The sequence below is a fragment of the Pinus tabuliformis genome, chromosome 1_1 (assembly GCF_031772625.1).
Source record: "Pinus tabuliformis cultivar Carrire ecotype Pingquan chromosome 1_1, CPIR1, whole genome shotgun sequence".
Classification (NCBI taxonomy): domain Eukaryota; kingdom Viridiplantae; phylum Streptophyta; class Pinopsida; order Pinales; family Pinaceae; genus Pinus; species Pinus tabuliformis.
Window position 1 is genome coordinate 733,581,184 of NC_142297.1, and position 72,089 is coordinate 733,653,272.

Below are 72,089 nucleotides of genomic sequence, written 5' to 3' on the forward strand. Positions count from 1 at the left end.
CAAATTCCAACACTTCTCCTCTGTATGGCCACCAATGTTGTAGTTGTTACAGTGGTTGTTGAAAATAGCAACAAGAAATGCTAAAAATAGAAATGCAAAAAATAGAATATTCCAATTTTAATTTGTCCTTGAATCAAAATTGAGAATTAAAATTCGAATTTAGTCTCACCAGCTGCTTGGAAAATAATTAATTAACTCATCATGGATTAACTAGTAGGAGAAATTCAAGTTAGAAGTCTTTCTGAAGTCATGCAAATAGTTATCCCTTAAATTGAGGAGATTATCCCTTAATTAAGGAGATAAGGTTGAATTATATTTGAGTTGTAATTAGTTAACTCAGTTTACTGAGTTAAGTCCAGTGAAATTAGTTCCAAATTGTTTGTGTTATTAATAGAGAGTTATCAGTCAGTTGATGCATGCATGCATGCAACTAGTGCTACTCAATTAACCGAAGATTCTCTCATCAGAAACTCACGCATGTCTATTCTGAGAAAGACCCAGTTGAGATTAAAGACAAGGACAATGTTCTATCAGTTGCTTATGTTTGCCTAAAAAGGAAACCAAAGCATGCAGTCAAGGCAAGGTTCCTTGAGGATTGCATAGTTCTATAGGGTGTGAGATCAATGTTACACTTGGTAATAGGAGGATCACCTAGAGAAACTGCGCAAGGAAATAGGAGGCTTGGAAGGCAGACGAGAAGGTTTGTGAGAAGCCTTGTTTGCCAGTTAGCATCCAGGAGGATTGTACTAAGAGCTGGCTAGCTGTGAGAGCTAAGGCTTTGTGTAATTCTAATGTATTTCCACCTTGTATGATAATACAGATAGTGGGGTTTTTAGCTGAGGCTTTCCCCCAAGTATTTTTTGTGTTTCATGTGCATTGATTATTCTTCTTATGGTTATATTTGTTCAACTCTGATTCAGCTAGATCTTTAAGCTTCCGCAAAGCAAATTGATAGTAGAAGTAGATTATAGTATTTTTCTTTGGTATATTGCATTATCAGGTTAATCTACAATCAAATTTTCTACATGATCTTAGAGGTAGATTTGTGGAGAATTTGCAGAATTTCTACATGGTATCGGAGTTGAGTTTATCGAAGCTGTGAACAGTATATTGAGAAGATAATTCGAAGTTTGAAGTTCGGGGTTGCAGGTGCAAATCAAATTCATAACATACTTCAGGTTGGTCAATGGTGTTCTATGGCTTGAGACTCGAGTATGCCTTGGATGACAGCTCGAATTACATAGCATGGAAAGATCGCATGGAGGCTGTATTAGAAGACAACGGCTTGAAGGATTTCATTGATCAAGAAATCCCAAAGCCAGGTTCAACTAATGCACAAGAGTTAGCTAAGTGGAAGAAGTGTGTGGTGAGGGCGAGACAGATCATCCTTGAGGGAGTTTGAGACCATATTGTCTCGAGTCTCCATGGGAAGGATACTCCATATTCAATGTGGAAGACATTGAAGGACCTCTACCAGAATAGTAGCGATAAGAGGAAATTAGTGCTCAACGACAAGCTTCGAAGAATCAAGATGGAGAACAACGATACTATTTCCACATATCTGAACAAGCTCACCACTTGTAGAGATGAGCTTGGTAGTGTGGGAATAACTACTGTCGATGATGATATGGAGAGCCTTGCTCTCCTTGGCCTTCCAAAGAGTTGGAATAGGTACCAGGACTCTGTGAACGAAAGGCAGAAACTGTCGGATTGGGAACGACTGTGGTCGGATCTCATGCAGGAGGAGATCAGGAGGAGCACACGAGATGGTTCTTCATTCAAGGATGATGATGAAGAAAATCTGGCGTTAGCACGTAAGGCAAGGAAAGGGAAGGGGAAGGTGTCCCATTCCGAATTAAATTATTCTCATGGAGGGAAGAAGGTTGACAAGTCTAAAGTAAGATGCTTTAATTGTCACGAGATGGGTCATTATGCGACTAATTTCCCATCAAAGAAGTCCAAGAAGGGATCCTCGGAAGGATCTGAAGGTGAAGCATTAGCCTCTCAGTTCAAAATGGACTTTACCCTCATCGCATACATGGTGTCATCTATGATGGGTTGTGGTTGGTTTCTTAACAATGGAGCCTCATTCCACATGACCGGTGATAAAAGTTTATTCAGTACCTTAGAGGAGAAAGACCTTAAGATGCGCATAGAGATGGGTGACGATGAAAAGTATAATGTTTTAGGAGTGGGCACAGTTGCTTTTCAAAGGGAGCATGGACCTCCTATCACCTTGACAGATGTGAAGTATGTGCCTGGACTGAAGAAGAACTTGGTATCAGTCATGGTATTGGAAGACCATGGCTATGATGTGTTTTTTATTAAGGGAAAGGTTTTCCTTAGAGACATCACCACGAGATAAGTGAAACAGATCGGTTCACGAGTTAAGAACCTGTATGCTCTTGAGGTTCAAGATGCATGCAAAGCCTTGAGGAGAAAGGCAAATATTAGAGACTTGGTGGTTGAGAGGGAGAGTAAATTACCTCTCAACATGCAGTCCCAGAAGAAGTCTCAGACAATTGTGGAGGAACCACAATTGGAGAAGCAGCTTCTAGAAGTTGTGGGGCAGACACAACTAAAGAAGCGAGAGGAGACCGAGTGGAGGCATCCATTCATCCAGAGACCTTCAATAGGGAGAATTTCGAGCCAGGTGGGAAGAGGGATCACATGCAGCCATACCTCTAGGTGTGAGTGGGGCGATGTGGAGTGATATTCCCAAGAAGGTCGAAATTAGGCAGGGTCCATTGAGAGGTTTTATCTCATGGATTGTACCTTGCTATGGGAGCACAAAGTACATAGTAGTGGGAGGAATCAGTGAGATTGATGCAGCCAGAGATCAAAGTGACAGAGGCTAGAGCAGTTAGATACTGAAGCGCATAGATGTGCAGAGTTTTCAGTCGACAGAGGCAATAGCAGTCAGAGACTTTGATGACAGAGGCATCATTCTGATTCAGGTTGAATGTTTTTTTTTTGTTTATGGAGTTGCTGGAGCAACAACACTAGAGAGAAGTGTTGCATGCATAATATTCTAAAGGTTCAGGATCGGGATTGAGTTCAATTCCTTTATTGTTGAGAGGGAGTATTGGAAATAGCAACAAGAAACGCCAAAAATAGAATATTTCAATTTTAATTTGTCCTTGAATTAAAATTCGAATTTAGTCTCACTAGCTGCTTGGAAAATAATTAATTAATTCATTATGGATTAATTAGTTGGAGAAATTCAAGCTAGAAGTCTTTTTGAAGTCATGCAAACAATTATCCCTTAAATTAAGGAGATTATCCCTTAATTAAGGAGACAAGGTTGAGTTATATTTGAGTTGTAATTAGTTAACTCAGATTATTGAGTTAAGTCCAGTTAAATTAGTTCCAAACTGTTTGTGGAATTAATAGAGAGTTATCAGTCAGTTGATGCATGCATGCATGCAACTAGTGCTACTCAATTAACTGAAGATTCTCTCATCAGAAACTCACACATGTTTATTTTGAGAAAGACGGAGTTGAGATTAAAGAAAAGGACAATGTACTATCAGTTGCTTATGTTTGCCTATAAAGGTGATCCAGATTTAAACAGGAACGCAACAAATTACAGAGATAACCCTATACACAAAATGCAGCGGAAATAATACTTCATTTCATTATTGTAAAATACTGAAATATGCCTACAAACAGAGATGGAAATAAACCTGCTAGGGCGATGGTAGCTTATCTCTGAGAAGAGATGTGGCGGCTACATGCCTCTGAACTGTGTTACAATGAGGCTCGAAGGCCTATTTATTACTGAGAAACAATGGAAAACCCTTCACATCCCAAAACTTAACCCTAGAAGATGAAACGCCAAATTGTGGGCCCCGTTTTGGGGTGAGTTGGACAGCCAACTTCCCAAGGTCGCGAATTGGTCGTATTATCTCCGTTTGACGCGCATGATAGCCCGTTGGAAAGATCTATTTGAGGATTATGACCGAAAAGATGATTTTTTTACAAACAAACAAAAAATCATTAGCAATAAATTTCCCAAAAAACGTCGTTTAGGGTCTCAAAACTGCTCCGGAAGTTTAGGACCCGAAAAAACTACTAAAAATAGTAAACTGCGCTATAATTAAGGAAACTGAAAAAATGAAAGAGACAGTTGTGGGGGTCCAAATGGGATAGGTGGGTGGCCACCAACGTCCACCTGGATCAAAAGGAAACCAAAGCATGCAGTCAAGGTAAGGTTCCTTGAGGATTGCATAGTTTTACAAGGTGTGAGATCAGTGTGAGTGATCAGTGTTACACTTGGTAACAGGAGGATCACCCAGAGAAACTGCGTAAGGAAATGGGAGGCTTGGAGGGTAGAGGAGAAGTTTTGTGAGAAGCCTTGTTTGTCAGTGAGCATCCAGGAGGATCGTATTGAGAGCTGGCTAGCTATGAGAGCTAAGGCTTTGTGTAGTTTTGATGTATTTCCACCTTGTATGATAATACAAATAGTGGGGTTTTTAGCTGAGGCTTTCCCCTAAGTATTTTTTGTGTTTCATGTGCATTGATTCTTCTTCTTATGGTTATATGTGTTCAACTCTGATTCAGCTAGATCTTTAAGCTTCCGCAAAGCAACTTGATAATAGAAGTATTTTATAGTATTTTGCTTTGGTATATTGCATTATCATGTTAATCTACAGTCAGATTTTCTACATGATCTTAGAGGTAGATTTGTAGAGAATTTGCAGAATTTCTATAGTGGTTGTTAGGATCTTCGCACTAGTGTGTTGTGGTTGTCGTATTTTTTTTCTTTTCTACCTTTTTGCTTCTCCTTCCCCTCCTTAGAAGCTTCGTGTTGCTCCTCCTACTTCGATCCACTTGATTGCGCTCTTTTCAGGCCTATGTTCTCCAGCTATTGTGCCTGTACACAAGTCTCGACCACTTGTTTGGGCTTGAACAACATCACTTGCTCACGTAGATGATGGTGCGAACCCCCCAAATACTTAAGGAGTACATTTCGGTTCTTTGGAGATATACCCAACATTATAGCCATCTTTATGAATTTTGTGGTGTACTCCTACACGCTTTGGCCTGCCTTTTGCCTGAAGTAATGCCACCGAATCTACTGTTCCTCCACGTACACAATGGGATAAAATTGTGACTTAATGAGGGTTTTGAAATCCTTCCATTTAGTCACTGGAGGTTCTTCCTCCAACCTCAAGGTTTTCGTGTGGCTCTCCCACCAAGTCAGCACGTGGCCCTCTAATTTCAACCACACGAATGAGATCTTTTGCCCTTCATCAATCTGATGGACACTGAAATAAACTTCAAGTTGTTGTAACTAGTGGTTCAGCTTCAGAGCGTCGATCTCGTAGTGGTAGGACTTGATATCGAATTTTGTTTCCATTTTTAAACGAGGACTGTGGTTGGTTCACGACACTCGAACTAGGTTGATCTTTTTCGAGTCCTTTCTTTGACTGGTTCTTTATTTCTCCCCGATCTTCTGATCCCCATTCTGATTTTGCCTCTGCATTTGAATCCCCATCTTCTCCAAATATCCCCATCTTATTGCTTATGGCCGCCATGAGGAGGTTTACATTGTGGTTTATATCTGCAACCTATTATTCAAGCCGCAAAAACCTCACCTCTGTAGGATCACGAGGTCATTTACAAATTCGTCGCCCATGATTAGGGTTTTACGTTTTTCAGCCCTGTCGATCTAGATCCCTGCAATCTTGACAAATTAACCAAAGAAACTAGTTTTGATACCAAATGATTTGTAAACTGTCATGGATATTTCACTGGAAAATTAATCACAATAGATCTAATAATATTATATTAAAACTCTGAAAAATCTACACTATCACAATTTATTAAACTTTAAAACATGTGGATTTAACTGTAATTAGTGCATGCATGCGACTAAATTATGCAAAAAAGTAGAGAACGAAAAAATAAGCTCACACACGCATAAAAAAACAACATATGCTCTCTAGGAAACCCTTTCGAGAGAAAAAAACCAGTTGGAAGGTGAGGTCACTTCGCTCTCTTTCTTTGTTTGGAAATATGGCTGTAGGTACAAAGAAGTAATGTTTGTAGCTCTTGGGCTGATACAATGCACAAATCCTCTCTGTGTGCTCTACCTCCTATCTGTCCTGGATATCTTTTCTCATCTATGGAACAAAATTCTCTTGAAAGAATGGAATGTCTCTTCCTCCTAATAGCCCGGTTATAACACAACCAGATAGCCTGCTAGTGGTTAAGTTTGGCTACATCAAATCTTAACTAGAGTTACAATAAGGCTCTTCCAGAGTCTTTTACATCACAAACATGTGGCTAGCCCCTTTTCCATGAATAATGGGGTTGACTCGACATCCTCCCAAACTATAGGTGTGAAAACAGGAAGGTCAGCTTCTGAGTGGCATAACTTTTGCATATGGACTCTGATTGACGTGCTTCTTGCGTCGTTGGAAAGGTCTCTGTGTGTAGAATAGGATAAAAAGGTGTTGCACAAAATTTGCAAAGTTTTACCCCCCAAAAAACGTTGTTTGATGCCTCAAAATGCTCTCGGAAGGTTTAAGACCCTATTTCGCCAAACTAGATCCCGCCAGTAAAAACGATCTCGTGAGTTGATCAAGATGGATGAAAAACAATATAATGATCCAATTCGGATCAATTACTTCATGGATATGACCACTGGTATATTCTAGAGAGTTCATTCCACCTTGGAGTCATAAAATTGGATCATTGGATAACCTTTTGGAGGATATGTGTCATCTCTTGAGCCATACCTGCCGCATATACCACTTTGATAAGCTTTACTACATAACAATTTCACACTTAGAGGGGTCATCCACAATTGAGGGAGGCCATTGGACCCCTTTTCATGCTGAAAGGCTAAATCTTGGAGCTTTAATTTGGCCTTCTTTCCTTTTTAATGAAGATGTATTGTCTTCATAGTGAATTATCATTAAGATATGATGACGTGGCATAACAACCTCATACTTTTATATAGATCTAACAATGTGGCACCTTTTGTATGTGGCATAACCACCTCATACTTTTATGTATTTTTTACCTTATCCACCTTGGTTAGCTACTAGATAATGGTGTTTATGTTCTCCTAGGGTAGATTTGGGATCTTTTTTTTTAAGAAACGGGTAGCTTTTATATATCAAAACTAGAAACAGGCCAGGTCCCTTACATTCAAAGTGTGCTCTGCTTCACAGATTTCCAAAGTGGTTTCATAATAGATCCTATTGCTACCCAATTTATTTTCTAATATTCTGCATACATAATTTAAACTATAACTTCGCCAAAAAGTCCCATAGAGTTTCACAAATCAACATATAATATCACTATATATAAAAGACAGAGCAATCTGCCTGGTGCCTTCCATTTTTTCTAGAGGGCAATCCTCCTAGATTGAATCTCCAGGGTGACCGATATCCATGATCCTTTCCATATTGAAGTGCAGTTGTCCTTCCTCCCCAACTGTCTGAATTCTGGGAGGTGACATTTCTCCAATCCTGAAAACTTCCTTAAGCACGCCTATTGTCATAGATTCTACCTTGACCTCAATGTTATCAACCATGAAGTGTAAGTTTATCAGCTTGGTATTCAAGTGCTCCATTATCTTCTGCAACAACTCCAGGTCTTTCTTAATGCTCAAAAGGTGATTCATCACTACCGTAAGATGATTGTTTACCTCTTGCACTACCTGTTTCCCTAGTTGTTCAACCATGGCAACAATATCTCATGTGGCCTGGTTCCTTTCTTCCTCCATACAATATAATAACATAATAATTAGAAACCTCTGTTTGTTTTTAATAGTTGTGTGTTTTAAAATTCATCTCTCGGTCCTATTGACATCTCTACTCAAAGAAGATCAAATCTCACAATCTTCGCACATGTTGATTGGTACAAATATCACTTAATTTATTTGTTGGATAGAAAATTGCCTAGACAAGTCATTCTAAATCCATTTCGATAAGTCAGAAAACAAGGGAACCAACTTTGTTGGCAATGGTCATTGGGCGACATCAATATGAAGGGTCGTAAAGACCACCAAATTGGAGAGACCACTCCGCAAAATGTGGGATGGGTAGAGGGAATACTCATCATTCATGTTCCAGTGATAATGAATTGTGACAATCAAGAAAAAAATAAAGCTCAACTTGAGAGGGTGAGTGAATTACATGCAATTATCTGAATGGTGTGTTATCATGGAAAATATAGCACGGGAATGCATGTTTACCATTATTTTGGTAGTTTAACTATTTTATGTTCGAAGTGTTTTCGATATATATTTCTTTTTAAATTTTATTTCCAATTAGATAAAAAAAATTGTTATAATTATGGGTTTGACTTTTATAAATTATATTATTAAGTATTTTAAATATCTTTAAAGGTGTTGAATTTATTTATATAATCAAAATCACATGTTAAACAATAAAATATTGCAATCTTATTTACAACTATATTTTCAAATTCTAAACAAAAAACCTAAACCCTAAAATAGTTGAAAAATGTTATCTTTATGCATAAAGCTATTATGATTGGCTCTATTATCATTGAGTTAATGGTATAGTGTCTTTGTGTTTTCTCATCTTTTGTAAGGATTATTGAGAAAGATTTTCCACAATCTATTTTTTTTTCTTTGGTGGGCCATAACGTGTAAAATTAGGCGTCTTTTAAAGTGAAATTTGATGAATAATGTCTTTACGGGCATTGAAAGTAGATGAATAGTCTAAAGGAAGATTCCATAAGGAATTTTGTGCAGTTATTTCATACTAATAAAATTAAGTGTTGAATTCGTTGTAAGGGATCTGGAATTTGAGTTTGTAAAGAGTTAGTGTAAGAGTTCAAGTGTATCCTTGAATTTTCCAAGAGTGAGTTGTGGAGAAAAGTATTGAGGTCTCGACTATTGTGTCATTTTATAAATGTTTTGTTCAATAATATAAACATGAAGCATTTATGTTCATATTTATACTATGATAAGATTCTTATACAGTGGATTGTCAAATCCCTTGGTTTGGAGAGACCACTCAGCAAAATGTAGGACAAGCAGAAGGAGTATGCATTGATGTATATTCCAGTGATGATGATTCATGACTTTAGAGAAGAAAATAGAGCTAAAATTGGCAATGAACTTCACCCAAATGATGTGAATGATGTGTTACCACATAAAATATAGCACAGGTAAGCATGTTGACACTTGCTTGAACATAATTATAACCTTTGTGCATAAAGCAATTGTTGTTGTCTTGTCACCATTGTGTAGAAATTTCCCTATAGATCAACTAGCTCTGATACCATGTAGAAATTTTACTCTCTACACATCTTGTAGAGAAACTGTAGGATAATCTGATTATGTAATGTACTAAAGCAAAATACTTAATCTACTTCTACAATCAAACTTGCAGAAGCTTATCAATTTTGACCAAGATCAAACAGAACACATATAACAACGAAGAAGAATCAATCACACATGAAACACAGAAGAATACTCTAGGGAAATCCTCAACTAAAAACCGTGCTATTTATATTATCATACAAGTGGAAATATCTCAAGATTACACAAAGCTTTAGCTCTCAAGCTATCCAGCTCTAAGTACAATCCCTCACTACTGTTCATAGACAGAATAGACAACACATATGCCTTCCTTCTGTCCTCCCAGCCTCATATTTCCTTGCGCAGTTTTTCCTGGGTCCTCCCGCTGCAACCTGTGTGATTCTCACCTCACACACAACACTGACCTCTGAAATAACTGCGCAATCCTAAAGGAGATAATTCCTTCTGCATGGATGAGTTTCCTATATAGGAAAATTCCTACAACTGATAGTACATTGTCCCTTCCTTTAATCTCAACTGGGTCTTTCTCTGAACTGACATGCATGAGTTATTTATGAGAGAATATTCAGTTATCTGGAGAACACTAGTTGCATGCATGCATGCATTAACTGACTGAACTCACAATTAGTTCCTCCAACTGTTTGGAATTAATTTAATTGGACTTAACTCAGTTAACTGAGCTAACTAATTACAACTCAAATACAACTCATCCGTATCTTCTTAATTAAGGGATAACTTCCTCAATCAAAGGAATCACTGTTGCATGTCTTCACAAAGACTTCATGTTTGATTTTCTCCAACTAATTAACTCAATATGAATTAATTAATTAATTTTCAAACAACTAGTGAGACTAAATTCGAATTTTAGTTCTCAATTTTAATTTAGGGACTAATTAAAATTGGAATCTATCCCGAAATGCTATTTATAACAATGTTATTTTTAGCATTTCTATTTTTTGCTATTTCCAACAGAGTTGGAGTATTTATAGCAATGCTATTTTTAGCATTTCTTGTTGTTATTTTCAACACATTGAGTGGGTGGTGTCGTGTCCTATTATTTTGTCTTTTCATATCTTTTGTAGATATTCACTACTTTGAAGGCATGTTTGAAAGATTATTGAGAAAGATTCTCCATTGTCTAATTTTTTTTTTCCTTTGGTTGGTCATAGTGCCTAAATTTAAGCATCTTATACAGTGAATGTGGATGAATAATGCATGATCATTGAAAGTGCATGAATACTTAGTGGTGCCATGTCCAACTACTTTGTGCCTTTTCATATCTTTTGTAGTTTTTCAATACTTGAAGGCATGTTTAAAGGATTATCTAAAAAGATTCTCCACTATCTAAAGTTTTTTCTTTGATTGGCCATAATATTTAAAGTTAGGCATCTTATACAATGAAAGTGGATGAATAGTGAACGAGCATTGAAAGTGGACGAATAGTTAGTGTTGTCGTGACCTAAAGTTAGGTGTCTTGTACAACGAGAGTGGATGAATAATGCACGAGCATTGAAAGAGGATGAATAGTGTATAAGTCTTTTGATTGAGTTTTGTATAATGCTTTCATATCCTAATATGGTTTTATAAAAGTGAGAGATATTATAAGAGTTCAAGTGCATCCTTGAATGTGCAAAGAGTGAGTTGTGGAGAATAGGAGTTGAGGTTTTGAGTTTTGGTTTCATTTTGTAAATATCCCATTTGATAATACATAAGTTATATTAAGTATTTATGTTTATATTTGTATCGCAATAAGATTTTAATAAGGTTTTTATATGGTGTTATTTTATTATTTTTTCAATTATATTTTATTGTAGAATTTTGTTTTGTTATAATTTTGTACTTACATTTCTATTGTAAGGATAAATTTGTGTGTTACTCTATATTTTATAGAAGTGATATTCCCAAAGTGATATCAAAGCCAAATGTTGTAATTTTCCTAGTGGACTTTTTTTTCCCCTTGGAAAAATCGTAATTTTCATTAAGTAAGAAAATTACATGTTGTAAATGCATAATGCATATGTTGTAAGAGAGGCGTTGTCTGTCCTAAAAATAAGGTTCATAAATATAACTGTTCAAAAATTTGATGCCTTATGTCCATGCAGGGATGCATTAATGTCATGTAATATATTGCATAATAATTTATCTGATAATAGTCCAACACTTGGAGAGTGATGATCATCTCTAGTTAAGAAACATGTTTATTTACAGATGGAGTAAGCTAACAACAAAAGAAACATGTAAATATGTCCGGGCTCCCAATGAGCTGATGCTATACAACGATGTCCATATATGGCCGATGGTAGTATTGATAATGAGCGCCATCCCTCTGTTCCTAAATTAACCAAGTGCTTGGAGGCCTGTCCGCAACCTCTTTGGATAGTCTGTCAGCAACTGTGTTCCATTCCCTATAAATATGATGGCATGTAAAAGAGTTAAAAAAGAGGTAAGTCGTAGAGCCTCATCTAGAATGTATCCGGAATGTGTCTCAATGAAAAAGCAGAGCATCTTGTAGTTTTGTTTAACCAATCACACACAACTTTAGAATCCCCAAATAATTGTAGATCTCTGTAGTGTTTTTTTTTTCTCAGTAAAGACTAAATCTATTAAGTAAACGTATGGTACAAAAATATCTTGCAACCAAGAGAGACAAGAACAAAGGCAGCCGGAAAGGATAGGCTATCCACCTCGGCCCCTAAGAGAAGAAGGGAAGAGAGCAGAACTGAGCATGAAGAAGCAAGAGGAACAGAGGAGCGAGGAACAGAGGAGCAGGAACATAACATAGGATTCTACCCAACATGTGTAGAATCGACTATTCAGCATTTTTTCCCTTTCTTTTTACCTACTTTGACCCAATCAAGAGAACTTTGTTGGGCTTGCATGATCTGCAAACTGAGATGTGCTGGCGGAGAGGCCTCCTTGTCTGATTCTGAGGCAGAGGATTCATGATTCCTTTTCTGTGAGACTGGTAGAACAGACGGATCCACAGGACCAGTCGCTGGCGGATCCTGTGCTGGCTCTACTGCCAGTCCTTCCATATTCTCTTCCTCTTCATCTGAGCTGGAGTCAAAATCGTCCATGGGGGGAGGATCATGTGGCTTCCAGCTTTTGGATTTCTGTTTATGAATGGATTTCTTCTTTTGGGCCGGCATCGTGGGACAAGAGCTTTGGAGGTGTCCTGTATGATGGCAATTTCGGCAGCGAAAAGCTGTGTTCTCGTAATCCAATGTTTGAGTCCAATGGAAGTCTCCAATTTTGAGATTAATCTGGTCCGGGAGACCTTTGCTCATATCTATTTCTGCACAAATTCTGGCAAAGGTGTATAAGCCTTTTTCCCCTCTAGTGATGTCTGTGTCTAGGAAGCGGCCTAGAGAATCGCCAATCCCTTGGAATACAGCAAAGTGCCATAGATGCGCCGGGAGATTTGGAAGTCTGACCCAGATGGGAAGTTTAGTGATGACTGCTGTAGAAGGATCGAAATCTGGGAACCAAGGGGTGAGGAATAGGCCAGCTGCACCCCAGAACCATGGGCCATCAGTTAAGGCTTTTTGATAGTCCTCACCGAAAGCAAACACTACGATGAAGAAGCCCTTTGAGCATAACAGAACCTTGCAGTTGTTGGTCCAGTTAGAGTGAAGCCATTGGTAGAGGTCTGCTGTGCGTGGCCATAACCCATTGAACCTGCAGATAATGGCATGTTCAGCAAACTTTTGAGTTTGCTCATCCAGCGATGGATGCTTTATTTCAATGGAGGGGGTTTCTTCCAGTTTGTCCACCAGAAAGGGCTTGGGAGCCTGAGCTGGTGGAGCTGTTCTCTTAGGCAGCTGAGCATGGACAACGTCCTTGTATGAAAATGCCCCAGCTGAGGAGGACTGTTCCCCAACTCCCCCTCTCAAACGAAAGGTAAAAACAATGGAAGCATTTCTCTTAATGCTGTAAAAAGACAGGGGGTTAAGATCCTCGAGCTGTTTACCTTCATAGATAAGTCGATGTGCTGCAGATGGAATCCCCAACTTGAGTTCTAGAGCAAGCTTGAGGTCTTGCACTTGATCCGACGCTCTCACCCATTGTAGCAGCGTTTTGCCCGAGTTTAGCCTGATCAGTATCTGGAACGAGGCAGAGAGATCAGAGGGCTGCTTGCTTCTGCAGATCTGAGACGTGAGAAGGCTGGAACTTTGAAGGGCTTTCTTTTCCTGAACTTGCCGCGGGGGTTTGTGAGGAGATGAGGAGAAAATCCTAAGGTCGTTGGTTCTGTCATTGCGATCCGCCCCAAAGAGTTTCCAGATGCTCCATCCGTGCCGATTCAGGAAGCTTGAAGAGTTTTGAGGGTCAGAAATAGAGAAATGGTGAATCTGGGGGGATAGAGAAGGTATAAATATGAATGAGCAGCCTTTCAGGGCAAAGGATTTCTTCCCACGAGCATATTCTGCATGTTCGTTCTTAGCCCAGGCATTTGCAATCTGATGGGGGCTGCTGTATCTAGTTGCAGTAGAAGAGTGCCAAGAACGGGCTGCCCCAACGACCAGATCGGAGTAGAATAGATGGGGGGGGGGGGGGGGGGGACTTTCAAGAGATATTTGAAATCATGCAAACCATAAATGAGAGCGTATACCTGCGTTCCTTGAGTAGAACGCGCGTCTCCATCAGCGGCAGGGCTGAGCAGGGGCTAGACGGCGGCAGAAACTCGGCTAGGGTTCATCTTCGGCTCCAACTTCTCGAAAAAAGATCTCTGTAGTGTTTATCCAAAGCTAATTGAACAATAAATTTTGCGGTGGTTAATTCAGCAAAGTTATTTGTTCCCCGTCCTAATCCCATTTGAATATTGTATAGGTGGGAAACCGAAATATATAAAATGGCACCTCTTCCACATCCTCCCTTCTAGGTGGAGTCGTCAAAATAGGCCCATGGAATTTGGTGATTAATGGTCTTAGTGTAATAATGTGTGGTCTGAAGGGTTCAATGTCATCCAGAATGAGGGAAAAATCAAACAAAACATGAGCAACTATGGAGGGCCAATGTGGAGAGATGTTTTGGAAAGTGAGTCTGTTCCTCACGATCCAGAGAGCCCAACTAATGAGGAGAGGTAGGTTCCTAAGCTTGGTCGGGTTAGAAATAGTCCACCAATCGAACCATGCCTATGTGATAGATGCTCCCGTCCACCTGCATTCTGGTGCCATTAATATTAGTATAGAATGCCATAGTCCTTGTGCAGTTGTACACTCTATAAAAAGATGAGAGATTGATTCATTGCAACATTTATAGAGACAACACCAATATGGACCATATTGAAAACGCTTTAGGAGATTATCTCTTGTGGGGATTTTATTTTTTAATATTGTCCACATAAGGAGTCTACATGACTCAATGGCTAGAGGTCTCCAAGATTTGACCAACACAAGGTAGCCTTCGTTAGGTGAGTATCTCCCGGTCTTCGGAAGTTCCTAGATTACCTCGTCTTTGCCCTCACTAATTTGAATGTGTGCTTCTATAAGGGCCTCGATATAATCATTCCAGGTCTGAGTCCATTGATGCGGGATGTTCAGTTTGTGGGCCGATTTCCATGCTTGCTGAAATAAGGTGCTATTCTCAGAGTCTGCAATGTGACTTATGTGAGTGATATTTGCTGCATTGAGGTGGTTAGTGAGTTTTATCGGTAGCCTGCAAGCATTTCACTGATATTAGTATAGAATGCCATAGTTCTTGTGCAGCTGTACACTATATAAAAAGATGAGAGACTGATTCATTGCAACATTTACAGAGACAACACTAATATGGATCATATTGAGAATGCTTGAGGAGATTATCTCTTGTTGGTATTTTAATTTTTAATATTGTCCACATAAGGAGTCTACATCTGGGGGGTGTTTTGAGCCTCCAAAGGTTCTGCCACCATGACTCGATGGCTAGAGGTCTGCGAGATTCGACCAACACAAGGTAGCCTTCCTTAGGTGAGTATCTCCCGGTCTTCGAAAGTGCCCAGATTACCTCATCTTCGCCCTCACTTATTCGGATGTGTGCTTCTATAAGGGCCTCGATATAATCATTCCAAGTCTGAGTCCACTGATGCGGGATGTTCAGTTTGTGGGCCGATTTCCATGCTTGCTGAAATAAGGTGCTATTCTCACAGTCTGCAAGGTGACTTATGTGAGTGATATCTGCTGCATTAAGGTGGTTAGTGAGTTCTATTGGTAGCCTGCGAGCATTTCCACAACCAATCCATGGATCCAGCCCTATCCTCACAGTCGATCCAAATTATACTTTCCAAGTAATGCCTGCTCTGATGGAGTCCATAGACTCGATAACATCCTTCCAAATGATTGAAATCCCTGTGGAGAGCCTTTGAGGTAGTCTTAACCAATCCATCACTTGCAGTGGGGCAATATATTTAGAAACAACCACCTTTTTCCAAAGACTGCTAGTTGTAATAAGCTACCAACCAAGTTTTGTTGCCAGTGCTGAGGAGAAATCCTCCAGCTTCTTAATGCCCTAGCCACCCCATTTCTTTGGCAAGTTTAGAGCATCCCACTTGACCCATGCAAAAATTTTCCTTGTGTGACCCCCCTTCCAAAGGAATTTGTAGCATAAGGCTTGTATCTTAGAGAGAATGCCCTTGGGGATCCATGCCAGGGTCATCCAATAGACCGGAATAACCTCTAGTACACTTTTAATTAGAATAAGTTTGCTTGCCCTAGATAGATTTTTATGATACCAGATGTTGAGACGCTTTTCCATCTTTGCAAGAAGCCAGGTCTAGTCTATTAATTTGTATCCCCAGGGCTTCAGGTTGTATCCCAGATATTTGAGACCCTCCTCTAATCTCAGGTGGGAGAACTGAAATCTTTGGAGAGCATAATGTATCTCGTGCTGGGAGCATCCTGGTGTCAAAGAAGACTTGGTGCAGTTAATAACCATTCCAGTAGCCGATTTGAATAGAGAGAAAGAATTCTTCATATTCGTCAGGTCCCCAAGTCCATTATTGAGAAATATTAAGACATCATCCACAAATAACAAATCTGTCCGGATGCAATCATATGTGATTTTTATGCCTTGCAATCCGCCCTTTCTGAATTCTTCTTTGACTATTCTATTGAGCCCTTCCATAATGAGGAAGAGTAATGGTGACAGAGGGCAGCCTTGGCGAAGGCCTCTTTCAGAATAAAAGAAGGGAGAATCACTTCCGTTAACGAGAACACTGAAAGGTATGTTAATAATACAACTCATAATCCATTTAATGAAAGCAAAAGGAAACCCCGGGTGGGTTAACAACATTCTTAAGTACAACCAGCAAACTCTGTCAAAAGCCTTAGAGAGATCAACCTTAAGAATCATACCTTTGATTTTCTTGGCATGCAGAGAGTGCAATACCTTCTGAGCTGTTCCCACGACCTCATGAATTTGGTGATCTTGTAGAAAGGCAAATTGCTCCGGAGATATGTGTTTGGATAAGATGGGTCTCAGTCGATTGGCTATAATGTTAGCCATGATCTTATATATGCAGTTGCACATTGAAATCGATCTGTAGTCATTAAAGGTGGGTGGCTTATCGGTCTTGGGGATGAGCACAATGAAGGTTAAGGTGAAAAGAGCATACATTTTTCCGTTATTTTTGGAAACCTCAATGACTTTGAGGAGGTCTATGCTTAGAATCTCAAAGAAATCTAGATAGAACTCTATCAACCAACCATGTGGCCCAGGACTCTTATCTTTCTTAAAACACTTGAGAGTGCTTCCAGCTCCCCTAGAGTGACTTCCATAGTCAGTTCCTTGACATCCTCCTGTTCCATAAAGCGTGGAAAGAGCTGAGCCACTTGAATAATTTCAGCAAGGTTGACATTGGGGGGGGGGGGGGGGGGGCTCTGTAAATCTTTTTGAAATGAGAGGATGCCAATGATGCCAACTGAGGGAAAGTGTTTACAGTGTGGCCTTGTTCATCCGAGAGCTGCCAGATGGAATTTATTGCTTTCCTCCCATTTGCAAATTTGTGGTAAAATTTTGTGTTATCATCACCCTCCTGCAGCCAGATCTCCCTACTCCTTAACCTCCAAACTTCTTCATGGTCCTTTAAGATTTTACCTCTAGCTGCATAGCAGGATGAGATTCTTTCCTTGTGTTCTATGAGGCTGTAAATCGCCCCTGATCATTTTCAAATTCTAATATTTTACTTTCTGCCTTCCTCAAGGTTTGATCATCCTTGACCCTTTTGTTATGTGCCCATATTTTGGAAAGCCTCTTCAGCTCGGTGAGATTGTGAGCAAATCCTTTATCTATGTTTCCTTCGGAATTTGGGGGATTTTCCTTCCAATAATCTATGACCATGAGTATATAGGAGGCATCTTTTAACCAAGCAAATCAGAACTTATATGGACCCTTGGGTTTTCCCTGCTCCCCACAGATTTCATGTATATTGGGAAATGATCAGAGATGCCCCCTGATCCCACCCAATGTTTGTGATTAAGACCATGGTCAAGTAGTCTTTCCTTGATCAGGAATCGATCAAGTCTTCGAGCAAGATTGTCATCCCCAATCCTGTTATTCCTCCAGGTGGGCTATCGCTTTGTAGAGGGGATATATATCAAGTTATGTGATTCCAAGACATTCTCAAAATAGTCAGATAGGGGGTCCCCCTGTGCTCGATGCCCCCATGATTTGGAACGGCCTAAGGAGAAATTTAAATCACCTCCCGTGATAAGGTATTCCTTTTGAAGAAGCTCAGAGCTCAAGAGATGATCCCAAAATTTAGGCCGATGGTGACATGGTCCATAGACATTGTAAAAACGAATCTCCATTCCTAGATCTGCTATGAACAAATCTGCCCCAATATGCCCAAATCCACCCCAACAATTGCGGAGATTAATGGTGCATGAATTGAAGCCTAAGGCGATTCCACCAGATCTTCCATTGGCATCAAGGCCAAGAAATTTCCATCAAGGGAGCACCGATTCTAGAAGGTGGGAGATGGCTTCAGCTGATCCTAGGGTTTCTTGTAAAAAATGTCATCTACCAGTTCTGCAGCAATCATTCTTCGAAGTGTTAATTTTTTATTGGGCCTAGTGAGCCCTTTGCAATTGAAGGAGACTATCTTTATTGGGGAGGGGGGGGGGTGGGCGCTCCTTCAGGGGGGTTTGTGCTCTAAGTGCCCCATGAATGGTTGCTTGCTTGCCAAAAGCAATCTCATCTCCAGCGAGGCTCTGCGCTTTAGAGAGAGACGAGGGTCGACCACGACGAAGTTTAGGGGGGAAGGGGGAGGTAATCACGTATAATCTAATGTGGTCATCCTAGTGGACTTTCGTTTCAATGTTAAAGTCATATGTTTTAAATTTTTCTGATTCCAATCCCAGATTGGTATCAAACCCAAGGTTTCTCATATTTTCCATAGCAAAATGTGAGCTGTTAGATTTTTTTATCCTTTAATATATTCTCCACTCCTTTCACTTTCTTCCTCCCAAATGTGTATTAGAACCAAATGTTGTATTAGAGTCATGATGGAAATAGGGCTCGATTGTGGTGGTATTGGATTTTGCAACCATGCCAACAAAAGGAGGAGCCTAATGGCATTAGGGAGGATGGAGAGTTCAAGGTTGAGAAATGAAATGGCTTGAAGTTGGAGGAGGGAAGGCTACAATATGGTGGAGATGGGTTATTGCCATGGAGATGGAGAAGGGAGAAGGGCCTTGGCTTTTGGCTTGGACTTGGAGTAAAATGGTTGCTGAAGGGGGTTGGGTGTCAAGGAATGAGGAATGGGGTTGGACAATTGGTAGAGGAGTGTGTGGGATCTTATAGTTCATATGACCATGGTGGAGGAGGAAGGGTTGTGGGTTGAAACCTCACCCTTGATCAAACATTCAAAAAACCTCCCAAACAATTACCACATACTAACAATAAATATACTTATAACTAGCCTTCAAAGGATTCAAAACCAAATATTACATGGTCAAATTCAAAAAATAAAAAAACATCATATAATATAATGATTAGACTACTTTGTTTGTTTTTATTGTTTGTGCGTTTTAAAATTCATCTCTCGATTCTATTGATGTCTCTACTCAAAGAAGATCAAATCTTGCAATCTTCGCACATGTTGGTTGATCTAAATAACACTTAATTTATTTGTTGGACAAAAATCTTCTTAGACAAGTCATTTTAAATCCATTACGATAAGTCATAAAACAAGAGAATCGACTTTGCTAGCAATGGTCATTGGACGACATGAATATGAAGGGTTGTCAAGGCCACCACATTGGAGAGACCACTCCAAAAAATGTGGGACAGGTGGAAGGAATACTCATCATTCATGTTCGAGCGATAATGAATTCTGATAGTCGAGAAGAAAATAAAGCTCAAATTGACAGGGTGAGCGAACTACACGCAATTATGTGAATGATGTGTTATCGTCGAAAATATGGCACGAGAAAGCATGTTTGTCATTATTTTGATAGTTCAACTATTTTATGTTATGAAGTGTTTTTGGTATATATATATTTATATTTCCAAATTAGATAAAAAATTTGTTATAATTATAGATTTGAGTTTTATAAATCATATTATTAGGTTTTTAAATATCTCTGAAGGCGATGAATTTGTTTATATGATCAAAATCACATATTAAACAATAAAAAATTGCAATCTTTCTTACAATTATATTTTCAAATTCTAAACAAAAAAACTAAAACCTAGAATAGTTGAAAAATGTGTCTTTATGCATAAAGCTATTATGATTGGCTTTATTATCATTGAGTTAATGATATAACATCTTTGTGTTTTTTCATCTCTTGTAAGGATTATTGAGAAAGATTTTCCACCATCTAAGTTTTTTTCTTTGGTGGGTCACAATGTGTAAAGCTAGGCATCTTTTACAGTGAAAGTTAATGAATAATGTCTTTGTGGGCATTGAAAGTAGATGAATAGTCTAAAGGAATTTTCCATAAGTAATTTTGTACAGTTCTTTCATATTTATAGAATTAATTATTGAATTCTTTGCAAGGGATCTCGAATTTGAGTTTGTAAAGAGCTAGTGTAAGAGTTCAAGTGTATCCTTGAATTTGCCAAGAATGAGTTGTGGAGAAAAGTATTGAGGTCACGGCTATTATATCATTTTATAAATGTTTTGTTCAATAATATAACTAGCAATTGTCCCAAAGGTACAAAGAGAGGCTCGTAGGATTATTAAATTGGAATTGTTGAATTTTTGTAGAAGAGTTAATTGGTTTGTGAAAAACCTTGTATTCTTGGACTGGATCATTGTGCAATTATTTTTCTTTAGATGTTTTGTTTATATCTATATTACGAGGAACACATTGAATGTCTTATTTCATTTTAAAGTAAGTTAATTACCCAAATCAAGAGATTAAGTTAATTACCCAAAATCAAAAAACCTCCATAGACGGCCAAACATATACAAATAATACATGCTATTCATATGCAATAACAAATCCATGTTTTCTTTTCTCTGAGTAAAATTTCAAAAATATGAACACATGCCATTTCATATGCACAATAAACCCAACTTCTAAAATTTCCTATAGCTGAAATAATAGAATAATTAAATCAAGAACTCTTAAACAAATGCACAAAGAAAAAGAAAAAGGCACATAAATAAATTAATGGAACCCTACCATACATAAACTAAGAGGAAAGTCAAGCCTAAAACCTTTATAGAAAAATTAATAAGAAACTCTGAAATTAATTCACACGAAGAAAGAAAAAGAGAGATATGATCTCTAAATTAAAGGAAACCATTATATAGGAACCATTGATATGCCTGAAACCGGAACCATCAAAAATGTAAACCGTTAACCAGTGTGTCTGCCTCCGTCTGCCCTTCCGCCCTTCCCTTGATGTTCATTGCTCCGGTGGTGAAGACAGAGGTCTGAGGGATGGTAGATGACTGACTCAATGGGATTCAAGTCATGATATATTTTGCTAAAATGAAATTAAACTACAATATTCTACAACAGATAAGAAAATGGATGAATGAGCCTTGATTAATTCTTTTACGAGTATGGAATTATCAAAAATTAATATCTATCTATTACGAGTACCTGGATGTTGTGCCCTTACATCAGAGTAGAGTATATCAGCGATACCAATTCTTTTAGGAGCACTTGGATGTTGTGCCCTTACAAATTGGGAAAAGAAACGACGTTCACAATTGCAAAAGTAAATGCTGAAAAAATATATCAAAAGCTTGTATCTGAAATAGATTTGTCCTGCAATGAGTATTCCATGATTAGTGAGATGAAGCAACAAAGTATGTAGCACTTGCAGAACCCACAAAGTGCAACCACAAACACAAAAATCTGCCAAAAGATGGTACAAGCTGCTCATTCACTTCTGCAAGACATTAAAATTTAATATGAGTTATATTTGCTGGAATTCAAATCGATAATTATTGGATTCTTCCAGACCAATAATTAAAAACAAAAGTAAATGCATGCAAACCAAGCCCATCAATAGAATTTAAATAAAGCGCTAGGAATTCATTGATAAAGAAATTTTTGGAATAATAATGATATTGGGTCGAGTTTATTTTAGTTCTAAATACAGAGCAGCAATCGGCTCATGCAAAGGCTTTGATAACTTTCGTGTATTCCCGTTTCGTTTGAGTGCTATGACCGTCAGGGATTTGGATTTAAAGCAGAATTATATTTGCACGAATTCAAATTCAATTCTCCTTCAATCCAGCCTTCTCTGTTCCTCCCAAATCCAATTCTATACAAAACCAAATTTAAAAACCACAGAAACAAATACCAAAAACCACAGAGAGACAAATAGGAACTCGGACCTAGACGCCCAAAGCAGAGAGACACACAAATAGGAAGCGCGTCCAACAAAACACAACATGAAGAAGGGAAGAAGAAGCAGGGCAATGCTTGATGTTTGATGTTTCATTTTGTGGAAATCCTATAGCAGGCTGGACATCCTTGAGTTCTCCGAACCAATGAGTGTTCGCATCCAAACCATCTCATTAACCAGAACGTGCGAGTGATCATTAACCAGCTCGGTGACCCTTCTATTATATTTGTTTCCTCTATGCAGTCGAGCGTTCTCCTCTATCACACACAGAAGTTAAACTATCCTCTATTATATATTCTCAACGCTTCATTCTGTATGTGCCTTTAATTCACCATCTCTCGTTTTCAAAATAATTGCAAGAACCGTCCATCAATGCTTCAGTTAATGGTTTGCTTTTCAACGGTTAAGATAGAATCATTAAACGCTTTCGTCGATCAGTGCTTGAGTGAGTGGATGTTCTTGACACACCATCACGAGATGATCTCGTTTTTTCCCTGAACGGCCAAGTTTATAACGCTTTTCTTATCCGTCTTACCGTATTATTGTCCTGAGTGTTGTTTCACCTGTCCAGATTCACGGCAGGCCATTCAAACAGTGTTACAAAGATTTGAGAGACAAAATTCACATATTTTGATGGATAAAGAAATAAGAAACGAGTGTGAGAAAAGAAAATAGATTCAGAAATCGAAAAGAAAATAGATTCAAAATCGAAGCTTCTCGTCTTATATTATCCTTCCATGGCGAATTTTTTTCTTCCCTTGTTGCAAAATTAATAGACATGGCAAAATTATACAGTAAAAACGGCCAAATAAAATAAAAGCACCATTTCTACTGTTAAAGCCCTTATTGTTGAAAAAATTCAGTTCCATCCATAGCCAATATCTACCATGATGTTTTTCCCTGTACAAATTTATTAGTAAAACCCATAAATATTGAAAACCGATGGCATACCTACTTCTATCTATAAAAAAAAAAAATCGATAATTTCATTCCAATGGATCAAGAATTTAATTTCTATTGATTGTTCTGCTCAACATAACATCAACAAAATAGAATCACTAGGATAAACCATGCAAACACTCTTAAAAAAAACATAAATTAAATTCAAAACAGAGAAAAACACAACGAAAATAAAACATTGTAAAATCCAATGGCCATGTAACAAAGAAATAAAGTTGAAAAAGAAACAAGGCAAGCCAATGCAACGCAGAGTATTGAAGAAAATGATGAAATGAAAATGAGAACGTGCTCTATGAGATGCTTAATAATCAATGCTTTCCAAAAGCCAAAGAAAAAGAATAGTGCTTGCCAAAAGCCAGGGAATAAGAATAGCAACAACAATCGCAGGGAAAAAGTAGTAAAAATATCTTCAAGAGTGATATAAAAGAATGGGAAAAAGCAGTTAGACAACTCAACCAATATTTGGAAAAAGCAGTCACACTTCAAATCAATGGTTGAAAGTGTTTCCCCTGATTGAACGGAGCAGGGTCAAAGTGTTGACGATTGTTGATGCATAGGAAGGTCTATCGGCCTAAACATCAAGCATTTATATTCATATTTATACTATGATAAGATTCTTATATAATGGATTGTCAAAGCCCTTGGTTTGGAGAGACAACTAAACAAAATGTAGGACAAGCAAAGGGAGTACACATTGGTGCATGTTCTAGTGATGATGAGTCATGACATTAGAGAAGAAAATAGAGCTAAAATTGGCAATGAACTACACACAAATGATCTGAATGATGTGTTACCATGGAAAATATAGCACATGTAAGCATGTTGACCCTTGCTTGTACATAATTATAATCTTTGTGCATAAAGCAATTGTTATTGGCTTGTCACCATTAAGTGGATGGTGTCATGTCCTCTTATTTTGTCTTTTCATATCTTTTGTAGATATTCACTACTTCGAAGGCGTGTTTGAAAGATTATTCAGAAAGATTTGCCATTGTCTAAAATTTTTTCTTTGGTTGGTCATAATGCCTAAAGTTAGGTGTCTTATACAGTGAATGTGAATGAATAATGCATGAGCATTGAAAGTGGATGAATACTTAATGGTGCCATGTCCAACTAATTTGTGTCTTTTCATATCTTTTGTAGATTTTCACTACCTGAAGGAATGTTTGAAGGATTATCTAGAAAGATTCTCCACTGTCTAAAGTTTTATCTTTGATTGGTCATAATATTTAAAGTTAGGCATCTTGTACAATGAAAGTGGATGAATAGTGGATGAGCATTGAAAGTGGATGCATAGTTAGTGTTGTCGTGTCCTAGAGTTAGGCATCTTGTATAGTGAGAGCAGATAAATAGTGAGAGACATCATAAGAGTTCAAGTGCATCCTTGAATGTGAAAAGAGCGAGTTGTGGAGAAGAGTTGAAGTTTTAAGTTTTCATTCCGTTTTGTAAATATCCTGTTCGATAATACATAAGTTATATTAAGTATTTATGTTTATATTTATATTGCAATAAGATTTTTATATGTTGTCATGTTATTTTTTCAATTATATTTTATTCTAGAATTTTGTTTTGTTATAATTTTGTACATATATTTCTACTATATGGATAAATTAGTGTGTTACTCTTTATTTTATAGAAGTGATTTTCCCAAATTGATATGAAAGCCAAATGTTGCAATTCTCCTAATGGACTTTTGTTTCAGTGTTAAAGCCATATGTTTCAAAGTTTTTTGATCCCAACCCCAGATTGGTATCAAACCCACAGTTTCTCATATTTTCCATAGATACATGTTAGCTCTTAGATTTTTGTATCATTTCATATATTCTCCCCTCCTTTCATTTTGTTCCTCCCAAATATGTATTAGAACCAGATGTTGTATTAGAGCCATTTTGGAAAGAGGGCTCGATTGTGGTGGTATTGGATTTCGCAACCATAAAAACAAAAGGAGCCTAATGGCGTTAGGGAGGATGGAGAGTTCAAGGTTGAGAAATGAAATGGCTTAAAGTTGGAAGAGGGAAGGCCACAACATGGTGGAGATGGGTTATGGCCTTGAAGATAGAGAATGGAGAAGGGCCTTGGCCTTTGGTTTGGACTTGGACTAAAATGATTGTTGGAGGGGGTTAAGTGTCAAGGAATGGGGAATGGGGTTGGACCATGGGTAGAGGAGTTTGTGGGATCTCGTATTTCATATGACCATGGTGGAGAAGGAGGAAGGATTGTGGGTTGAAACCCCACCCTCAATTAAACATTCACAGAACCTCCCAAACAAATACAACATACTAACAATAAATATATTTATAACTAGCCTTCAAAGGATTCAAAACCAAATATTACATGGTCAAATTCAAAAAAAGAAAAAAGAAAAACACCATATAATATAATAATATAATAATTAGACTACTCTGTTTGTTTTTATTGTTTGTGCGTTTCAAAATGCATCTCTTGATCCTATTGACGTCTATACACAAAGATGATCAAATCTCGCAATCTTTGCACATGTTGGTTGATATAAATATCACTTAATTGTTTTGCAAGACAAAAAAATTGCCTAGAAAAGTCATTCTAAATCCATTGTGATAAGTCAAAAAACAAGAGAACCAACTTTGTTAGCAATGGTCATTGGGCGACATCAATACCAAGGGTCGTCAAGGCCACCACATTAGAGAGACCAGTCCACAAAATTCGAGACAGGTGGAGGGAATACTCATCATTCATGTTTGAGTGATAATGAAATGTGACAGTCGAGAAGAAAATAAAGCTCAAATTGACAAGGTGAGTGAACTACACACAATTATCTGAACGATGCGTTATTGCCGAAAATATGGCACGAGAAAGTATGTTTGCCATTATTTTGGTAGTTTAACTATTTTATGTTCTCAAGTGATTTTGGTATATATTTATTTTTAAATTTTATTTCAAATTAGATAAAATTTGTTATAATTATAGGTTTGAGTTTTATAAATTATATTATTAAATATTTTAAATATCTCTGAAGGTGTTGAATTTATTTATATAATCAAAATTACATGTTAAACAATAAAAAATTGCAATCTTATTTACAATTATATTTTCAAATTCTAAACAACAAAAAACTAAAACCTAGAATAGTTGAAAAATGCTATCTTTATGCATAAAATTATTATGATTGGTTTTGTTATCATCGAGTTAATGTTAAAATGTCTTTGTGTTTTTTCATCTTCTGTAAGGATTATTGAGAAAGATTTTCCACCATCTAATTTTTTTCTTTGGTGGGTCATAATGTGTACAGTTAGGCGTCTTTGACAGTGAAAACTGATGAATAATGTTTTTACAAACATTGAAAGTAGATGAATAGTCTAAAGGAAGTTTCCATAAGGAATTTTGTACAGTGCTTTCATATTTATAAAATTAAGTGTTGAATTTCTTGTAAGGGATTTGGAATTTGAGTTTGTAAAGAGCTAGTGTAAGAGTTAAGTGTATCCTTGAAAATGCCAAGAGTGAGTTGTGGATAAAAGTATTGAGGTCTCAACTATTGTGTCATTTTATAAATGTTTTGTTCAATAATATAAACATCAAGCTTCTATGCTCATATTTATACTATAATAATATTCTTATACATACTATAATAAGATTTTTATACAATGGATCAAAGCATTTGGTTTGGAGAGACCACTCAATAAAATGTAGCACAAGCAAAGGTACCATGCATTGATGCATGTTCTAGTGATGATGATTCATGACTTTAGGGAAGAAAATAGAGCTAAAATTGGCAATGGACTACACACAAATGATCAGAATGATGTGTTACCACAAAAAATATAGCATAAGCAAGCAAGTTGACCCTTGCTTGTACATAATTATAATCTTGTGCATAACACAATTGTCGTTGGCTTGTCACCATTGAGTGGGTGGTGTCATGTCCTATTATTTTGTCTTTTCATATCGTTTGTATATATTCGCTACTTTGAAGGCGTGTTTGAAAGATTATCCAGAAAGATTTTCCATTATCTAAAAAAATTTCATCGGTTGGTCATAATGCCCAAAGTTAGGCATCTTATAAGTGAATGTGGATGAATACTTAGTGGTGCCATAACCAACTACTTTGTGTCTTTTAATATATTTTGTAGATTTTCACTACCTAAAGGCATGTTTGAAGGAATATCTAGAAATATTCTCCACTATCTTAAGTTTTTTCTTTTATTGGTCATAATGTTTAAGTTAGGCATCCTATACAATGGGAGTGGTTGAATAGTGAACAAGCATTGAAAGTGGATGAATAGTTAGTGTTGTCATGTCCTAAATTGAGGGGTCTTGTACAATGAGAGGGGATGAATAGTGCACGAGCATTGAAAGAGGATGGATAGTGCAAAATACATCTTTGAATGGAATTTTGTATAGTGCTTTCAAATCCTTTTCTGGTTTTATAAAAGTGAGAGATATTATTAGAGTTCAAGTGCATTATTGAAATTTGTGCAACGAGTGAGTTGTGGAGAAGAGGAGTTGAAGTTCCGAGTTTTGGTTTCATTTTGTAAATATCCCATTCGATATTACATAAGTTATTTTGAGTTTTTGTTTTATTTTGTAAACATCCCATTTGATAATACATAGGTTATGTATTTTGAGTTTTTGTTTTATTTTGTAAACATCCCATTCGTTAATACATAGGTTATGTTAAGTATTTATGTTGCAATAAAAATTTAATAAGATTTTTATATGGTGTTATGTTATTATTTTTTCAATTATATTTTATTATAGAATTTTGTTTTGTTTTTGTTGTTGTTGTTTTTGTTTTTTTTACATATATTTCAGCAAAAATATCATATACAAGATGCAACTAGCAAAATAGAAAACATATCTCTTTGAGAATTTTACAGACAACTTTCTCACACTCTTTGGCAAGATTCTAATATGGGAGAGGACATGCTGTCTGATCACGAGCTCAAGACCAAGTGTCGAAAAATGCTCAAAAATGAAAATGCTCAGAATTGGTTTGAACTTGAACGGCCGGATAGAACTCGTCCTCTTGATTCCGGCACCACGAACGGTTCGAAAAACAGACTCCGTATATAGAAGTTATCTCAATTTCAAAATCGCCTAATATCCTTCATTTTTTGAATTTTTCAAAAAAAATTCAAAATAAAATATTCCAGAGAATATTCCATTTCTAGATACGCTACCCATTTTCTCTTACCAAGTATTGAAACAGGCAACCGATGACCTCCACGAGAAGAATCAAGTTGGAGATGGGGGATATGGTTCGGTTTATTTGGGTAAACTCTTGGATGGTATGTGCCGTGGCAGTGAAGAGACTGCATCAGGATAAATGTAAGAGATTCAAACAGTTCATTAACGAGGTGCAGATTCTTCCGACCTTTTATCATCCAAATCTAGTTCGTCTCTATGGTTGTAGTTCTCCACAATGTTCAGATCCACTTTTTGTTTATGAATATGTTCCAAATGGTAATTTATCAGATTATCTTCACCAGGAACTGAAGAAGGATAAAGATCCAGATTGGGATATTCGTCTCAGAATTTGTATAGAGACTGCCAGGCCTTAGCATTTCTTAACTGCCATGAACTGCCTATTTTCCACAGAGATGTAAAATTTTCAAATATTCTACTGGACGAGATGTAAAATTTTCAAATATTCTATTGGACAAGGAATTGCATGTAAGTTTGAGAATTTGTATAGAGACTGCCCATGACGCCTATTTTCCACAGAGATGTAAAATATTCCAATATTCTGCTGGAGGAGGAATTGCATGTCAAAGTAGAGGATTTTGGGCTTTCAAGATTTGTAGCAGGCTTGTAATTTTAAAATTTATTCTTTGGGACAACCCAGTAAGTTTAAGTTTATAGCGCAGTAAGTTTATACCCTATAACTGTAATTGCAGTATGGAAAATGTTTATAAGTTTATAGCCCATTAAGTTTATACTCTGTAACTGTAATTGTAGTATGGAAAATGTTTATATGGATAGAACTCTTGTAAGTCGATTTCAAACTCTAAAATATTCCACAATCTGAAACTTGTTTTTTTTATTATTTATATTTTCCTACACTAAAACAGTATGAATAACAACTTCCAAAAATTTAATTGCATTATGGAAAATGATTATATAGATAGAATTCTTGTGAATAGATTTGAAACACCAAAATATTCCATAAACTAAGACTTGTTTTTATTTATTTATATTTTTCTATACTAAAACAATATGAATAATAGCTTCCAAAAATTTAAACACTAATAAAACGATTGCATGTACACTTTTATTTACTGCATATAATAATATAATAATATTTATAACCACATATCTCTCCACTACATAACCCTTTAGAGATGTATATGTAATATGGCTTCTATGTCTCTGCTCTCTGTTTCTCGGCGATTTTCATTCGAAGTCAATATCACAGCCCACTTACATACACCCAGGATTTAAGCAGACAGACACGTAAAATCTGTTGTAAAAATAAAGCAAAGCAAAAATCCGTTGATCGGAGTAAAGCAAAGGACAAAGTGCCCAATCGTTGAGATTTTATATTTCTTATTCTTTATTGAGCACTTAAATTTTCTTCAAATCAGTGTATTCTAGGAGTTGCTACCATAATGCATGTTCTTAAAAGTTAAGATGGCGATTTAAAAAGAAGAAGAAAAAGAGTAACCATCTAAAAAGAAAAAGAAAAAAGAGTAAGCATCTCACTACTCATTAAAAAATTCAATTATTTACAAGAACAAAACTAAATCTAATTTTATTTAACTTGTAAAGGTTTGCGATTAACCTTATCTTGTGTTGGTGGTTTTGGAGGTGACGTCGTTAGTTAAATACTTTTTCAATGTAATTTGGGAATTGAATTTTGATTAATTTTCTGATCTATGTAAATGTTTGTTATTATGTTAAATAATAAGAGAAAAAATTGGATTAATTGTTTCCTTACTAGTTTGCATTCTGTAATACATACAATATATGTTTTTTTTTGGCAACTAAATGATCTATGCTCAACTCTGAACTAATTCAATACTATTGACAGAGGATTTAATGTTCACTCTAAAGGTGACAATTTAGCTCTCCATTAATATATCATTCTTCAAATAAACGCTTCGTTCATAATAACTCTCTTAATGTTTTCCTTTGTGCCTAGATAAGCAAGTGCACATCTCCTTCTCTTCCTAATATCATATGAGCTTCTTGTGAATTCTCCGCATCAAAATACTTCATTACTTCCTGAATGGTTTCACTCATTTCCTGCACAGACTTTAATATTAATTAGTCAAACTCAATAATAGAATATTTTTTCAACATGGATACGAAACCTTCAATTAATTATTAAACCTAGAAGTTCAGAGTTAAATAGATATTTGAGATTTGAGATATTGTGAGAATAGAATATGAGGCACCTAGGTCGAGTTTCCTAGTAGCCATCGTTGTTCTGGGTGTAATTCTACACAAGAAAACACTTTCATTTTTATTTCTTTTATTCCAAGATAGAAGCTAATCACAAACACGTGTGCAGTTGAATGGTGGCAGGGAAGACTTTTCAAAAGCACACCCAAGTTTCATAATCCACGTTCAAGGCACGTTTAATATGTTAAATAGTTGATAATGATCTTGCCAATTGTAAATCAAAATAGGAATAGACAGAGGAAACTTAAAAACAGTATTTGGAAAGATATGATTTTATCAATTAGATCATGTATGTTAGAAGGAATACTTGTATATTATTTAGTCTAAACTATCCATATTTTTTTTATAGTTAAAAAGATGAAAATTTAATTTACTTTTAAAACAAATATACCATGGACATGCTAATAAAAGCAAAAATAGTTTTATTATAGTTTTAAATAATAAATATGGTTTTTTTTTTAATAATAAATATAGTTTGATACCATGTTTGACTGCAAAAACAAATATCTAAGTGTCTATGTGAATGTAAAAGAAATTAAAATATGGTTTAGGAAGAGATGAAAACGAAAATTCTGTAAACAGGGCCCCACTCAGATGCTGTCCATGCTGGCCGACAGGCCACGTGCACCCTCGTGCACATATGCAATAACTGTTGTTTGTGACCTTTGATGTTGCCGTTCAGTTGATCCGGATCTTTGGAGGAGGCCCCCAAGATCTAAAAGATTGAAATGGATCTTGGGGGGGAGACCCCCAAGATCTGAAAACTTGCATTGCTAGAAGAAAAATAAGGAGAATGCCCAATAAACAAAACCACAAAGAAAATTTTATTTAAAATAGTAATGGAAATAAACCAGCTAGGGCGATGGTAGCTTATCTCTGAGAAGAGATGTGGTCGCTACATGCCTCTGAACTGTAAAGGCTACATTGTGGCGGACCATCTGTCCTTTTACAAAATGTGACTTGTTACTTATAGTATTTTTTAGTTACAATACCACGGGTCAATTCCATGGGTGAAGGAATACCATGGGTGGATTTTACAATACCACGGGCAGATGCCATTTACAATACCATGGGTGAATGAATACCATGGGTGGATTTTACAATACCACGGGCAGATGCCATTTACAATACCATGGGTAAATTCCATGGGTCAATGAATAATATGGGTGGATGAGTACCATGGGTTGATGCCATTTTCCATTCGGATCATTCCTTCCTCCCTAAGAAGCAATGGTCCCCATTGCGTAATGTTCCCTCCTGCGAAGCCTTTGTTGAATATAAAGAGCCACTGAAGATAAGAGTTTTATGTGGTTAACCCAAACCCCTGATAAACGAAGATCCGAGGATAGAGATACCCTATAATGCTTGTGACCAACTGTGATTCTGACAGTGTGCGGCCTAGCAAATGGACTTCGATGACAAGGATTGTATGAGGTTGACCCATAACCATGATGTTGGTTGCTGATGAAGTACCAGGTGCCTACATAGCCTGGGGTGGGAGGGCACGTCTCCAAATAACCCAAGCCGAATGTTGCTATGTTGGAATTGTTTAGTCAATTTAGTGTTGTCTAAATTGCTATCATAAATTGTCAACCAGGAGCTCGTAAGCTGATGAAGTGAAGGTGTACTATATGTACTTAAGCAACCTCTTAGATCTTTTTGTCGTTTGGGGGTGTTGTTTGTGGTCAATTTAACTTCCTAAGATGGAGTGATGATTTTATAAACAGATGAGTGATAGTGTGTGTAAGGTGATTTCTAAATGAGTGAGTGTGTGTAGTTGGTGTTTCCTAACTACCTTCTAAACTTTACAAAGAAAGAGATTGAAAGAAATAAATAACTTGAAATGAACTGAAAGCAAAGAACCACTTTCTAATGGCACTAGACACTATTCATGCTGCTGCAAATAAAAAGGTAAGAAAACCACTTTAAAAACCAATGATAATGATCATCTCTTCCTAACTCTCTGCTTCCAACATATGGTACTATGTAAAACACGATTAGGAAGTAGTTAGAGATAAGTCTAAAAAGTGATAAAGCTCTAAATGACAAATTATAACACCACTGTGCCTTTCTTCAGCATTCTGCTTCCAACATACATTGTTATGTGTAACAAGTGAAGAAAGAGTTAGTGATATAAGCCAAAAGCTACTCAAAGCAAGCTGTAATTTATTAGTATTCTGATCTCTTAAAGATGAACAACTTATGATAAAGAGAACGTCAATGTGTTAGCATACAGATTGAGAAACTAAGCTAGAAGTAAGCTAAAAAAATCAAAGTAAAGGCAACAACTATGAACATGTCAACTGAAAATACCATCAGATATAAAGCAAATACACAAAGACAAAACAATCCCGGGTTAAAAACCTGCAAAAACAACACTGATTAGTTTAAAATAAAAGCTGGAAATGAAATGACATGAAATCAAATGGTAAACTATTATACATGATGAAAGAAATAGAAATTGCTGAAGACAAGAAAATGAAATCAAACAGTATGTACACGGGCTGTCATAGATGGGGGCCCTCCATCCACGCAACCAGCTAAAAGATCAGCTACGAAAAGGTGAACATAAACAATCTTCTTTTTATAAAACCAGCATGTCAAAATACAGTGAAAAAGTGCTGTAGAAACAGCCTTCTAAAACAGAGTTTTGATAACAAAATCAGCGCAGCAATTACAATATTCAAAAAGCTAATCTATAAGCGTTGGCACACGCTTTATTTATAAGCACAGAGGCAAACTACCCTCTGCATGAACTACGCAACTACAGCCTAACTTATTAACTACGCAGCAACACACAGTCTTAACTAATTCACTTATGCAGCAACACGCAGGCAACTCCGTGCACTTTTGAGGGAAACGGTCATCATGGGAGATAAATCTATGTTTGGATCCTGTCTTTAGCTGTCTTCGTGGCGTGGAGGAGGTGCCAGCTATAGTTCCGTGTCCCAGCTGCTCACGGCTCCCATGCCACTGTTTAGAACTTGACCGTTTGACCGAGGGAACACCTGCGTTGACCAAGGGCATACGTGACTGGTTTGGCTCAACCAATAGCATACGATCCATGTGTACATTCATCCCAACATGCCCATGTGGACCGTTCCTTGAGAAGACACGTGGAGTATATCAAACAACAAAAAGGCTGCGGAATCTCTGAGTAGCTGCGGAATTGCTGAACAACTGTATATGTTCCAAAATTCTAATCAAACAGTCAAACATTAGCAAAGTTCACAAATCATGCTTAAAGACATCAAATGTAATGATCTGGGTAGGTTTATAAGGAAAATAAGGCAAAAGAGAGAGATAAGTGAGGAAAAGCTGTAGGTAATAATGGATGATTAGGTGCAAGTTGGAGGCTCTACAGGAACTGATGAATGTGAAGCAAGTGCCTACTAAAGTGGGGTGGGAGGGCACGTCTCCAATGGAAACCCACTCCGAATGCTGCTCCAGAATTAAAATGGACATAACTCGGCCAATATAACTCAGAATATTTATTATAACCTGTTTTTGGAAGCAAAAAGATCATTTTGCATCTTCCCATGAGTTGGAAATCCTTATCTGGGCACTCTGAGATCTCAGATTCGCGTTGTAACAGTTCCGTCATCACAAAAAATCTGATAAAATCGCTGATTTTAAATCAACAATATCTCCCACATTCGAACTCCGATTCGACCCATTTTTTTTTTGAAATTGGGTGATTTTTCGAGAGGAATACAGATATGGTATTTGTTTTTGTAAATTTTGTACCAAATGTTTCAGATCTAATCTGCAAAGTCGCCGCCCAAAAAAAAAATCCTGCAAAAAAATGAAAATAGAAAAATTCTTCCTGCTTGACCCAAGAAAGTGCTCTGTGGAGGTTGTAGCACATGCCTGAAGTTTGTTGAATATTGCTGCAAAATTTGAAACTGAAATATGCATCAAACCCTATTTCCCATGGAATCATAACCTGCTCTGATACCACTGATCCAGATCTTGGGAGGAGGCCCCCAAGATCTAAAAGATTGAAATGGATCTTGGGGGAGGAGACCCCCAAGATCTGAAAACTTGCATTGCTAGAAGAAAAATAAGGAGAATGCCCAATAAACAAAACCACAAAGAAATTTTTATTTAAAATAGTAATGGAAATAAACTAGCTAGGGCGATGGTAGCTTATCTCTGAGAAGAGATGTGGTCGCTACATGCCTCTGAACTGTGAAGGCTACATTGTGGCAGACCATCTGTCCTTTTACAAAATGTGACTTGTTACTTATAGTATTTTTTAGTTACAATACCACGGGTCAATTCCATGGGTGAAGGAATACCATGGGTGGATTTTACAATACCACGGGCAGATGCCATTTACAATACCATAGGTAAATTCCATGGGTGAATGAATACCATGGGTGGATTTTACAATACCACGGGCAGATGCCATTTACAATACCATGGGTAAATTCCATGGGTCAATGAATAATATGGGTGGATGAGTACCATGGGTTGATGCCATCTTCCATTCGAATCATCAGTCTAGGTGGATCGCACTATAAGCTTTTATAAGGTAGCAGGACGGCTGGCTGACTTAATAACATCTACCACGTCCTTTGTATTCCCGACGGAAATGAAATTTTACATACTATTCGGAAAAACCGAATACGACGTGGTATCTTGAATTCATCATTTCCAACATTTTCCAGTAGAGCGGAGCTCCATATTCGTTTGTATCATAAATTTCGTGATTACTTATGCTATTAATTTTAATAGGGTCAATTATTTGGTCGGCCACATATCTCAGATATTGAAAATTAAATACTGCAACCATATCAAAAACATAGGCATTGGTGGCGCACCAGGACAGACTACAACATATCCCATATTCCTAGATGGAAAAATTGAAGAGCAGATTTATTGTCCAAACAAGGACTCACATCTCCGCCGGACATATGGAGACTGCAGATAAATGTGGACAACTGCGCCTGCCAGATTCAAGATTTCTCCATATCGGGTGCACATCTCAAAATTTTGTGATGTCCATAAATAAATTCACTATTCTCCTATTTATGAATCTCGCTTATGCTGTTTATTTATGCTATATTTTGGACCAATGGTTCCTACAGATAAGTCTGTTTTTTCTGGTCTTCTCTCTCTATGTTAAGTTTTTTGGTATAATTTCATATGCCCGTCAGTATGTACTGAACTGTTGACATATCAAAAAGTTTGTATACTTTTTATTTTGTATATTTTTGAACAATACAATCAATATATCGCTTTTTTTCACGCTGAAAAAGGTTGGGCAAGTTTTGTAATAATTATAGTTTGCTGTTAATGTGATATGATATATTTTGCCCTACTAATTACTGGTAATAATCATCACCGCCAGATCTGAGGTGAAGCATAGAAAAGTTGAGGTGAAGCATATTTAAGGTAATTTTAAGCCGAAAATGAGAAACATCGTGGAAGCTGAGTCATGTTATGAGTGGGCAAGCTAGAGACTAGTCGTAATTATTATCAACAAATCTGCATAGATTAATTTTTTGATTTCCTGGTACGTATAAATTTTCGGATGCAGAGTATTTACGCTGATTCGAAATGGGTAGTCGGAAACTATAGATATATAATATCAGTGTGTAGTGTCACTGGGATAATTGATATCTTTCTGGATGGACTGTGGTGATCTATGATATGCGTTAATATGTCCCTGTTTGTCTTATTGCATCGCTTTCCTTATATTGAAAGCTTGCCCTCGTACTAATTATATCATGTAATTCTGAAATGTTATCGTACGAACTTTCCTCTTTTGTTGATGTGATCGAATTTGGATCTCTCATATACTTCTTCTAATATTATCATAAAACAAACTCTGTCTCTGATATAATATTATCATAAAACAAACTATCTCTCTGATATAGTGATCATGTGCATATTAGTATAGTTAGCATTCTTGCTCGTCAACTAAATGCGTGTCGTTCGGTGAGTAATCGCACGCTTTGGTGAGTTGAGTTTCTAACAGATATATCTGTTTTCTCTGAAGCATATATATATAGTTATTGTTAGATCACATACTTTACTTTTACTCCATTTTTGCCTTGAAGATGAACCACTTAAGGTTTAGAAATACAATTTATTAATTGAAATTTAGAGTGAAAATCATTTTGATACCTGGAAAAGAGTGAAATGGATCAAGAAAAGGATAAGTTCAGGGGGATTGAACCAAAACAGTTTACTTGTTGGCTGCACAGTTGGGCCGGTTCCTTTAACTATATCATGGCTCCCTTGAATTTCTAAGGCCAACTATGTTATTTTAACTTGTAGCTTTGTTCCAACCAACAAAATTATCTGTATATTTTGGAGATAAAATGACATAAAACCCAAAGAATTCAATCAAAAAAATTGTTATGATTATTATCTCCCATTATCAATAATTCAGTGTCATATAAGTCCAATATTTTTGTGCACTTACATCTAAGGGAACTAAAGAGAGCCAACAGAATGAATACCAACAGCAGTAGAAACGCCTTTTAAGAATATGCAGATTGAAGTCAATAGAAGCGAGTGTTGAAGACTTACCATACACACTGAGAAGCAAAAAGATTACAGAAAAAGCCCACAATGGAGGACTGTAGATAACCCTTTTTAACCCTTCTTAGTTCCTCTTGTTGCCCTTATTCATCTTACTAACAAGCACAACATTTTGCTCCTCCTCAATACCTGCAATAGTATTCAGTATTGTCTCCTTCTAGTTGAAGTCATTCCATAGCCTCTTAAAAATAGGAAGTTTTTTTTGCCAGATGTCATAGCCAAAGAGTTTCCAAAAACAACAAGACCTATTTAATGCAATGGACATTGGGTACTAGCTCTTTACCCTTCACCTACTAATTTTCATTTTCAATGATTCTTTATATGTCACAATGCTTTTTGAATTTATGTCTTACCGCGTTTGCTGGTGCAAATGCTAGTTAAATATTACAATGACTATCTGAAAGTACACGTACTAGGGAGAAGCCCTACATGTATGTGAGTTAAGTTATATATATATGAATATATGATCCACCTATAATTATATGTGAATTTATATAAAGAATTAAGTTAAGTTATTTATATATATATGAATGATCCACATGTAACTATTGAATTTATATAAAGATTTAAATTAATTAATTAATTAAATATCTATATATATATGAATGATCCACAACGATAAAAATATTTTTTATCAAATAGTGAGTTGCAAATAGCAAAAGAGTGAGAAAATTTACATGATGTAAACTGGTAATAAACGATAGTTTACTTATTTAATTAATGAATGGCAAGTTATTGAAGATGAAAAAAAAAAGGGAAAAATATGTTGTACATATTATAAGATTTTTTTTTGTTTTATCTTTTTTTTTTTTTATTAATTTGAAATTCTAAATAAATTAATAGTTTTTTTTAATAATATTGTGAGTAATTTGAATTTAATTATATGTTCCATTATTTATTTAATTATTGATTTATTTTTAAATAAACATAAATTTGTAATATTTAAGATTATTGAGATATCTTTTATCAATGTCTAAAATTTTAATATAGGACTATATCATCATATGTATGTTGATAAAACTAAGTAGTATATGCGACTACATCATCATGTGTATGTTCACAAAATTTGAGCACCTATATCTCATATGTATGTTGACAAAACCTAGTAGTATATGACTACATCATCATGTGTATGTTGACAAAATTTGAGCATCTAAAATACTTAGTAGTTTTTTAAGGGTTGAACTTTGACTGATGCCAAATGCTTTTGGGTTATTCACATGTTTTCTCACATAGGAAGAAGAAAAGGAATAACCATTCAAAAGTAGTTCTAGGTCATAACTCACTTATGGTAGATGAATTCATATTTGAACAAATGAAATAGGCAACAATATTGTTCATACCTACTAGCAATGCATAATTACAATTTAACAAAATATGTCAATTTAACAATGAGTAAAATCTAAATTTACCAATTTCTAAACTTTAACACTCACTTAAATTCAGAAATTTTACTTTAATTTAACTATATTTAAACTAAGTAAAATATTAAATATTATATAAACTAATGTTTATATATAACTTTTTTATTATTATAAGTAAAAAATGAAATAAGTATGTAGTGAAATGAAATTCCACTACATACCATTCCAAGAAATACAAACGACAAATATGTTCTTAAATGGCACTAATAATCGAAGGTTAAAACTAAATCCCCGACATAGACTGCTCGAGCATTTTTTATTAACGTGAAGCCAATACTTATAATAATAACAAAGACGCTGCTCTACAACGTACGACACGCATTGCTTCTGCCCATGTCAGCGAGGAAGAGGAAGGTTTCTTCATTCAGCCCACCCTTGTAGAATCTTCACTCCTATATATCTGCATTCACGCACCACACCAATATTATATTCGACATCCACTTCTGTTTACAGAGAGAGCGATTGAAACCACATTGTAATGTTAAAAATATTTTAATTACCTGCCGAGCATCATAGTGGTTGCCTGTGGGTTGGTGCCAGGAGTGTCTCTGAACGTTGACGAATCCACAATCCTCAGATTATGAACACCCTTCACCTTATACCTCTCGTTGACCACAGACCCAACTTCACATCCTCCATGGTAATGCCATATTGTGTTCAACGTATCACGGCAGAACTGTGCCATGGCTGCGTCGTCCGATATGTTCTTTGGCAACGTTGGCCCAATGAAAATGAAGTCATGAGTGGAATTAGTAGTAAATCTATGCAGAGACGGTGAGTTGAGGAGTTTGTCTATGACCCTCACGCCCTGCATGCATCTCTGGAGGTCCAGAGGATCAGAATAGTAGTTGTATCGAACAGACGGATTGTCTCGAGGATCCCTGCTGCGTAACCGCAGCTCGCCCCTAGATAATGGAAATGCCAGCTTCTCAGCAATTATTCCAGTGTAAACGACGTTATTCTTGTTGGGGCCGTTTGGGGATGCACTGCCATTTACAAAGAAGCTCGCGTACTCGATGTAATTTTGAGAGGCTTTAAGAATACCCACTACCTGTAGGGTGTAGAATTCGTGAGATTGCCAGGTTACGGATGCACGGGGGTTGTCTTGAATCCTTTGGCCTACCAAGGGCGCATTTAGAACTAGAGGAATATTGAATTCTTTTAGATGTTCGGATGGGCCAATTCCGCTCAAGAGGAGCAGCTGGGGGCTGCCTAAGGCTCCTGCACTAAGGATTACCTCGCTGGAACGTGATGATTCCTTCAGAAAAACCTGATAAGTCCGACCATGGCCGTCCATGAATTCAACACCACTTGCCCTCGGCTTCCCGGAGGAAGCATCCTTCATTTCTGCATGATCCAATTCATATTCAAAACACTGAATCTATATTTACAGTTCTGGATACCAATCTATTAGTCTAACCTTTATTATCAACAACTAATGTGCAGGAGAAATATAAAACTTAGAAACATTAATGTCATCATGTGTTTGAATGAATTACCTTCGAACAGAATCCTGCTGACGGTAGCATTCAAAAGGACTACGATATTGTTGGGATTGGCAGACCTGAGAAGATCTGCTGCTGTGTGTCTTATGCCTCTATTGTCGAAGGTGGAGGCACTGATCTTCGTTCCCTCCACATGATCCAACGTATATCCATTGTATGGAAGAACCCCTGCTTCCAGGAGGCCGTCTCTGATAGCCGACGACCAAGGCGACAGTTGGTAAGGTTTGAAGGCAACCTGCTTCTCCACCCATTCATACGACTCCTCTACAAGTCCCTCGCCCCATCCCATATTACGGACATATTCGGAGCTAGCCCTGCTGTAGAAGCCTGCATTGATAGCAGTTCCGCCTCCCAGGACCCTCGCTCTCACATTACTCACTCCATCCTCTGAAATAAACGCCTGTGCTGGTGAAGTGTAATTGTCGGTCTCAATTAATAGCTTTCCAAATGCATCGGCGTTCTCGATGTCGGGATCTCCATAAGGAGATCCTCCCCTCTCTATTACCAAAACTGAATACTTGGTAGACAGCGTTGCTGCCAAGGAGCAGCCAGCCGTTCCTCCTCCAACGACAATGTAATCATATTTTCTTGCAGCTGCTTTCCCCGCATCTATAGTCATAAACGCAAACGGAACGCCTGCAAATCACCATAGCCCAACAAAACAAAACAAAACAAAGAAGAAGCCATTAATTCAATCATATCATCAACTATATAAAGAGACATTAATCCAATATGTTCATACCCGAGGGTGTTGTACTTGTCGCTGCCTGAGTCGAAGAGGATAAGCTGCTCAACATTATTAGCATGATGAGCAGAAGCAGAAGCCATGCACGAGTATTCACAACCCTTATCATCGTCATCTCTTTCACCAGGAATTCAACTCCTTCACTCTCTTTTAAGATGTGGTTCTATTTTAGAGTGTGTTTCCAACTTTGCATTTGGAATGTGGGATCCTGAAGATGAACTAAATTAATCCGTGGAGTTCACGAAATCCGTAGGTTAGGTGTCAGTAATATCTACAATTAATTTCATCAGTTATCGTTGACAATTCACTACCTCTTATAATTCAATGTATCATGTTACGTGATCGTTCACAATTCACTTCAATCTTCTTATGTAAGGAAAATGTCCCCTTCGGTTTTGGCACACGCAATTTAACACACTGAAAAGCTCAAGATGTCTCACCACGAAAAACAGATAGAACTACAATCAAATTTGAAGAGAACTACTTTCGCTTTATGAAGTTATAAGAGGTAAAATATTATTTTTAATTTGGAAGTCATTACAAAATCAAAATCGAAGAAAACTTCCATTTCAAAATCATGCACTATGAATAGTTCAGAATTATTGTTCATCAACTACCCTGCTGTGTTTTCTCTTTGTCACAATTGACGTGTCTTTCTAATCGGCTTTGATGTTTTCTCTTTGTAGCAATCCAAACGATGCTTTTTAAATCAATGAACACGTGATTCATGATTCAAATAAGTTCGAAATAAGTTTTTTGGGTTGTGAATTTGTTAGTAAAATCCATTCCATTCCGTGACTTTTAATACGTATAATGGGAACATGCAGAATGCGAATGGAAATCAAAATTTATGATTTATTTAATATTTTTTTGGTTGGGTTTGATTCATATTAAATTTTAATTTTGAATTTCATATTTTTTAAAGATCTTATTGGCTTGATGTATTAATTATTCAATATGTAATATTTTTTTTCTCTGTAAAAACTAATTTTATTAAGAGGAAATATTGTACAATAAGAAGTTACATCCAAGAGAGGCAAGAACACAGGCTGCCGGTAAGGATATGCTATCCACCTCGGCCCCTAAACGAAGAAGAGAAGAGAGCTGAACTGAGCAAGGGAGAAACAAGAAGAACAGAAGAGCGAGAACAAAACAGAGGATTCTACCCAACATGTGTAGAATCAACTATTCGGCATTTTTTCCCTTTCTTTTTCCCAACTTTGACCCAATCAGGGGGAGACTGATGAACCGGCATGATTTGCAAACTGAGCTGAGCTGTCGGGGAAGGCTCCTTGTCTGAATCCGAGGTGGAGGATTCATGAATTCTTTTCTGTGAGATTGATGGGACGGATAAATCCTTAGGATCAGTCGAAGGCGGATCCTGAGCTGGCTTCGCTTCCATTCCTTCCACTTCCTCTTCCTCTTCATCCGAGCTGAAATCAAAGTCATCCATGGGGGGAGGATCATGAGGCTTCCAGCTTTTGGATTTCTGCTTAGGCTTTACTTTCTTCTTTTGGGCCGCCATCGTGGGACAAGAACTCTGAAGGTGCCCTGTGAGATGGCAGTTTCGGCAGCGAAAGGCTGTGTTCTCGTAATCCAAGTTCTGAGTCCAATGGAAGTCTCCGATTTTGAGATTGATCTGGTCAGGGAGACCTTTGCTTATATCTATTTCTGCACAGATTCTGGCAAAGGTGTATAGGCCCTTTTCCCCTCTAGAGACGTCTGTGTCTAGAAAGCGTCCTAGAGAATTGCCGATCCCTTGGAATACAACAAAATGCCATAGGTGTGCCGGAAGATTTGGAAGTCTGACCCAGATAGGGAGCTTGGTGATGATTGCTGTAGCGGGATCGAAATCTGGGAACCAGGGGGTGAGGAATAAACCTGCTGAGCCCCAGAACCATGGGCCTGCAGTTAAAGCTTTTTGGTAATCCACATCAAGAGCAAACACTACGATGAAGAAGCCCTTTGAGCATAACAGCACCTGGCAATCGTTGGTCCAGTTAGAGTGAAGCCATTGGTAGAGGTCTGCTGTGCGTGGCCATAGCCCATTGAACCTACAAATGATGGCGTGATCTGCAAGATTTTGGGTTAGCTCATCCAGCGTTGGGTGCATGATTTCGATGGAGGGGGTTTCCTCCAGTTTGTCCACCAGAAAGGGCTTGGGAGCCTGAGCTGGTGGAGCTGTTTTCTTAGGCATCTGAGCATGGACAACTTCTTTGTAAGAAAACGACTTAGCTGAGGATGACTGTCCTGCAACTCCCCCTCTCAGACGTAGGGTAAAAATAATGGATGCATTTCTCTTAATACTGTAAAAAGACAGGGGGAGATGATCCTCGAGTTGTTTACCTTCGTGAAGTCGTTGAGCTGCAAAGGGTATACCCAGCTTGAGATCCAAAGCATGTTTGAGGTCCAGCACAAGATCCGACGAGCTCATCCACTGTAGCAGAGTTTTGCCAGAGATGAGCCTGATCAGGATCTGGAATGCTGCTTGATCCGTTTTCTGCTTTCCTCTACAGAACTGGGATGAGAGGAATCTGGTGCATGCACTGCTTGCTGAGATCCCAATCTGTGTCTGATTCTTTTTTCCCTTCGTCGCGCCATCTTTTTCAGGGCCTAGTTGAGCGCAGATGGTGGCTGAACATTGCAACCCGCGAAGGTTTCTCAAAGCCTCTTCAGAAAAACCATTCTGCGTGTGGCTTGAGATCAGGGTCCTCCGTGAGACCAAATCTCTATATTGCCTTTCGTCAAACACTTGCCGCGCATCCTCCCTGCTTCGGCATTTTGCATATTTTTTGAGACTAAGGTTTCCCGGAGAATTTTTTTCCTCCAATCCGCACATCCTAGCATACCGCAGGGACGTGGATTGTTCCAGAGGAAAACATACATGTTCTATGACCCATCTCCCCGCCCATAAGCGGTTTGGGAGAGAGCGTAGGGTATCCACAGACTTTAAAAGCGATATCTCAAGCAGTTGTTGTTCCCCCTGTAACCAGAAGGCGTATCCATTCGTGCCATCAGAAATGGTCTTGTGGGGTTCTTGGGAAGCACCTTCACTCGTTAAGCAAACCTGAAATAAATCGTGGATACCAAAATCTGCTCTTCCGCTGGAAATGACTTCTGTTGCCTCTGAGCTGAGCGGATCCAGAGTAGTGAACAGAGCCACATCGAAACCGGAGCCAGGGAATCCAAGCACGAAAGGGATGAGACTTGCCCGGGCTGCGCCGTCCAGGGAAACATTGGAACGCAGGGAGAACCTAGCCGAGCACGCCATTCTTCTAGCCTTCATCGCTTCACCACTATTCAATATGTAATATTAATTATTTTTAATTTAATAAATTAATTATAGTTATTGAATAAATTGAATTATAAATAAAAGGTTATTGGATTAAGTTTTTGAATCTATTTGCTTTATAAATATTATTAAATTTCTTTAGAGAGACACTCATTACATTATGTTATAGATGTTAAATTCCTTAATATATTTATAATATAAATCATTACCTTTCTTTTTTAAAAACTTATAATATAAATCATTACCTTTCTTTTCTTAAACTTATTAGTAAAGGTAAAGCAAAAATGCTTTCACCATAAAAAAAAATTAAACAAGCAAGTTGAATTAAAAGTGTTGTATTAAGTCTTTTGGTATGCTACACATAAACTTTTCTGCCTACATAATAAAGTACACCAACTCTCACAACGTTCTACTGTAGAATGCACATGATGTGTATGTCAAAATGCTTGAATGAATTGAAGTTTCTTAAGATAAAATTACCACAAGGTAAATACAATAACCGTTTCCCCATTTAATACAAAACATTACAAAGTCCATCTAATTAGGGATGTTTTAGTATAATCCAATTATTAATTACTACATTCATTTTCTTAATTCTCCTCAAATGCAAAAACAATATCTAGTTATGGATGTTTCCAAACACATGGAAACACCCCCTTGAACTCCAATTAAGAACACAATCAATTATAAGCATAAAAATATGAGAGAAAAATAATGGGGTGGCCAGAGGGGTAATGGCCATTCGACTAACCATAATAGTTGATCGCTTGTGAGATAAGTAATGTTTACATGATCGGCCTTCCCCTCTACTGTGTGGTGAAAAAACATTTAATTGGCAATAGTCTGTGATATCCCTTTCACATGTTATCCTAACATATTTTTGAAGAATTAATTGTTATTGATGTCAAAGGGATGTCTAGTTGAAGAAGAAAATTGCATAGGCTTAAAGAGGAGTTTAAGCCCTTTCCAACGAGTATTTGCATGCCTCCTTACTCCTCGTTAAAGAGAGATTAAATTTTCAAGTTGAAATATATCTATTTCTGGAAGATATGTTCAAATCTCATGAACCTTGTGAAGTGAAGAAGCACTGGTTTTGGTTTCTTGTTTCTTTGGGTTTTGAGTTATTGTTTTTAGTGACACCTTTGGTTAGATTCTAAGATTTCCTTTTGAGCTATCCTTGGAGAAAACTAGCACAAATCTAGTCCTAAATTTGGTCAGGCACAGCTCAGAATTTTGGCCTATCTACAACTCAGAATTTTTGCCTCTTTTAGGCTTATAGCAAACTAGAGTTGGGCCCCTTTCTGTGAATTTTGGTCCTGTGGAAAAACAAATTCCAAGGCCTGAGAAATTCGACCCTGAGGCCAAAAGTTCCACCCCCTTTTGTGGCCTATGGTATCTCAATTTAAGACAGAGTTTTGGCCTCCTGTCACAGCTTGGATCTTGAAGCAAAGGGGTATATTTGGGCCTGGTTTTTTAACATTATTTGGAGTAGGCTTTGGATAAATTTTTGAGGAGAATTTGGGTTAGTTTTTGGACAGACGTTGGATCAGTTTTGAAGACCTTTGAAGCAGCCCTAGAAGCGGTCCCTTGAAGCAAAGTTGAAGAATATTTGTGAAGTAGACTTGGAGAGTTTTACTTTTTAGAGCAGAGTTTTAAGTAGATTTGAAGAACCCTTTTGAAGAGACTTTGGATCCTCTCTTGGAGCGTACTTTAAATAGATCTTGGAGTAGAGTTTGAACAAACCTTGAAGATGTATTGTAGTAGCCTTGTTGGAGCTTTCTTGACCATTTGTTGGAGTAGACTTGAAGGCATTTTTGGATAGAACTTGGTGACTTGTTGAATCAAACTAGAAGACATCTTTGTGTAGCAGACTTTGGAAGAATTCCATCTTTGTGAAGCAGGCTTTGGAAGCATTCTTTGAAGGATTTGGTGCAAACCTTAGAAAAAGACTTGAAGGCATCCTTGAGAAAGTTTTGAAGCATCTTTGAAGCAAATTTTGGAAATCATTTTGGAGCAGATTTTGGAAAGCATCTCGGAGCATTTTTTCTCCATGGATGTCACATGATTTGTTTAAAGATTCTCTCCATATCATTGAACACTCTCTTTTGTGCCAAAATAATGGAACTTTGATAAACAGGCATGGTCAAAATGTCAGATTTAATGAATAACATTCTGCCTCGTACTGGCAGTGATTTGTTTGCCCCATTGCTGATTCATTCCTTATTTTATCAATAACATTTATTTAATTCCTTTCAGTATGTCTTTTATCTGATAGAGGAAATTCCAGAGAAAACATATGCTAGTATCTTCTTTTAAGTCTCAACATTGCCAGGATTTGTCTTTTCAGTCCCAACATTGTCAGGATTTGCCTTTTCAGTCCCAAGTTTACATTCATGAAAGAAAATTGATTTGTATCTGTTAATCGTAGACTGTCTGGCCTATGGGTCTTTTTAATATTTTGACGACATTGTTTATTGCTTCAGCTTCTTTATGATTGGAAGATCCTAGAAGTAGTGTATTATTCAATGTTATCAAAACTAGACCGGTCATTGAATCGGTAGACCCCTCTTACCGGGAATTGGTAAAAAATCCGGACAAAAAAATCGATTGACCAAACATACTAAAGTATTAAAAAAAACCCATATATATTCATGTGCATCCATAAAAATTCAAGCGATTTATACGCAAATATGAAAAAGTTTTCATTTATATAGCAAGAGTTCATAATACCAAAATAGCACCTAGTCTAATGCATCTATGAAACAAAATACATCAATATAGATGCTCTAAATGGCCTCTAGAGTCCAAAAATAAGTATAGTACTCAACCCCTACTTGCATAACCTCTTCGTCCAAAAGAAGAAATAGTAATTGCACGTCCTTCACCTGATTAGATGCATCTACAAATTTAAAAAACATGATGCCTTTTGGGCAAGCAATTAAGAGATTTAAAATGGTGCAGGATTTGCTATCAATCCATCCACCAGACATAATTGTGCACTTTATTTTGGTTCATGAGTGCTTGAACTCTATAAGGTACTATTCTATTCTTTGGACCTCATTTTGTAAAAGTGACCCCCTAATATCATGAAAACAAGGGTCTTTGAAGCTTGAATCACATGCAACTATACCATTAATTAAAGGTTGATAATATGGAGAATTAGCAACATTGAAAATTATTTCTGCAACATACCACCATCTAGCAACAATTCCCAAGCAACTTCCCTCTCTATCTTCTTCCATTTGGCATCAATGGCGGGTTGGGCACTAGGGGTGGTGTGAGGTACAAAGAAATAGTCAATATTCCTTGCACATGCCCTTCTCAAAGTAAATGAACTAGGGCCAGAAGCTCATCTCCAAGTCTAATAGGGAAACTAGAGGAATCTTCAATACTTGGGATATGTGCTTCAAGATCAAGGCCTATGAAAGGAGCATCATTGTTTTTACTTTTGCCAATGTCCCTTTTAGCATTATTGTTCTTGCTGCTCTTTTCAGCTAGGTAGGCTTCAATCAAACCCATCATATGATTCTTTAGGTCATCAAAGACTTTCTCATGGTGTTCCTCTTGGCCTCTCCAATGAGCTATGTGTTCTTAATTCTATGGACCCCCCACCTTTAATGACCTTGCCATAGTAGTTGCAAACTTTTTAAAATCATCATTCAAATGGCAATGTAACTATGTTGGATCATTCCTGCTTTTAGGGGCAATGACAAACTATACAACGAAAAAAAAAAATCTGCATGCAAAGGCCTAGCAATTCTTACTTTTTAGGGAAAAAAATTAAGAAAAATTCAAGAAAAAATAAAATAGAAATTTGCATAGAAATCCCTAGCTTTCTAGGGTGAGAAAAACAATAATTTCTAAGAGACACAAATAAAAATTTAAATAGAGATCTGCATAGAAAGCCCTAGCAATTCTTACTTTCTAGTGTTAATTTTTTTTAAGAGAAATACAAGGAAAAATGAAAATAGAGATCTGCATAGAAAGCCCTAGCTTTTCCTTAAGTCGTAAGGAAACAAACAACAATTTTTAACGGAAAAATAGAAGCTGATTAGGTGCCTTGACATACATGGAGAAGCCTTCCAAAATTTGAGAACAATGGTTGCTCCAAACAACAGCAAAAATATGCTCTAAAAATTTACCTTATCCCCCCCAACCTCAGTGACCTCAAAAAATAGCTAAAAGTGAGCCTACAATCTTTGCCAATTTTTTTTTTGAAGCAACTTTCAATTTCTTCAACAAACGTTCTCTAGCTTAGCCCTTGAACTAGCTCTCCAAATCTGCACAAAAGCATCCTAAGAACAACCCTGCAGAATAACAAATATCTTTCCAAAACCCACTCATAAAACTCAACTCAAGATATACAAGAAGCTTGAATGAATAATGTGAGTGAAATAGATGGGGTGAGGGACTTTAAATAAGTTTGAGAGGAGCCGGACTTTCCATTGGTTCAGTGAAGATGGTTGGTTAGGTACCAGATTTGCCCAAAAATAGTTCACGAGGACAGTCTGTGTTGATTTCTGGTAGCATCGAATGTGCTCTAAGTCTCAAATTTTGTAGGGAGGCTTAGACATGTGCATTCCACAATACCCATAAATTGTTTTGGGAAATTTCACCAAGAGACAATGTTATTAAAATAATTAACTATTTGTAATGGTCCCTAAGCCTAAACTTAAGAAATTAAATTAATTAATAGGTATGAATCTAAATTGTGGGTGTAACTTCTAGAAGACCAAAAAACAACAAGACCTATTTAATGCAATGGACATTGGGTACTAGCTCTTTACCCTTGACCTACTAATTTGACCTACTAATTTTCATTTTCAATGATTCTTTATATGTCACAATTCTTTTTGAATTTATGTCTTACCGCATTTGCTCGTGCAAATGCTAGTTAAATATTACAATGACTATCTGAAAGTACACGTACTAGGGAGAAGCCCTACATGTATGTGAATTAAGTTATATATATATATATATATATATATATATGAATATATGATCCACCTATAATTATATGTGAATTTATATAAAGAATTAAGTTAAGTTATTTATATATATATGAATGATCCACATGTAACTATTGAATTTATATAAAGATTTAAATTAATTAATTAATTAAATATCTATATATATATGAATGATCCACAACGATAAAAATATTTTTTATCAAATAGTGAGTTGCAAATAGCAAAAGAGTGAGAAAATTTACATGATGTAAACTGGTAATAAACGATAGTTTACTTATTTAATTAATGAATGGCAAGTTATTGAAGATGAAAAAAAAAGGGAAAAATATGTTGTACATATTATAAGATTTTTTTTTGTTTTATCTTTTTTTTTTTTTATTAATTTGAAATTCTAAATAAATTAATAGTTTTTTTTAATAATATTGTGAGTAATTTGAATTTAATTATATGTTCCATTATTTATTTAATTATTGATTTATTTTTAAATAAACATAAATTTGTAATATTTAAGATTATTGAGATATCTTTTATCAATGTCTAAAATCTTAATATAGGACTATATCATCATATGTATGTTGATAAAACTAAGTAGTATATGCGACTACATCATCATGTGTATGTTCACAAAATTTGAGCACCTATATCTCATATGTATGTTGACAAAACCTAGTAGTATATGACTACATCATCATGTGTATGTTGACAAAATTTGAGCATCTAAAATACTTAGTAGTTTTTTAAGGGTTGAACTTTGACTGATGCCAAATGCTTTTGGGTTATTCACATGTTTTCTCACATAGGAAGAAGAAAAGGAATAACCATTCAAAAGTAGTTCTAGGTCATAACTCACTTATGGTAGATGAATTCATATTTGAACAAATGAAATAGGCAACAATATTGTTCATACCTACTAGCAATGCATAATTACAATTTAACAAAATATGTCAATTTAACAATGAGTAAAATCTAAATTTACCAATTTCTAAACTTTAACACTCACTTAAATTCAGAAATTTTACTTTAATTTAACTATATTTAAACTAAGTAAAATATTAAATATTATATAAACTAATGTTTATATATAACTTTTTTATTATTATAAGTAAAAAATGAAATAAGTATGTAGTGAAATGAAATTCCACTACATACCATTCCAAGAAATACAAACGACAAATATGTTCTTAAATGGCACTAATAATCGAAGGTTAAAACTAAATCCCCGACATAGACTGCTCGAGCATTTTTTATTAACGTGAAGCCAATACTTATAATAATAACAAAGACGCTGCTCTACAACGTACGACACGCATTGCTTCTGCCCATGTCAGCGAGGAAGAGGAAGGTTTCTTCATTCAGCCCACCCTTGTAGAATCTTCACTCCTATATATCTGCATTCACGCACCACACCAATATTATATTCGACATCCACTTCTGTTTACAGAGAGAGCGATTGAAACCACATTGTAATGTTAAAAATATTTTAATTACCTGCCGAGCATCATAGTGGTTGCCTGTGGGTTGGTGCCAGGAGTGTCTCTGAACGTTGACGAATCCACAATCCTCAGATTATGAACACCCTTCACCTTATACCTCTCGTTGACCACAGACCCAACTTCACATCCTCCATGGTAATGCCATATTGTGTTCAACGTATCACGGCAGAACTGTGCCATGGCTGCGTCGTCCGATATGTTCTTTGGCAACGTTGGCCCAATGAAAATGAAGTCATGAGTGGAATTAGTAGTAAATCTATGCAGAGACGGTGAGTTGAGGAGTTTGTCTATGACCCTCACGCCCTGCATGCATCTCTGGAGGTCCAGAGGATCAGAATAGTAGTTGTATCGAACAGACGGATTGTCTCGAGGATCCCTGCTGCGTAACCGCAGCTCGCCCCTAGATAATGGAAATGCCAGCTTCTCAGCAATTATTCCAGTGTAAACGACGTTATTCTTGTTGGGGCCGTTTGGGGATGCACTGCCATTTACAAAGAAGCTCGCGTACTCGATGTAATTTTGAGAGGCTTTAAGAATACCCACTACCTGTAGGGTGTAGAATTCGTGAGATTGCCAGGTTACGGATGCACGGGGGTTGTCTTGAATCCTTTGGCCTACCAAGGGCGCATTTAGAACTAGAGGAATATTGAATTCTTTTAGATGTTCGGATGGGCCAATTCCGCTCAAGAGGAGCAGCTGGGGGCTGCCTAAGGCTCCTGCACTAAGGATTACCTCGCTGGAACGTGATGATTCCTTCAGAAAAACCTGATAAGTCCGACCATGGCCGTCCATGAATTCAACACCACTTGCCCTCGGCTTCCCGGAGGAAGCATCCTTCATTTCTGCATGATCCAATTCATATTCAAAACACTGAATCTATATTTACAGTTCTGGATACCAATCTATTAGTCTAACCTTTATTATCAACAACTAATGTGCAGGAGAAATATAAAACTTAGAAACATTAATGTCATCATGTGTTTGAATGAATTACCTTCGAACAGAATCCTGCTGACGGTAGCATTCAAAAGGACTACGATATTGTTGGGATTGGCAGACCTGAGAAGATCTGCTGCTGTGTGTCTTATGCCTCTATTGTCGAAGGTGGAGGCACTGATCTTCGTTCCCTCCACATGATCCAACGTATATCCATTGTATGGAAGAACCCCTGCTTCCAGGAGGCCGTCTCTGATAGCCGACGACCAAGGCGACAGTTGGTAAGGTTTGAAGGCAACCTGCTTCTCCACCCATTCATACGACTCCTCTACAAGTCCCTCGCCCCATCCCATATTACGGACATATTCGGAGCTAGCCCTGCTGTAGAAGCCTGCATTGATAGCAGTTCCGCCTCCCAGGACCCTCGCTCTCACATTACTCACTCCATCCTCTGAAATAAACGCCTGTGCTGGTGAAGTGTAATTGTCGGTCTCAATTAATAGCTTTCCAAATGCATCGGCGTTCTCGATGTCGGGATCTCCATAAGGAGATCCTCCCCTCTCTATTACCAAAACTGAATACTTGGTAGACAGCGTTGCTGCCAAGGAGCAGCCAGCCGTTCCTCCTCCAACGACAATGTAATCATATTTTCTTGCAGCTGCTTTCCCCGCATCTATAGTCATAAACGCAAACGGAACGCCTGCAAATCACCATAGCCCAACAAAACAAAACAAAACAAAGAAGAAGCCATTAATTCAATCATATCATCAACTATATAAAGAGACATTAATCCAATATGTTCATACCCGAGGGTGTTGTACTTGTCGCTGCCTGAGTCGAAGAGGATAAGCTGCTCAACATTATTAGCATGATGAGCAGAAGCAGAAGCCATGCACGAGTATTCACAACCCTTATCATCGTCATCTCTTTCACCAGGAATTCAACTCCTTCACTCTCTTTTAAGATGTGGTTCTATTTTAGAGTGTGTTTCCAACTTTGCATTTGGAATGTGGGATCCTGAAGATGAACTAAATTAATCCGTGGAGTTCACGAAATCCGTAGGTTAGGTGTCAGTAATATCTACAATTAATTTCATCAGTTATCGTTGACAATTCACTACCTCTTATAATTCAATGTATCATGTTACGTGATCGTTCACAATTCACTTCAATCTTCTTATGTAAGGAAAATGTCCCCTTCGGTTTTGGCACACGCAATTTAACACACTGAAAAGCTCAAGATGTCTCACCACGAAAAACAGATAGAACTACAATCAAATTTGAAGAGAACTACTTTCGCTTTATGAAGTTATAAGAGGTAAAATATTATTTTTAATTTGGAAGTCATTACAAAATCAAAATCGAAGAAAACTTCCATTTCAAAATCATGCACTATGAATAGTTCAGAATTATTGTTCATCAACTACCCTGCTGTGTTTTCTCTTTGTCACAATTGACGTGTCTTTCTAATCGGCTTTGATGTTTTCTCTTTGTAGCAATCCAAACGATGCTTTTTAAATCAATGAACACGTGATTCATGATTCAAATAAGTTCGAAATAAGTTTTTTGGGTTGTGAATTTGTTAGTAAAATCCATTCCATTCCGTGACTTTTAATACGTATAATGGGAACATGCAGAATGCGAATGGAAATCAAAATTTATGATTTATTTAATATTTTTTTGGTTGGGTTTGATTCATATTAAATTTTAATTTTGAATTTCATATTTTTTAAAGATCTTATTGGCTTGATGTATTAATTATTCAATATGTAATATTTTTTTTCTCTGTAAAAACTAATTTTATTAAGAGGAAATATTGTACAATAAGAAGTTACATCCAAGAGAGGCAAGAACACAGGCTGCCGGTAAGGATATGCTATCCACCTCGGCCCCTAAACGAAGAAGAGAAGAGAGCTGAACTGAGCAAGGGAGAAACAAGAAGAACAGAAGAGCGAGAACAAAACAGAGGATTCTACCCAACATGTGTAGAATCAACTATTCGGCATTTTTTCCCTTTCTTTTTCCCAACTTTGACCCAATCAGGGGGAGACTGATGAACCGGCATGATTTGCAAACTGAGCTGAGCTGTCGGGGAAGGCTCCTTGTCTGAATCCGAGGTGGAGGATTCATGAATTCTTTTCTGTGAGATTGATGGGACGGATAAATCCTTAGGATCAGTCGAAGGCGGATCCTGAGCTGGCTTCGCTTCCATTCCTTCCACTTCCTCTTCCTCTTCATCCGAGCTGAAATCAAAGTCATCCATGGGGGGAGGATCATGAGGCTTCCAGCTTTTGGATTTCTGCTTAGGCTTTACTTTCTTCTTTTGGGCCGCCATCGTGGGACAAGAACTCTGAAGGTGCCCTGTGAGATGGCAGTTTCGGCAGCGAAAGGCTGTGTTCTCGTAATCCAAGTTCTGAGTCCAATGGAAGTCTCCGATTTTGAGATTGATCTGGTCAGGGAGACCTTTGCTTATATCTATTTCTGCACAGATTCTGGCAAAGGTGTATAGGCCCTTTTCCCCTCTAGAGACGTCTGTGTCTAGAAAGCGTCCTAGAGAATTGCCGATCCCTTGGAATACAACAAAATGCCATAGGTGTGCCGGAAGATTTGGAAGTCTGACCCAGATAGGGAGCTTGGTGATGATTGCTGTAGCGGGATCGAAATCTGGGAACCAGGGGGTGAGGAATAAACCTGCTGAGCCCCAGAACCATGGGCCTGCAGTTAAAGCTTTTTGGTAATCCACATCAAGAGCAAACACTACGATGAAGAAGCCCTTTGAGCATAACAGCACCTGGCAATCGTTGGTCCAGTTAGAGTGAAGCCATTGGTAGAGGTCTGCTGTGCGTGGCCATAGCCCATTGAACCTACAAATGATGGCGTGATCTGCAAGATTTTGGGTTAGCTCATCCAGCGTTGGGTGCATGATTTCGATGGAGGGGGTTTCCTCCAGTTTGTCCACCAGAAAGGGCTTGGGAGCCTGAGCTGGTGGAGCTGTTTTCTTAGGCATCTGAGCATGGACAACTTCTTTGTAAGAAAACGACTTAGCTGAGGATGACTGTCCTGCAACTCCCCCTCTCAGACGTAGGGTAAAAATAATGGATGCATTTCTCTTAATACTGTAAAAAGACAGGGGGAGATGATCCTCGAGTTGTTTACCTTCGTGAAGTCGTTGAGCTGCAAAGGGTATACCCAGCTTGAGATCCAAAGCATGTTTGAGGTCCAGCACAAGATCCGACGAGCTCATCCACTGTAGCAGAGTTTTGCCAGAGATGAGCCTGATCAGGATCTGGAATGCTGCTTGATCCGTTTTCTGCTTTCCTCTACAGAACTGGGATGAGAGGAATCTGGTGCATGCACTGCTTGCTGAGAGCCCAATCTGTGTCTGATTCTTTTTTCCCTTCGTCGCGCCATCTTTTTCAGGGCCTAGTTGAGCGCAGATGGTGGCTGAACATTGCAACCCGCGAAGGTTTCTCAAAGCCTCTTCAGAAAAACCATTCTGCGTGTGGCTTGAGATCAGGGTCCTCCGTGAGACCAAATCTCTATATTGCCTTTCGTCAAACACTTGCCGCGCATCCTCCGTGCTTCGGCATTTTGCATATTTTTTGAGACTAAGGTTTCCCGGAGAATTTTTTTCCTCCAATCCGCACATCCTAGCATACCGCAGGGACGTGGATTGTTCCAGAGGAAAACATACATGTTCTATGACCCATCTCCCTGCCCATAAGCGGTTTGGGAGAGAGCGTAGGGTATCCACAGACTTTAAAAGCGATATCTCAAGCAGTTGTTGTTCCCCCTGTAACCAGAAGGCGTATCCATTCGTGCCATCAGAAATGGTCTTGTGGGGTTCTTGGGAAGCACCTTCACTCGTTAAGCAAACCTGAAATAAATCGTGGATACCAAAATCTGCTCTTCCGCTGGAAATGACTTCTGTTGCCTCTGAGCTGAGCGGATCCAGAGTAGTGAACAGAGCCACATCGAAACCGGAGCCAGGGAATCCAAGCACGAAAGGGATGAGACTTGCCCGGGCTGCGCCGTCCAGGGAAACATTGGAACGCAGGGAGAACCTAGCCGAGCACGCCATTCTTCTAGCCTTCATCGCTTCACCACTATTCAATATGTAATATTAATTATTTTTAATTTAATAAATTAATTATAGTTATTGAATAAATTGAATTATAAATAAAAGGTTATTGGATTAAGTTTTTGAATCTATTTGCTTTATAAATATTATTAAATTTCTTTAGAGAGACACTCATTACATTATGTTATAGATGTTAAATTCCTTAATATATTTATAATATAAATCATTACCTTTCTTTTTTAAAAACTTATAATATAAATCATTACCTTTCTTTTCTTAAACTTATTAGTAAAGGTAAAGCAAAAATGCTTTCACCATAAAAAAAAATTAAACAAGCAAGTTGAATTAAAAGTGTTGTATTAAGTCTTTTGGTATGCTACACATAAACTTTTCTGCCTACATAATAAAGTACACCAACTCTCACAACGTTCTACTGTAGAATGCACATGATGTGTATGTCAAAATGCTTGAATGAATTGAAGTTTCTTAAGATAAAATTACCACAAGGTAAATACAATAACCGTTTCCCCATTTAATACAAAACATTACAAAGTCCATCTAATTAGGGATGTTTTAGTATAATCCAATTATTAATTACTACATTCATTTTCTTAATTCTCCTCAAATGCAAAAACAATATCTAGTTATGGATGTTTCCAAACACATGGAAACACCCCCTTGAACTCCAATTAAGAACACAATCAATTATAAGCATAAAAATATGAGAGAAAAATAATGGGGTGGCCAGAGGGGTAATGGCCATTCGACTAACCATAATAGTTGATCGCTTGTGAGATAAGTAATGTTTACATGATCGGCCTTCCCCTCTACTGTGTGGTGAAAAAACATTTAATTGGCAATAGTCTGTGATATCCCTTTCACATGTTATCCTAACATATTTTTGAAGAATTAATTGTTATTGATGTCAAAGGGATGTCTAGTTGAAGAAGAAAATTGCATAGGCTTAAAGAGGAGTTTAAGCCCTTTCCAACGAGTATTTGCATGCCTCCTTACTCCTCGTTAAAGAGAGATTAAATTTTCAAGTTGAAATATATCTATTTCTGGAAGATATGTTCAAATCTCATGAACCTTGTGAAGTGAAGAAGCACTGGTTTTGGTTTCTTGTTTCTTTGGGTTTTGAGTTATTGTTTTTAGTGACACCTTTGGTTAGATTCTAAGATTTCCTTTTGAGCTATCCTTGGAGAAAACTAGCACAAATCTAGTCCTAAATTTGGTCAGGCACAGCTCAGAATTTTGGCCTATCTACAACTCAGAATTTTTGCCTCTTTTAGGCTTATAGCAAACTAGAGTTGGGCCCCTTTCTGTGAATTTTGGTCCTGTGGAAAAACAAATTCCAAGGCCTGAGAAATTCGACCCTGAGGCCAAAAGTTCCACCCCCTTTTGTGGCCTATGGTATCTCAATTTAAGACAGAGTTTTGGCCTCCTGTCACAGCTTGGATCTTGAAGCAAAGGGGTATATTTGGGCCTGGTTTTTTAACATTATTTGGAGTAGGCTTTGGATAAATTTTTGAGGAGAATTTGGGTTAGTTTTTGGACAGACGTTGGATCAGTTTTGAAGACCTTTGAAGCAGCCCTAGAAGCGGTCCCTTGAAGCAAAGTTGAAGAATATTTGTGAAGTAGACTTGGAGAGTTTTACTTTTTAGAGCAGAGTTTTAAGTAGATTTGAAGAACCCTTTTGAAGAGACTTTGGATCCTCTCTTGGAGCGTACTTTAAATAGATCTTGGAGTAGAGTTTGAACAAACCTTGAAGATGTATTGTAGTAGCCTTGTTGGAGCTTTCTTGACCATTTGTTGGAGTAGACTTGAAGGCATTTTTGGATAGAACTTGGTGACTTGTTGAATCAAACTAGAAGACATCTTTGTGTAGCAGACTTTGGAAGAATTCCATCTTTGTGAAGCAGGCTTTGGAAGCATTCTTTGAAGGATTTGGTGCAAACCTTAGAAAAAGACTTGAAGGCATCCTTGAGAAAGTTTTGAAGCATCTTTGAAGCAAATTTTGGAAATCATTTTGGAGCAGATTTTGGAAAGCATCTCGGAGCATTTTTTCTCCATGGATGTCACATGATTTGTTTAAAGATTCTCTCCATATCATTGAACACTCTCTTTTGTGCCAAAATAATGGAACTTTGATAAACAGGCATGGTCAAAATGTCAGATTTAATGAATAACATTCTGCCTCGTACTGGCAGTGATTTGTTTGCCCCATTGCTGATTCATTCCTTATTTTATCAATAACATTTATTTAATTCCTTTCAGTATGTCTTTTATCTGATAGAGGAAATTCCAGAGAAAACATATGCTAGTATCTTCTTTTAAGTCTCAACATTGCCAGGATTTGTCTTTTCAGTCCCAACATTGTCAGGATTTGCCTTTTCAGTCCCAAGTTTACATTCATGAAAGAAAATTGATTTGTATCTGTTAATCGTAGACTGTCTGGCCTATGGGTCTTTTTAATATTTTGACGACATTGTTTATTGCTTCAGCTTCTTTATGATTGGAAGATCCTAGAAGTAGTGTATTATTCAATGTTATCAAAACTAGACCGGTCATTGAATCGGTAGACCCCTCTTACCGGAATTGGTAAAAAATCCGGACAAAAAAATCGATTGACCAAACATACTAAAGTATTAAAAAAAACCCATATATATTCATGTGCATCCATAAAAATTCAAGCGATTTATACGCAAATATGAAAAAGTTTTCATTTATATAGCAAGAGTTCATAATACCAAAATAGCACCTAGTCTAATGCATCTATGAAACAAAATACATCAATATAGATGCTCTAAATGGCCTCTAGAGTCCAAAAATAAGTATAGTACTCAACCCCTACTTGCATAACCTCTTCGTCCAAAAGAAGAAATAGTAATTGCACGTCCTTCACCTGATTAGATGCATCTACAAATTTAAAAAACATGATGCCTTTTGGGCAAGCAATTAAGAGATTTAAAATGGTGCAGGATTTGCTATCAATCCATCCACCAGACATAATTGTGCACTTTATTTTGGTTCATGAGTGCTTGAACTCTATAAGGTACTATTCTATTCTTTGGACCTCATTTTGTAAAAGTGACCCCCTAATATCATGAAAACAAGGGTCTTTGAAGCTTGAATCACATGCAACTATACCATTAATTAAAGGTTGATAATATGGAGAATTAGCAACATTGAAAATTATTTCTGCAACATACCACCATCTAGCAACAATTCCCAAGCAACTTCCCTCTCTATCTTCTTCCATTTGGCATCAATGGCGGGTTGGGCACTAGGGGTGGTGTGAGGTACAAAGAAATAGTCAATATTCCTTGCACATGCCCTTCTCAAAGTAAATGAACTAGGGCCAGAAGCTCATCTCCAAGTCTAATAGGGAAACTAGAGGAATCTTCAATACTTGGGATATGTGCTTCAAGATCAAGGCCTATGAAAGGAGCATCATTGTTTTTACTTTTGCCAATGTCCCTTTTAGCATTATTGTTCTTGCTGCTCTTTTCAGCTAGGTAGGCTTCAATCAAACCCATCATATGATTCTTTAGGTCATCAAAGACTTTCTCATGGTGTTCCTCTTGGCCTCTCCAATGAGCTATGTGTTCTTAATTCTATGGACCCCCCACCTTTAATGACCTTGCCATAGTAGTTGCAAACTTTTTAAAATCATCATTCAAATGGCAATGTAACTATGTTGGATCATTCCTGCTTTTAGGGGCAATGACAAACTATACAACGAAAAAAAAAAATCTGCATGCAAAGGCCTAGCAATTCTTACTTTTTAGGGAAAAAAATTAAGAAAAATTCAAGAAAAAATAAAATAGAAATTTGCATAGAAATCCCTAGCTTTCTAGGGTGAGAAAAACAATAATTTCTAAGAGACACAAATAAAAATTTAAATAGAGATCTGCATAGAAAGCCCTAGCAATTCTTACTTTCTAGTGTTAATTTTTTTTAAGAGAAATACAAGGAAAAATGAAAATAGAGATCTGCATAGAAAGCCCTAGCTTTTCCTTAAGTCGTAAGGAAACAAACAACAATTTTTAACGGAAAAATAGAAGCTGATTAGGTGCCTTGACATACATGGAGAAGCCTTCCAAAATTTGAGAACAATGGTTGCTCCAAACAACAGCAAAAATATGCTCTAAAAATTTACCTTATCCCCCCCAACCTCAGTGACCTCAAAAAATAGCTAAAAGTGAGCCTACAATCTTTGCCAATTTTTTTTTTGAAGCAACTTTCAATTTCTTCAACAAACGTTCTCTAGCTTAGCCCTTGAACTAGCTCTCCAAATCTGCACAAAAGCATCCTAAGAACAACCCTGCAGAATAACAAATATCTTTCCAAAACCCACTCATAAAACTCAACTCAAGATATACAAGAAGCTTGAATGAATAATGTGAGTGAAATAGATGGGGTGAGGGACTTTAAATAAGTTTGAGAGGAGCCGGACTTTCCATTGGTTCAGTGAAGATGGTTGGTTAGGTACCAGATTTGCCCAAAAATAGTTCACGAGGACAGTCTGTGTTGATTTCTGGTAGCATCGAATGTGCTCTAAGTCTCAAATTTTGTAGGGAGGCTTAGACATGTGCATTCCACAATACCCATAAATTGTTTTGGGAAATTTCACCAAGAGACAATGTTATTAAAATAATTAACTATTTGTAATGGTCCCTAAGCCTAAACTTAAGAAATTAAATTAATTAATAGGTATGAATCTAAATTGTGGGTGTAACTTCTAGAAGACCAAAAAACAACAAGACCTATTTAATGCAATGGACATTGGGTACTAGCTCTTTACCCTTGACCTACTAATTTGACCTACTAATTTTCATTTTCAATGATTCTTTATATGTCACAATTCTTTTTGAATTTATGTCTTACCGCATTTGCTCGTGCAAATGCTAGTTAAATATTACAATGACTATCTGAAAGTACACGTACTAGGGAGAAGCCCTACATGTATGTGAATTAAGTTATATATATATATATATATATATATATATGAATATATGATCCACCTATAATTATATGTGAATTTATATAAAGAATTAAGTTAAGTTATTTATATATATATGAATGATCCACATGTAACTATTGAATTTATATAAAGATTTAAATTAATTAATTAATTAAATATCTATATATATATGAATGATCCACAACGATAAAAATATTTTTTATCAAATAGTGAGTTGCAAATAGCAAAAGAGTGAGAAAATTTACATGATGTAAACTGGTAATAAACGATAGTTTACTTATTTAATTAATGAATGGCAAGTTATTGAAGATGAAAAAAAAAGGGAAAAATATGTTGTACATATTATAAGATTTTTTTTTGTTTTATCTTTTTTTTTTTTTATTAATTTGAAATTCTAAATAAATTAATAGTTTTTTTTAATAATATTGTGAGTAATTTGAATTTAATTATATGTTCCATTATTTATTTAATTATTGATTTATTTTTAAATAAACATAAATTTGTAATATTTAAGATTATTGAGATATCTTTTATCAATGTCTAAAATCTTAATATAGGACTATATCATCATATGTATGTTGATAAAACTAAGTAGTATATGCGACTACATCATCATGTGTATGTTCACAAAATTTGAGCACCTATATCTCATATGTATGTTGACAAAACCTAGTAGTATATGACTACATCATCATGTGTATGTTGACAAAATTTGAGCATCTAAAATACTTAGTAGTTTTTTAAGGGTTGAACTTTGACTGATGCCAAATGCTTTTGGGTTATTCACATGTTTTCTCACATAGGAAGAAGAAAAGGAATAACCATTCAAAAGTAGTTCTAGGTCATAACTCACTTATGGTAGATGAATTCATATTTGAACAAATGAAATAGGCAACAATATTGTTCATACCTACTAGCAATGCATAATTACAATTTAACAAAATATGTCAATTTAACAATGAGTAAAATCTAAATTTACCAATTTCTAAACTTTAACACTCACTTAAATTCAGAAATTTTACTTTAATTTAACTATATTTAAACTAAGTAAAATATTAAATATTATATAAACTAATGTTTATATATAACTTTTTTATTATTATAAGTAAAAAATGAAATAAGTATGTAGTGAAATGAAATTCCACTACATACCATTCCAAGAAATACAAACGACAAATATGTTCTTAAATGGCACTAATAATCGAAGGTTAAAACTAAATCCCCGACATAGACTGCTCGAGCATTTTTTATTAACGTGAAGCCAATACTTATAATAATAACAAAGACGCTGCTCTACAACGTACGACACGCATTGCTTCTGCCCATGTCAGCGAGGAAGAGGAAGGTTTCTTCATTCAGCCCACCCTTGTAGAATCTTCACTCCTATATATCTGCATTCACGCACCACACCAATATTATATTCGACATCCACTTCTGTTTACAGAGAGAGCGATTGAAACCACATTGTAATGTTAAAAATATTTTAATTACCTGCCGAGCATCATAGTGGTTGCCTGTGGGTTGGTGCCAGGAGTGTCTCTGAACGTTGACGAATCCACAATCCTCAGATTATGAACACCCTTCACCTTATACCTCTCGTTGACCACAGACCCAACTTCACATCCTCCATGGTAATGCCATATTGTGTTCAACGTATCACGGCAGAACTGTGCCATGGCTGCGTCGTCCGATATGTTCTTTGGCAACGTTGGCCCAATGAAAATGAAGTCATGAGTGGAATTAGTAGTAAATCTATGCAGAGACGGTGAGTTGAGGAGTTTGTCTATGACCCTCACGCCCTGCATGCATCTCTGGAGGTCCAGAGGATCAGAATAGTAGTTGTATCGAACAGACGGATTGTCTCGAGGATCCCTGCTGCGTAACCGCAGCTCGCCCCTAGATAATGGAAATGCCAGCTTCTCAGCAATTATTCCAGTGTAAACGACGTTATTCTTGTTGGGGCCGTTTGGGGATGCACTGCCATTTACAAAGAAGCTCGCGTACTCGATGTAATTTTGAGAGGCTTTAAGAATACCCACTACCTGTAGGGTGTAGAATTCGTGAGATTGCCAGGTTACGGATGCACGGGGGTTGTCTTGAATCCTTTGGCCTACCAAGGGCGCATTTAGAACTAGAGGAATATTGAATTCTTTTAGATGTTCGGATGGGCCAATTCCGCTCAAGAGGAGCAGCTGGGGGCTGCCTAAGGCTCCTGCACTAAGGATTACCTCGCTGGAACGTGATGATTCCTTCAGAAAAACCTGATAAGTCCGACCATGGCCGTCCATGAATTCAACACCACTTGCCCTCGGCTTCCCGGAGGAAGCATCCTTCATTTCTGCATGATCCAATTCATATTCAAAACACTGAATCTATATTTACAGTTCTGGATACCAATCTATTAGTCTAACCTTTATTATCAACAACTAATGTGTAGGAGAAATATAAAACTTAGAAACATTAATGTCATCATGTGTTTGAATGAATTACCTTCGAACAGAATCCTGCTGACGGTAGCATTCAAAAGGACTACGATATTGTTGGGATTGGCAGACCTGAGAAGATCTGCTGCTGTGTGTCTTATGCCTCTATTGTCGAAGGTGGAGGCACTGATCTTCGTTCCCTCCACATGATCCAACGTATATCCATTGTATGGAAGAACCCCTGCTTCCAGGAGGCCGTCTCTGATAGCCGACGACCAAGGCGACAGTTGGTAAGGTTTGAAGGCAACCTGCTTCTCCACCCATTCATACGACTCCTCTACAAGTCCCTCGCCCCATCCCATATTACGGACATATTCGGAGCTAGCCCTGCTGTAGAAGCCTGCATTGATAGCAGTTCCGCCTCCCAGGACCCTCGCTCTCACATTACTCACTCCATCCTCTGAAATAAACGCCTGTGCTGGTGAAGTGTAATTGTCGGTCTCAATTAATAGCTTTCCAAATGCATCGGCGTTCTCGATGTCGGGATCTCCATAAGGAGATCCTCCCCTCTCTATTACCAAAACTGAATACTTGGTAGACAGCGTTGCTGCCAAGGAGCAGCCAGCCGTTCCTCCTCCAACGACAATGTAATCATATTTTCTTGCAGCTGCTTTCCCCGCATCTATAGTCATAAACGCAAACGGAACGCCTGCAAATCACCATAGCCCAACAAAACAAAACAAAACAAAGAAGAAGCCATTAATTCAATCATATCATCAACTATATAAAGAGACATTAATCCAATATGTTCATACCCGAGGGTGTTGTACTTGTCGCTGCCTGAGTCGAAGAGGATAAGCTGCTCAACATTATTAGCATGATGAGCAGAAGCAGAAGCCATGCACGAGTATTCACAACCCTTATCATCGTCATCTCTTTCACCAGGAATTCAACTCCTTCACTCTCTTTTAAGATGTGGTTCTATTTTAGAGTGTGTTTCCAACTTTGCATTTGGAATGTGGGATCCTGAAGATGAACTAAATTAATCCGTGGAGTTCACGAAATCCGTAGGTTAGGTGTCAGTAATATCTACAATTAATTTCATCAGTTATCGTTGACAATTCACTACCTCTTATAATTCAATGTATCATGTTACGTGATCGTTCACAATTCACTTCAATCTTCTTATGTAAGGAAAATGTCCCCTTCGGTTTTGGCACACGCAATTACGTTATAAAATGTCTCACCACGAAAAACAGATAGAACTACAAAGCTTCAATTACGTTATAAAATCAAATTTGAAGAGAACTACTTTCGCTTTATGAAGACGTTATAAAATCAAACTCTAACTTTTATAAGAGGTAAAATATTACTTTTAATTTGGAAGTCATTACAAAATCAAAATCGAAGAAAACTTCCATTTCAAAATCATGCACTATAGTAGTTCAGAATTATTGTTCATCAACGACCCTGCTCTGTTTTTTTTAATAATACATCAAACACGTGATCTAGTGTTTTCTCTTTGTTTGTAGCAATCCAATAAATGCTTTTATCACAATTGACGTGTCTTTCTAATCGGCTTTGATGCTGGCTCATTCAAAGGCGCACCCTCTCTATTCAAATTTTTGGGGACTCTCAGATTGTGATCAATGGGTAAATGGACAAAGCACATGCAGGAACCAATTATTAAAACAAATCTTGGGAAAAGTTCAGAGATTAAAATCATATTTTAACAGTTCTCTCTTCGACACATTTTCAGGGAAAGAAATGAATCCGCGGACCAGCTTTCTAAAGATGGTCTTCAACAGGCTATGCGCAGCTGGAAGATCGTAGAAGAGGAACAAGGACAAACCAGTAGATCGGATCAGCCGCCCTATAACCAACCTCCTTCAACCTCCTTGACACGCGGGCGGCTTTTTGTTTTCAATCTACTGTTTTCCCAATATTTTTGTAATTACCATATAAACATAACAGTTGTGACAGATCGACTTATAAAACTTCATAACAGGTGTCGGGCTGTTTTTTCCTTTTTGTTGAGGAGGCCCGGCATGCTGGTATATTTTTTTTTTTATGCAAACAGACCGTCGGTTTTCAGTATATGAATGGCACCTCGGATCAGAGGTAATAGAACAGTTTTCAGCAGCTTACTAAGGAACAGGTGATGTATTAGACAGCATGATTTTTTTTAAATCAGTGATGGTTATCCCTCAGACGGATCAGTGATGCTCAGCATTTACAATGTAAACTTTTTATAAATCTTAATAAAAAGTTTCGCTTTTTCTTTTGGAAAAAAGAATGGGAATGGAAATCAAAATTTATGATTTATTTAATATTTTTTTGGTTGGGTTTGATTCATATTAAATTTTAATTTTGAATTTCATATTTTTTAAAGATCTTTATAGCTTGATGTATTAATTATTCAATATGTAATATTAATTATTTTTAATTTAATAAATTATTTTTAGTTATTGAATAAACTGAATTATAAATAAAAGGTTATTGGATTAAGTTTTTGAATCTATTTGCTTTATAAATATTATTAATTTTTTTAGAGAGACACTCATTACATTATGTTATAGATGTTAAATTCCTTAATATATTTATAATATAAATCATTACCTTTCTTTTTTTAAAACTTATAATATAAATCATTACCTTTCTTTTCTTAAACTTATTAGTAAAGGTAAAGCAAAAATGCTTTCGCCATAAAAAAATTAAACAAGCAAGTTGAATTAAAAGTGTTGTATTAAGTCTTTTGGTATGCTACACATAAACTTTTCTGCCTACATAATAAAGTACACCAACTCTCACAACGTTCTACTGTAGGGGCACTCGGATATTATTCATTCATGTGATCAAAATATTGCTAGGCCAATTTCACAAAGTCTCCATAGCAAACAAAGGTAACATGAATGTTGGGTATGTGTTATGTTTTTTGTACGAATACAACCATGGACTGTAAGTTGTGATGTGATTGAAGGAGTTCATAGGACGATGGATGCTCGCTTGTGCGGGGGTTCTAGGGAAACACTCCTAATTCTTTTTTGGGTAAATTTTGTGTTGGTTGATGGCGGTTTTCTTCGCACGGTTTTTTATTTTAGTGGTTTTGTGGTGCATGGTGGTTCATCCTATGGTTTTTTTAATCCAATTAAAGAACTACAATCATATTCTAATACAAGGAAAATGGATTGGTGGTTTTTGGATGTTGTATTGTATTGTAATACTTTAAAGATGAACACATATTGAAAAATATTTCTAGTGTTTTGTTTGGGTTTGTAGGGTAGAATCGATGTGTTAATGTGTGCATGCCATAACATCTATTATGTTTTTATTAAGAACCCAATATTTGCAACAATTAACCATGGTTAAAACCTACAATGAGTTGGGTTCACACCAGAGAGTTGCATTTGTTCAAGAAGTATGTGGGCCTCCCTAACACAACCATGCACTGCATTAACTGCAATTATGGCATTACATGTAACCACATCTTGTTGATGGATTTTATCAAACATATCCCATGCCTTCTCAAGCCTCCCACAATCGACATACATGTCTACATAGGTGTTCCATAAAAAATGTTTAGTGTAATTCCCCTCTCATTCATGTAAGAATGGACTAGTTGAGCCTTTGATATCGTTCTCTTCTTAGTGTATTCATGTAATAGAGAAACATAAGTGAACGGGTTTATAATATTTCGATAAGATGTGAAATTCTTAGCACCTTTTTACGTATGCTAATGGCGTTGTGATGTAAGAATATGACATTCACATTGGCCTTGGATTGCATACTTTTTAGAGAAATAGTCATAGGATTTTTGGACGAAGTCTAAAATAATAACCTAAAAGCCAAATCCATATTTCACATTGAGGGTTAGGGCATAACTCGTCTGCTTGTAACAAATGTGGTGCTCACACAATCATGGGTGTAATTGAAAGCTAACCAAATCTTGAAACTAGAAAATCAATAGAATATATGTAATATTGAGAATGCACATGATGTGTATGTCAAAATGCTTGAATGAATTGAAGTTTCTTAAGATAAAATGACCACAAGGTAAATACAATAACCATTTCCCCATTTAATAAAAAACATTACAAAGTCCATCTAATTAGGGATGTTTTAGTATAATCCAATTATTAATTACTTCATTCATTTTCTTAATTCTCCTCAAATGCAAAAAACAATATCTAGTTATGGATGTTTCCAAACACATGGAAACACCCCCTTGAACTCTAATTAAGAACACAATCAATTATAAGCATAAAAATATGAGAGAAAAATAATTATAACAAGTCATAGTAAGATTCACACATAAATCACACTCGATTTATCTTGGAAAACTCTTATGAGAAAAACTAACCAATAAATTTATTATTCCCTTAACCAAACTCCACGGAGTGATCCATGTAAGCCTTCACTGGTCACCTCGTGGTGTATTACAATGGAGTATTCCCAAGCTTTTCAAAGGATTTATTACATGAATCCATGGGTTCTAATACCATGGGTTACCAAAAACATGGGACCAAAAAACACCGCTGTTGACCTAAGTTTTTGACTCTTTCCCCTAGTCAAATTTAACCTAACATCCCTTCCTTTAAACTTGGCTTGATGTAACTTCCCTTGACCAAATCTAGTCAAACTAGTCAAGTAAGCCTTTGTCTCTCACATCCACTCCCTATCCCCTCAAGTCTATAACTAGGGCATCCAGGAATCCCACATGATCCTCGTATCACCTAGGTCTACCTCTAAACTTTATTGATAATTTACTAGGGGTACACATGCCTTACCTAGTCTTAGAGTGGTATCCCCATTCACATGCAATTCAATTTCCAACACCATTATAGTAATTTATATTATTCATTGTTGTTATCCCAACACTTATGCCACCATCCTCTTACCTTCACATACTACAATAACCTTTGTTCCAATTCTCTCCTCACACACCGAAAGCCTTGGGTATATAAAACTCTAGCGCTGCAACGTCTCTCATCCATGATAATTTGATATGGTAAATTTTGGAGATCTTCATAATGATCTCCTTAATAGCTTTGCCAAAGATAATAGATGCAATTTCTAACAAATTTTGTGATGAGAGCCTAATGAAACCCTAGAAACTGAATTGCGTTGCCTTTGTCTACCAATGGTCATGTCACAGTGGGCATGTTCATCCCATCTAATTGCTAGTTGCTTCTTTTAGTCATTTCATAACCAAATTCCTCTATGTTGAATGCCTTTTAGATGTAGTAGTGTTATGCCTCACCTAAAATTGGATATGTTAAGCGCAACTTTTATTATTGCGCAGGTCTCTCCTCAAACCTGTGTTTTAAGTGTCAAATGGAGCTTTCACCACACCTTGTATGACACTAGGCCTAATTATTCTCGTCCTAACATCCCTTCTCTTATGTAAATTTGGGGAATTGAATCTAGGACAAGGATTTGATACCATGTAAACATAAAAATGCGAGAGAAAAATAATTATAACAAACCATAGAAACATGCAAACATAAATGACATGCAATTTATCCTCGAAAACTGTTATGGGAAAACCAACCAAATCTATTATTCCTTTGACCAAAATTAGTCGCCAAGTGAGCGTTCACCACTCACCTCCTAGTGCACTACAATGGAGTATCCCTAATCTTTTTAAAAGATTTATTACAACTAATCCACGATATCTAATACCATGAGATACAAAATCCATAGGCCCAAAAACCACCACTATTAAATTAACTTTTTGACTCTTTCACCAAGTCAAGATTAACATAATATAAACCATTAATTCTCAATTCACATATAAATAGAATAATTACTCAATTCAGTTAAAGTTTCAAATTACCTAGACTTGCAAGTAATACTTAATGTAATTTGTTTATATCCCTTTGTATGTCAAAGTTTCCTTATTCATAAGCTCCAAAAATTTATCTCTAGTAATTTAGACAAGGAATAAGATATCTTACCCATTTCTTAGTTGTCCATAATTTAAATGCAATTCTTTCAGACTAATAACCAGGTTAGTAATACCACATATCCACATACAACAATAAATAAAATAAATGTGAAAAAAGATTAAAAATAAAAGTAAAAATACAATATCAATACCAAATAAAATTATACCTAAGCATGGTGTAATTCTCTCAATTCCAACAATGCTTCATTCCTCAACCCTTGCCATTGCTAAGGTACATGTTTCCATATGGGTTCCAGCTCGCCATAAATAGGGAAAAATTCTCCCTTAAGCCCTCGAGCTGTGTGGATCATAATTAATTTTCTTACTGCAAAACGAACTCATGGGTTTAACCAACAAATTATATGTCACAATGCTTTTTGAATTTATGCCTTACAACGTTTTTTTTGCAACATCTGGTGCAAATGCTAGTTATGCCTTCAACAACCCGCTCTATCGGCCTTCCTTTACAACCTCTTAGTGCCATTGCTTGTTTTCAACTCGAAACTTTTCTCCCTGTCACTTCACACTCCCACTCTCATTCGCCACAACAATGTTGTGGTAGTTACCTTCCCATTATTTATATAATTTTGCTTGACTAGGGTTTCATCTCGTGATACCAATCAGTCTTGTTATTGTCTTTCCATGGCAAGGTTCTAATGTTGTAATACCAATCAGTCTGGTCTGCCGTTTGAATCTGCTTCTACTTAGAACCCTGAGAATCGATGGATGGAGGCCATGGAAAGCGGATCAATAGGGATTATAGCAGAGCTAAACAACACTTCAAAGCCACGGCGTTGATATAGTGGATCGTCCCGTAAGTGATAGTGGTTGCTCCAACACCATCCATGAGGTCATTTTCTCTTTGAATTTTTCCATATTTTTTGAATTCAAATTTGGAGAGAGGCTTAAAGTTTGGAGAGAAAATGGCCACATAGATGTTGTTCGCAATAGTTCAGTTCAAGAGGAATCTTAATGAGGTGTTACTGCGAGCAACAAGGTTTACAAAGTTGATAGGATTATCATACATAGGCTCTGGAAAAATGGTTGGAAGACCCAGAGGGTAGAAAGAGAGATATAGAGTTTACAGGGAGTGGAAATGTCGGTCCATGAAGGTTAACAAGCTGGAGGAAGGTGAAGATGATTAGCCGAATCCTATTTGGAACAAAGAAGGATGAGGAGGAAGAAACGTAGGCAGAGGAGGTCAAAGGAGCTTTAGTGTGTTTCTTCGGATGGTGCCGACAGTGTATCTACTGATCCTGATGATTGGAAGAGCAGACAAGAGAGTATGGAGGATGACTCTATGATATCGGCTCTGAGAAAACAAGGAAGATGAGGAAGAGCAGGATGCAGTCAGAAAAAGAGCTATAGGATGCATGATAGGAACACAAGTCTCCTTGTTTTGAGATAGCAGGCATCATAAGCATGGCTGTAAGCATTTTCTCAGGAGAAATATTTGAGTAAAATTGGATGGTGTCAACCCAAGCAAGCACAAGAAGTCGGGAATCCATTATAGAGGCATCCTATTCCAGGTATGAATTCTTTAATTGTGTTTGTATTCAACATTATTGAAGGTTCTCTATTTGGCTGGATCTATGCACGATATCATAAACCATTAAACTGGAGTGCATGGTTGTCTAATCTTACATATATTCGAAAGCTTCTCTTTCAAGGTAGCAGCTGATTCCACTACATCGAGATACGTTGATAGGTATTTTATGCAATTGATGTCAACTTGACTGCCTTACCTGATCATAGTTCAATATTATATTTGCTTATAGTAAAATGTGGGTTGTAAGTACAATCCAATCATTGTAAAGCTTTGAAGTTGATCATGAAGGAATGTTGGCTTGTTGAGACTAGCTCGTTCGATGTAATTTGCTTATACTTTTGTTTTGGCGTTTTTCTTTTCTCTTAGTTCATTTTTTTGCGCAGCTAAAAAGATCTATATCTATATCAGACCGACAATCTGGTAACAGTCTAGTACATACATTAATCCATCAGGATTTTAGTTCAGGTTGTGCCCATGTTTGGGGTTCTCTTTACGTTTTATACACTCCATATTCATGGCTTCAGAATTGTAGAACTTCCTTGATCCTGAAACAGAACTTCCATGATCTCCTTATAGGCTTTGATCCTATATTTATCATCATAAAATCTACCAGTAAAAAATAGTGCAAATATTAGACCATACAGTAAATCAGAACTCCATGCAAGCTATAGTAGACAAGGCTTGTAATCGTTTTGTTAAAAGATGCACAACATCTCACATCCCTTTAGTTTTTCATTGAGCACACGAGGTTTTCAGGTTAAAGATCCTCACCTTTCAGGTGCAGCACTGGCCTGCCCGTGCTACAAAAATCCATTTCATGATTATCACTAATGATCCCTAAATCTATTTTGAATTTCTTATTCATGGCATCTCTGATCCCACTAGTCATCAAGCTCCTGAATCCGTGAATGGGGCTATAGACAATTAATGTTACCCTTGTCAGCTGAAGGGTATGTTTGTTTACTACACTGGTTTTCCTATCCAGATTAGAACCTACTAGAGCAGACTATAGTTCTGTTGCTTGGTTTGTAAATGAAGTGATAATTTTTCTACTTCTTCTGTAGAGAAGTCTATTCTATTGCTAGACCTTTGATCCAGTTCACTTTATTTCAGAGGAAGCAATATTTACTGGATGTTGTTTCATTCAATAAGTAAACTATAGTTTTAGAATATCCTTCAATTACTATTGAACGGAGAATATTGAATTGGCAAAAATTAATTCCCTTGACTATGCAATTATTTCTGCTTGGTTTTTTGTTGCCTTCCCATTTGAATTTCAGATAATTTAAAATAATATTTGGTCTTCATTATATTTGTTGATAATAAATATCACCACCAGTACCCTCACCTGATTTTGACCTAGAAGCATTGTCAAATATTAATTTATACCTCTTTGACACAAGTGGGTTTGAAAGGGACTGTGGACTTCTTGTACCCAAATCCATTCATGCAAAACAGAATCTGATCTTCTTGGAGTAGGAGATACTATTTTGTTCAAAAGGAGAAAGAGACTCTAGGATATCTTGGGTGTCTTGGGGGATGTGCTCCTATGATTCTTGGATGGTTCTCATCCGATTTTAGCTCAAATTTGGGCTGGATCCTATGGCTTTGCGTCAACTTTTTTTGGGTTTGGTTTCTATTCTCTTAGTTTTTAAATAGGTCATAAGTTAAATGACATGTGAAAGGAGTAGTCTCTGCATTGTGCGGATGGAACTTAGATAATTTATGGTCCATGGACTTTTTG

General features: G+C 36.9%; 3 protein-coding genes across 3 annotated transcripts; all 3 read right to left on the reverse strand.

The window, feature by feature from the left end:
* Positions 1 to 38,504: 38,504 nt before the first annotated feature.
* On the reverse strand, positions 38,505 to 40,897 carry LOC149216044 ((R)-mandelonitrile lyase-like). The gene is made up of 4 exons (XM_089392674.1): positions 40,666 to 40,897; positions 39,918 to 40,559; positions 38,919 to 39,765; positions 38,505 to 38,818 (listed from the first exon to the last, which is right to left on the reverse strand). Exons 1-4 carry the CDS (start codon positions 40,781 to 40,783, stop codon positions 38,779 to 38,781), a joined length of 1,647 nt encoding a protein of 548 aa, XP_089248800.1. The 5' UTR covers positions 40,784 to 40,897; the 3' UTR covers positions 38,505 to 38,778.
* Positions 40,898 to 50,004: 9,107 nt separating this feature from the next.
* Positions 50,005 to 52,396, reverse strand: LOC149216045 ((R)-mandelonitrile lyase-like). The gene is made up of 4 exons (XM_089392675.1): positions 52,166 to 52,396; positions 51,418 to 52,059; positions 50,419 to 51,265; positions 50,005 to 50,318 (listed from the first exon to the last, which is right to left on the reverse strand). The coding sequence occupies exons 1-4, from the start codon at positions 52,281 to 52,283 to the stop codon at positions 50,279 to 50,281; spliced, it is 1,647 nt and encodes a 548-aa protein (XP_089248801.1). The 5' UTR covers positions 52,284 to 52,396; the 3' UTR covers positions 50,005 to 50,278.
* Positions 52,397 to 61,503: 9,107 nt separating this feature from the next.
* On the reverse strand, positions 61,504 to 63,895 carry LOC149216046 ((R)-mandelonitrile lyase-like). The gene is made up of 4 exons (XM_089392676.1): positions 63,665 to 63,895; positions 62,917 to 63,558; positions 61,918 to 62,764; positions 61,504 to 61,817 (listed from the first exon to the last, which is right to left on the reverse strand). Exons 1-4 carry the CDS (start codon positions 63,780 to 63,782, stop codon positions 61,778 to 61,780), a joined length of 1,647 nt encoding a protein of 548 aa, XP_089248802.1. The 5' UTR covers positions 63,783 to 63,895; the 3' UTR covers positions 61,504 to 61,777.
* Positions 63,896 to 72,089: the final 8,194 nt, after the last annotated feature.

Coding starts and splice junctions, on each gene's coding strand:
- LOC149216044 (XM_089392674.1), bottom strand. CDS start 40,783: ATGACGATGATAAGGGTTGTGAATACTCGTGCATGGCTTCTGCTTCTG. Junction 39,766..39,917: donor CAGCAGGATTCTGTTCGAAG/GTAATTCATTCA, acceptor TGGATCATGCAG/AAATGAAGGATGCTTCCTCC. Junction 38,819..38,918: donor ACCACTATGATGCTCGGCAG/GTAATTAAAATA, acceptor GCGTGAATGCAG/ATATATAGGAGTGAAGATTC.
- LOC149216046 (XM_089392676.1), bottom strand. CDS start 63,782: ATGACGATGATAAGGGTTGTGAATACTCGTGCATGGCTTCTGCTTCTG. Junction 63,559..63,664: donor GACAAGTACAACACCCTCGG/GTATGAACATAT, acceptor GGTGATTTGCAG/GCGTTCCGTTTGCGTTTATG. Junction 61,818..61,917: donor ACCACTATGATGCTCGGCAG/GTAATTAAAATA, acceptor GCGTGAATGCAG/ATATATAGGAGTGAAGATTC.
- LOC149216045 (XM_089392675.1), bottom strand. CDS start 52,283: ATGACGATGATAAGGGTTGTGAATACTCGTGCATGGCTTCTGCTTCTG. Junction 52,060..52,165: donor GACAAGTACAACACCCTCGG/GTATGAACATAT, acceptor GGTGATTTGCAG/GCGTTCCGTTTGCGTTTATG. Junction 50,319..50,418: donor ACCACTATGATGCTCGGCAG/GTAATTAAAATA, acceptor GCGTGAATGCAG/ATATATAGGAGTGAAGATTC.